Genomic DNA, 54,542 nt, shown 5'->3' with positions numbered 1-54,542 from the left:
CTAAACACTACAAAACAATCATAGCTTTGTTTTGAAGTTCTATTGGACAGATTAATAAGGGAATATGGGCCACACAATGTGGAGCAGTGGGTTTATTTTTTCACCTGCAGAAGGGTTAGGTTGAGGTGGTTTATTGTGTTTTATTAGTCATTATTTAATTAAATGTACTTGTATACGTTGTGGAAGTTGTTGCCTGTAAAAAAAAAAAAAAAAAACATACATATATATATATATATATATAATCTCAATTATTCGGGGCATTATAGTCTGAATAGAATGAGAAGGAAAAGTGATGAATATATTAAATGAAGCAGAGACATGTTTAATAATGTTGGAGTGATGTTACTTTCCAGTTACACAGATTAATTGAAGATACGAGGTGTTCAAAAGAAAAATACTATATGAACAATGACTGAGACATATAAATGTGCATTATTTTCTGGGCTTTATATTTATTTTCCAGATTTTTTTACACCAACATCATTTTAAGTAAAAGGTAGATGGGATCCATACTGACTAACATTTATATATTTATTCTATCTTTGGGTGGAATGGAGCCCGAGGCGATCCAGGCTGATTTAACACATGTCAAGTCAGATCATTTCCCTGCAGTTATTCCCAAATCCGAAAAGCACAAAACAAAATATGACCTCTAAAGTCATATACATGGAGCTAAAATCTAAAAGCCTTCATAAGAGCTGATTCAAGTGTTTCGGTTACAATATCAGTTGTGTAAAAATGTAATTAGGTATACATAAACAAAACTCAAGGCCGTAAGTAATTTGAAGCATATTGACCTACTATGCCCTTGATGTCCTTTTGATTTCTATTTGGTTTTCACAGTCAAAAAGATTTAAATGAATGTTACATAAAGAGTTTGCAGGTTCAAACCCCCTGAGCATGACCCTCGACTCGGACGCTCTAATGCGGGTACCAAATATTAATGCCGCCAGTGGAAAATGAAGAAGATTCATACCGTTTCTTCACAAGAGTTGATTTGTCCAACAAAGGAGCATTAACTGAACAAGTAAAACATTTTTTCCCCCACTTTGTACGTAAATATTGCACAACAACCTCCACCTGTGTCTTGTTCCCTCCTCTCAGTACCTGATCCCTCCCTATTGCTCTGTTTCTGCAGATGATTCCTCAGTGGACTGTGTTGTCAGAGAAACCACATGAGCGAAGCTGATTAAAGGGTTAAATATTTCGAGACAGCTGAGTGTTGCCATGCAAGGTGAACCCAAATTCAAACAAAGCCCGTCCAATTAGGAGCTTTTTAAAAAAAAAAACGACACTAGTTCTTCGAATTTCCTCTTCTTGAAAATGATCACGCTTGCTGATGCACAAACTCTTGAAGCCTAAACAAGCTCCCCAAGGCTGCGAGCGTCTCACAAGTGTTCATATTTCTCAGGTTGAGAGGTGACTGTAATAAAGAAATTGCCCTATTGAACTGATAATAATCCCAGCCCACCATAAATGAGTCTGATCCCTCAGTAAATTGAGCCCTTGGTGAGGTGGAGTGGTGTCAGCACCTAACCAACTCTCGGATGGCTCTCTAATCCTCCCTCCCCTTCTCGCCACCACCCTCGCCGTCTAATCAGTCTCCAACACACACACAACACTCACACCCATCTGACACACACAAGCCGACGCGCTCGCCCTTCTTCACACGGGGGGGGCTCAGCCATCTCTCCAGCGTGATGTCACTGCTAATCCAGGCTCGGTTATCCGCCGGGCTGCAGCGCTGGCAGAGGGATGTGGGGAGGAGATGGAGTGAATTTGGGGAGGTGGGTGGATGGATGGATGGATGGAAGGATGGAAGGATGGAGGAGAGATGGGTAATCGGGCACGTCATAAACCTCCCTCTCTGAAACCACCACTTCCATTAGGCCCTGACACGTAGAAAAACCTGGACAAGCGCTCAGTGGAGCGCCAACGCCGCTGCTCTGATGGAGAAGATAAAACACAGTCGTGAGCATTTTTAGAGGCCCGAGGCTGCTGCTGCTGCTGCTGCTGCTGCAGGCACAGAGGAATCATTACAGTCTGCTAGACACATCCTCCAAGCGTCCCATGCTTGTTTATTGACAGCTCGTCCAAAGAGAGGAATAATTAGGAAACATTAGTTGACCGTAATAGCAGTGGTATTAAACTCATTATATTTTCAGATCGTATGAGAAGTGTGTGGTTTGCTGTGAGTGTATGTGCTCACACACACACAGAGAGAGACACACAGGGTGTGTGCCAGTGTGTGTGATTAGAGAGTTCTAATGTTCCAGCTCTGGGGATTTGTAGCATAAGATAAGAAAGGGCATTAATGCTGAATTGTGACGGTCCAGTGGAGCAAAACTGTTTGAAACCTGTGTTTTGTTTTGGGTTTTGTTTTTTTCTTGATTACATCAAAAATCTACATATCGTCTTCCATTATTTTTGACTCCGAGTCTCAGCCCACAAACAGAAACAGGACAGCCATGCATGAGCAAGTGGCTTACGAGACCACTGAGAGAAATTCCATCTATTTGATTTTGTATTTTTCCTCACTTACCACATATCTGTTTTAATCTTACCTTAAGCATCCTTGAAATGAGGTGTAATCCAGTTAAGCCCTTTTGAATCTGCTTCACAGCCACATTACACCCATTCATCGCCCCATAAACATTCTCAGTGCTAAACAGTTGCACACTGACTGTGTCCACAAGCCAAAATGTACATACTGTCGACACGGAAAGATTAAAACTGGCCTGTATTTGCACTGACAGAGGAGCTGCTGCTCCCTGGGTTATAAACAGTTAACGTCCATTACGACACAACACACTTGTGACCGATAAAAATCGGAGCTTTGGCTGCACAGCGACGACGTTTCTCAAATCAGTGAGAAGAAATGAGAATGCAAGAGAGAAACAGACTCCGTTTTTATCCATAAAACAAATCGTCTTTCATGTGAGCGACTAACAAAACAAATGTTTTGATGCTTTACACCCGTGGTTGACAAAACATTTTTCCCCCCCTTGATTATCTCAAATGAAGACATTGATTGGTGAAAACACAAGCAGATGTGTCGTATCGTCATGTTCTTTGACATTTCTGATGTCGATGAACTCAGGACCCTTTTATACGACGTTATCAAGTGAAAACACAAAGATTCTGTTGTGTTTTAGGTGTCCATTGTGTTCCACTGTGGACATTTCTGACAACACTCTGACTCTGTCTCCATGTAAATGGGATAAAACGCAATTATAAAATAATTGTGAAAAAAAAAAAACCACTTATTTTTCTTTATAAATTTCAACTGTTTCAGGATTTGCAAGAAGAGAGTAAATAAAATGACGGCTTTTGATTCTGTTCATTTGACTGGCACGTCCCACTGAAGATCAAATTAGACTGCATGTGGCTCCTAAACTCATGTCAGTCAGTTGATGAAAAGAGTCATTTCGTTCTCTTTTTTTATTACCGAGAAATGTTCAGTAAATAAATGACGGCGCGAATGCACAGCGTGGAGCGACGAGCGTTGACATTAATATTCTAAACCTGGAATGCAGTGCTGATGGAAAGGAACAAAACAACACCAATTTCCTCTAAACTGCACATGTAGCGAGGCCTTGAACCAGAGAATCAGTCTTCAGAGAGATTAATTCTCCTCTGTGATCGTGTTCTCATTACAGGAGGCAGGGGACTCAAACACACATAATAACAGGGCAGACCGCTGTTCCTTTGTAACATGTGGCTACCTAAATGATCCCAAATAAGATAGATGACAAGGATAAAGCCGGTCATAATCGGCATCTTGCACAATGGAACATAATGGTGTGTGGAGAACAAGGGGACGACATACAGAGCGGCCGTTTCCGTGGCCTGGAGCAGCACACCTCGTCGAGAGCAATTAAAATGAGAGGATTCAATTTTGTCAAACACCAGGAACCTCTGATAAATCTTGTATCTCGTTTTCCAGCGGAGGACACTCCCCCGCGCCCGGCGCTACCATGTTTGTTATGGTGGGGTTTTTTTTAGGAAACAGCCGGCGACTGACAGACTTGGTGGAAGTCGGCGTGAAACTCGGAGGGGGGGGGGGGGGGGGTGAGGGACAGCCAGCCGGGTGAGACATGGGAACGTCGACGGCCTCCGTGTGGGAACACGGCCCGCTCACTTGAACTGATAAAGATTTAATTAGCGCAAGACTCCGCAATTACTTTGTAATTAAAGTCATTTGTGCTCCTGTTTGGTTGAGCAGGCAGGACGCCACGTGTCTCAGCGAGTGGCCACCAGGCCTTCAAAGAGCCAAACTCTGACACGCTTTGGAATTTAATGAATTTAATGCTCGATTTTGCAAACCTACACTCCCCCCCCTCCTCCTCCCGCCAAATGTTCTAATAAAATATTTGTATCGGCTCCTCTTTAGCCCGTGTTTATTTGCCTTTTATTTGACAACTCATTTGTTATTCATTGAGAAAGTAATAAGCTGAGTAGGCTGAGCACAAAGTATCATCAAGAGCCACATGAAATAGTAAATAGGCCCGATATAATCATAATCCTCTTCAAACTGCACTGCATACGGCGCTGAATTGTGTAGTGCTACAGAGCTGGCTGCAAGCTAAAGCAGGAGGAGAAGGGAGGTGGTGGTGGTGGGGGGGGGTGGGGGGGGGGACTTTGTTTGACGACTCGGAGAGCGAGTGGCGAGTCCAGTGTGAGGAGTTCGACCTTGTGGTGAGAAATCCACAGTGGAGCTTCACTTATAGAGCGTCTCCATTCACCACCTTCACTCATTCATAGCAAAGTGCAAAACGTGGAGGACCTCCACGCCTCGAGGCTGGAATGAAACTGAGTGTCTCAAAAAAACATTGTGTTTGCAGAACTTTGATGGGAAAAGTTGGTCATTTTATGTATGGATGCGTCGAAGCCCAGATTGGACTTGAAGACAAGCACAGTCAGAAAATAGCTGGTGAATAAGATCATTATTAAACTATCTAATGTCCAAATGGAAAATAATCTGCAATTAAAATGAAAGGATGAGACAATAAAGAGCTGAACAATTATATTATTGTAAGGAATTAATAGTTATAGTAATTGTGGGACGATTAAATAAGTTTTACTTCTTCAGACATGTATAACTGAATGTGATTGATAAATATGTGATTGGTCGTGTGATTACAATTCCATTCTGGGCCTTAACAAACCCCAAAACATGTACAACATGTACAATTCACACACACTGCACCTTTAACTCTTGTAAGAATGTATTTAATGTCACGGTCAATGTCTGCTTATATATTTTTACAATAATTGTTTTACATTATTGCTCATGTTCTTTTCTTCTACTACTCTTCTATTTAGAACAGTTAAAATGTCACTATTATGGAACAAATAAAGGAATAGCTACTGTATGTACTCTATGTTGGCGTTGCATCATTTTTCATTTTAATTAAACACAGCAAACTTGTGTTTTGTCTCAGTTTCGGCTAAAACCAACACAAGTAAATCCTGAAAATCGTTCCCATTTAGTGAACTTTTTATTTATTCAATGTGCCTCTACCTGGAGGAAAACTGGGATCAATACTCAAGAAAAAGGATTTCTGCAGGACATTCGCATTTTCTTAAACACAGCAGGTCGGTCAGGTTTATAATTCATTTTGAAAATGCATTGATGCTTGTTTTGATTGTCATTCATGTTCATGCTCTTTTTCAAAATAAAGCACTTTAAGTTGCTTCACAAGAACTTTATTTTTTTGCCTTCTTGTCTGTCCTTGTCCTGTTTAACAAGCCTGAAATAGTGACAAACTAACACAATTACACCTAGTTTTCAACTAATATGCATGTATTTGGACCGAGTTCCCTGGAGGACATCACTGTACGCTCAGGAAGAACATGTAAACTCTATTTATCAAAACAAAAAAAGAAGAAGCAGGAGATAAATATGTTTGCCGTTTCTTCATTCAAACAGGAGGGAAGAGAACATTATCTCTCATTTACAGATGATGGTCTGCATGTAGTTCGTCTCAGCTGCATGCTGGGTAATCGAGGTAAACATCACCTGCTCAGGTGTCCTGCTGGTAGTTTAAACGCGTCACGTCTGCAAGGAGACACGTGAAGCTGCGGCAGGAACTCATTAAATACATCCTCTGCTTTGTGAGGAGTTCTATAGTTCCAACCTCCATTGAGAAAAACCAAACAGGCCCACGTTCACAGCAGGAGCCGGTGGAAAGCAAAAAAAAAAGGAAGAATCTTCCATCTGATTCAGACTCGGAGGCGGGGGAAGCCCGCTTGAATTAGGTGAGGTTAGCAAGAGGGGTAATAAAGGTAAAGCAAATATAAACCATCACCACAGTTTGCTGGGTGTCGCCGGCACATTCATGCGTCCATCTGCTCCACTCACGTTCTCCAGACTTGGGTCAAGAGGGATTTGAGTGTTTCCCAGCCAACAGCAGGCAAGAAAAGGCTGCCAGTGTGTGTGTGGGTGTGTGTGGGTGTGTTATTAAAGGGCGGGTGCAATTAAAGATCAGATATGAGCAGATTTGATGAGAAGAAGAACATACAAACTCCAAAAACTTCTACTGTCAAACTCAAGAGCACCGAATTGCAACAGAAACTAATGTTTATGCTGTTTATCCAAACAGATTTTCTTTTTTTTTTTTTTTACTTCCTCCATAAAGCTGCTGGAATATGATCCCATAACCTGAAATGATGCGAGTTAATTAGGATCATGAAGGTGGTGATGGCAGAAGCATGGTTTCTGTAGATGTGTTATGAAGCGGCACGTGAACCTCCACATCCAGGAAGCTGGTACACACCACAAGAAGAAGAAGAAGAAGAAAAAAAAAAGAGCATCATTCTACTTTATTTGCATAACCCTGCCCTGCTTAAGGCAGGGGAGCCACCGAGTGATCTCAAAATTAGCATGCTGTCACCTTCAGTGTCTCTTCTGTCATTCAGAAAAACAGGCAAGTGTGCAGACACATGAACCCGTTTCACATCCGCTGCAGAAATGTTAATTAGGAAAGCGCGGCGTCCCACAGCTCCGCTCCTCTCCCCATGCCTAACTGACATGTTATGTATTTAAATCCCTTTCATGTGCCCTTATTATAGAGCAGATGAAGTCACATGCCGATGATGGAAAATGTCATCATCACCATCATCACACAACAATTTCTGCATGGGCATAAATATAAAAGCTAAAAATGTGCACGCACGGGCAGACGTTGCTCATGCATCATTGCCAACATTTAAATAGGAAATAAAAGGACTTTTTAATTAATTTGCCTTCATAAGCAAAAAAACAAACAACATATGGACCGGGAATGATTAATCAGGGAAATCTTTACATGCATCTCCTCTGATGGAGGATTTACGGTTTCTCTTATTCTACACATATACATGCATTTGACTGATTTTCATAATAAACATCAAACTTCCAGTCGGTTGTTTTTTGTTTGTTTTTTTTTTTTAGCTCGGAGGCTTTAATGGGCTTCCAGCCAATTGCTCTATTGTTGAGGAAGTAGTGCCCCCGTGTGGCTTCAGAGTGGAACTACACCCAGACTCAACCAAGAAGAGATGGCACCCAGGCAGACCCTCCATGGGAAATATTAAGATGAAAACAGATGATAAGATAGAAACAGAATGTGAATGAAACAGACTTCAAGAAAATTATTTCCCTTATCTTAAAAAAAAAAAAAAAAATAAGAGAGATGGATCAATTTTAGCAACTAAGATAGTAGAGAAATGCTCACACAGAAGAATGATGAAACACACATGTAACTGTGATTAAACAAATTGTGTGAACAAGGCTGAGACAGTTCAAAGGCCGATCAGAAGAAGAAAAAGGAAAAACACTTCCCACGCTTCCGTCGGTAAATGACCCCCAACAACTCCCCACAAACACAACTCTGGGCGGCGTATCTTTAAAAAATACTTTATTTCTTTGCAAAAAAAGGAGGCATCGGGAGCATCAGTGCGTTCTATGGCTTGTGTACAGAGTTCCTTGTCCCCGAGACAAAAAAAAAAAAAAAATCATAGAACAAGCCCTTGTGTGAACGGCGGGCCCCACCCATGTTTACCCAGGAGGAATGTTTGAGGGCAGCGACTCTGCGGCTGCTGGTGAACGGCGTGTTGGAGCTGTACGTGTGAGGAGGGAATGCTACTGTACAGTATGTGGCTGGGCGCGAGACCCCGCGTGGCTCTTACATAAACTCGTCAAGCGACTCACTCACACACACACACACACACAAAAGAAGAAAAAAAGACAGGAGTGAAGCAAAATGCTGCCGACGTTTTTTTGTTTTTTTTTAAGAATGTTAAGTATGTTTGTCTTAGGAAGTCACCAGGATGGAAAACGGCGAGGCGGTCCAACGGCGGCGCTGCTGAAATCACATCAAAGGTAGATTCTGCCTCTCCGGCGCCTCGTCGGTTAATTCAGCCAAGGAAAAAAAAAAAAAAAATCTGAAATCTATAATAGGAAACCCCACATCTCTCCAGATTTTAATGCTCAGTATTGTATTAGATGGGCTCGTGGCAGAATCGATGCCTCCAACTAAACTCTACATATGGGCACAGTCTGGTAAGCGAACATCACAGAAGGAAGCAGATTCATCCCAGATTCTTTCGTTTCCAATTCATCTGCTACTTTGTCGTCTACAACTTGACTCATCCACACACAATGGAACTTCCAAAATTTGGCACGGGCCGCGATAATATCATTGTTCCCACTGAGCGACTGAACAGCCCCGACTGTAATCCAGAGCTGTCACCGTTCCACCATAGCAGCAGTTTGGGTTTGGGATTGTTTACAGAAACACTTTGGATTGGAGAGAGAGCGAGCGAGAGAGAGAAGAGAGCGAGAGTGTTCACATCTCACAAGTGGAGAGAAAACGGCTCCTCCTTATATTTGGTATAATCTCTGGATGCTGCTGAGACTGTGCCCAGGTTTGACGGCGTACAAATCATTGGATCACACCCAGCGTGGGATAAAGCTAGCAACAGTGCAGATTGAATAGTGTGTGTGTGTGTGTGTGTGTGTGTGTGTGTGTGTGTGTGTGTGTGTGTGTGTGGGGGGGGGGGGGGTGACATGGCTCACTGGCCAGCAGGTGGCCTCACCTGTACCTGTAAGGAGTCGAACAGGAGATGCTCGGTCCCTCATCAAACCCTCCCACCTTGTTTCATGTATTGTGTTCTCCCTGGGGGGGAGGGGGGGGGGGGATTTAAACAGCCTGAGGGCACCCACACAGTCCGACCCACACACATACACGAGTACATTCTCTCTCTCTTTCTCTCGCGTACGTCATTATATATGCAGGAGAAAAATATATTAACATTTGCATTACAAAACAGTACAAGGGCCTCAGTGTAGTAAAATACCTCTTGTGGGTCGTCGTGCCCCGACGTCTTCTGGATGCAAAACCGTCTCTCTGTATGCCTTCAACAAAATATCCTTTCTCTTCTATGAAAAATACACCCATGAACGGGATGTGAGGCACTGGATTACATCTCTGTACACAAAGAAAAATAAAAGAAAATAGTAACCCCCCCCCCCCACCACCACCCCCCCTGAAAGTTTGTTCAAATGGAAGCGACCTCAAGGGAGCTACGCGGTTTGGACGCCGTCGGTGGCAGAGTGTCCGACGGGGAGCGTTTAACCAGTTCGCCATTAAAGCCGGCCTCCCTCCCGGCTCGCCGCTCAGCCAACAGTCCAGCTGTCTGGCTCTGTAAGAACTTTTGTCTCGGTTGTACCCCCCCCCCCCCCTCCCCCCCTCTCCCCCGCTCTCCCGTTATTTGGTTCAGTCGGAATCGCCTCAATTCCGACAACGGCCCCCGGTTTTACGGCCGTCCGATGGAAAGCCTGCAGTCCGGTCAGTTGGCAGGAAGCTGAAACAGTACTTCGTCGTGGAGGAGGTGGAGGAGGCGGAGGAGCCGGAGCGCTCCACGCCTCTGAATGTCACAGTGGACGTCCACGCGGCCTACTAAAGGCCCCGCAAACAACGTGTGGTGGCTCTCCTGATGTGCAGAAACCACCGTGTCTGACCGGGAGGAGGAACAGACGTCCTCCTCTCCGCAGCTGGCCGACACCAACAAAAGAAAAGCACAAAATAATCCCAACGGTTTCACAGCATGTCGGCATCCCTGTCGAATCTGCGCCGCCGCCGCCGCTGCCACCGCCACCGCCACCGCCGCCGCGCGGCTCAGTCCACGGGACCCTGGAAGATGAGCTTGGCGCAGCCCTGGGCGAGGCCGAGCTGCGTGGCGCAGAACGGACAGGCGGCGTGGAAGGCGTGGGTGCCGTGGGGCAGCGGGATCTCCGCCCAGTACTTGACCGACTTCTCCGAGCACACGTGTCCGCACGGCACGAAGGCGTGCGTGGGCGCGCCCGTGTCCACGTAGAAGGCGGGCTCGCAGCCCAGCCACAGGGGCACGTAGGGCCCCACCACCCTGCACATGGGGCACTCGCGCTGCGTGTTGGGCTCCTGCTCCGAGCGGTGGCCCCAGTTGTGGTAGCCGTGCACGTGGCCGCACGCCAAGTACACCCAGGGCTGCTTGTCCTCCAGGGAGGAGAGGGCGCGGCTGCGCTGCATGCTGGGGAAGGCCAGCGTGTTGAGGCCGACGGGGCACTGGGGCCGCGCCGCGTTGATCTCCTGCCTCAGGGCCTCCAGGTGCTTCTGCGTTGGCGTGTGGAAAAGGCCTTCGGCGGTGCGCCACAGCAGCGTGGCGCCGCAGAGATCCACCAGGGAGCCGTCCTGCAGGATGTTACTCTCGTTCTCCACCTGTGGCGGCGGCGGGAGCAGGCACACACACACACACAGACACACACACGTCAGAAACGCCTCCGAAGGTGGTGGCGCCTCTGCAGGGGGTCCTCCGCACGTCACTGACCAGCTTGCCCGGGGTCTGTGCCGACCGGGTCTCCCTCAGCGTGTACACGTCCCCGCACACCGAGATCTCCCTCCACACGCCGGGCTTGGACTCCTCCGTGAAGCCGCCCTTGGGGTGCATCACCAGCACGCCATTCGTCGTCAGGCCGTCCATGTGGCCGTCAGGGTTTTTCCACTTCGCAGCTTTTTCCTGGGGGGGTGGGGGAGGGAGGGACGGATCGTCAAAGATGACGCAAGCCGATTCGTGTTCTGTGGCATTCCGCTTTTTTACGCGACGCCGACTGAAATAAACTGAAAGTTCTGGTTACGATTTGGGGATCTGAGAGGACAAGACGCCCAAGCATGTAATCTTACATTCGCGAACACAGAGATACTGTACAACCGCCATCGGTCGCCCCAGCGTGTAATTACCCCGAGGAAGATGTTTTTGGAGGAGTCGAAGCCGGCCGCGTAGATGCGAGCGGTGAAGGGCGGGTTGCGTTCGCAGACGACGCGGCAGGCGAAGCGGGAGATGGTGCTCTGGGTGATGGGCGTCTCTTCCCCCTCCTGGCCTCCAGCGACTGTGTCGGTGACCACAAAGTCAATGGGGCTCTCGGTGGAGCGGCCGATCTGCGGGAAGCAAGTAAACAATGCAGTCAACCGACAGACACGCCGCCGTCCCCCACGGGGACGACAGACCGGCTTTGGCGGCGAGACGCTCGTCTCGATCCTCCGCTCACTTCAACGGCGCTTTTACGTGTAAAGACTTGATCGCACGTGTGACAGTTGGGGAAAATAACACACAGTTCAATTAAGTGAGTGTTTCAACCAGAGGGCGCTAAACATCTCGTCCTCTGTTCCCGAGGTTTACCCACGATGCATTTGGAGACGATGCTAAATGAGCATAATGTAGCTTAACTGGCTGTGAACATAAACAAGCCATCAAACATATAAAGATCCAGCAGGTCCAGGAACCGGGTGGCGGCGGCCCCTCGACCCCCCCCCCCCTCAAGCTCCGCCCCCGGCTGCAGGGCATTCAGCTTCCCTACGTCATCGTTCATCGTGAACGCAATGCAGTGACACACGCAGATGCTTTTTGTCCTCAGTTCATTGGCCACATCTAAAAGTGCAGCCGGTTTGAGCGTGCAGTTTCAACTTTGGCCAGTTTGAGCCCGCCTGTGCACCAAATCGAAAAAAAACCAACAAAACATGGCGGCAGTGTGGGAACAAACACTGGCCGCCAACACAATCCAGTCCACTTCAGCCACCTGTTTGTGCACCTTTGATACATTTAGAAGTTTGTTTTTAAGCGGACAAACAGTGAAACAACACTGAAAAGCAGCGCTCAAGCTGAACAAACAGGGAAAAAAATAAGCATTTCCTCTGTCAGTTCCTCTTTTTCTTTTTTTCCTAAACCCAAATTGTCCTACTATTTTAGTGGTTTCCGTTCTCTGCTGTGTTGGCGTTTCCAGTGTTGTGTTAAAACGCACACACACGATGAAATGCTGAGAACTCATTGCAGAAACATGAGAGGGTAAACAGGTGGAAATGTATCCCTCATGGACAGTTTGGTTAAACTGAAGATCGTATGTTGAGACAAATTAGAGCTCAATGGTTTCTTTGAACTGCACATCTGCAGAAGAACTATTTATTATAGCCGTAATGTGCAGTCGCAACCTTTTCCTCCTTTCCATGTTTTCCAAAAGTTCAACCCGAGGACCAGTTTTAACAAAAACTTCAGTGGCACTTAGCACAGTCGTCATATAAACTCACACCCAAAATGCAACAAAGGTTTTCCTTTTCCACTTGAAAAGGCCGTAGACGGTACAAAGGAACTGCAGCTCCTCCGTCAGCCTCTAGATGAGGGGCGTCAAACTCAAAGTTTAGTTGAGGGGCCACATCCACCTAATCTGACCTCTGGAGGGCCCAACAAGTCAAATGTAACATATTAAACTGCAGATATGGACAAATGTCAAAGTCTTTCCTTATTTTGATCCTTTTGTAACTGCAAGGATTTGCCAGTCTATTCTGAAATGTACATATTAAAGTTAATCAGATATTATTATATTTGCAAAAAAAAAAAAAAAAAAAAAAAAACGGCAGTCACCTGTATCTTGATATCTTATTTTTATTCAGGATTAAAACAATTTGTCATCATCTGGAAATTTTTTTGAGTTTACGTGTCTAAAGCCCCACATAAATTGGACACCTTTATTGTGAAAGGTGTTGTGCTATGTGACCCCCCACAGATTGCATTCATTAATTCTGACCAAGGGCGGTTTTGAATTAAATTTTTTCCAATCTAGTGTTTTTAGATCAGCCTCTGTCAGTTTTCATATTTATACTTTAAAAAAATTCTAAATAAATCACATGGCGGGCCGCATTAGATCCTCTGGCGGGCCGCTTCTGGCCCCTGGGCCGCATGTTTGACACCCCTGCTCTAGATGCTATTGTCACATAAGAGAATTCTCTGCACCCAAAAACTTGAGGGAACAATAAAAAACTTCCCATCAAAAGAGAAAAATTCTAAATACTGAACAGAGGAAAATGCGACTTTACTGAAACGCTACTGGGGTTTGCACACGTCACCAAAAGAAGCGAAGATTTCTGAATCAATCGCTGAAAATATGCGTCACATGTATTCCTTCCTCCGTTTGCACGCCCTCTAGTGGCCTACTTGAGCATCCAGATGAATTTATTCGGCGTGAGGAAAGCTAAATAGGTCTCGGTAGTAAAAAGGTTGCAGCACCAGGATATTGAGCCCTGCTGGCTTTTTACCTGGAACATGTCGGTGTCCTTGTCATGGCTGTACTCCACCACCACCGTCTGGTTCCTGGACAGCGTGTAGGAGATGCTGTGTTGGCCTTTGCAGTTCACCGCCTGGAACACAACAAAACCTTTTTTTTTTTTTTTTTTTTTTACACACGTACGCCGAAACACCGGCTGAAGAACAGCAGCGCCGCTGCAGTGAAGTGAGGCGAACACCGTCGATGATTGCTTTTTGTGGCTTTACCGCCGGATCCGAGAGCGACAAGAGGTTCCCGAACAGGGAAGGCACCTTGTGCAATGATTGCGTCTGCGGGAGGTGAAATTACAGACTGAAGCAAAGCCCCGGCTATTAAAACACACTTGATGACTCACACGCAAAGTTTCAGCCACGTTTCAAGGGCTTGCGTGGCAGAAAACACGCCCCATTGACAACGAAACATTCGGAACATTGCCGAAAGCTGTATTTGTTTGTTTGTTGTTTTTAATTCCAACATCCAAAAGCAAATATCTGTGGCAGGAATTTCTGGCCGAGGCACAGTCGGGCGCGTGTAAAGTCAACGCTCCCATGACAGTGACCACATTAAACTGCCTGCTGGCCCCAGTTAGCGCGCGCTCGCCTCCCAGCTGAACCGCGGCTCGCTCTGCGGCGGGGGGAGGGAAGGGTGGGCTTTAAAACCCGAGCCCGGCTCTCATCAACACTTCGCCACATGCCACTATCGTCCCGCTCTAATCTGCAAATTCCATTTCCAAAACATCCCTCCCCCCCCCCTTCTCCTTTTCGTCACGTGCGCCGGGGAGAGAGGGAGACGGGAAAGTGGGTCACCGGCGCTGCCGCGCGCTCCGCCGTAGCGTCGCTGACAAGACGGGTGGGGGGGGGCAATGTCATCATCGCATGCAGTCTTGTCTCCGCCACACGGCGACAAAAACAAATGGCGCTCCACCTGTTCGCCGGCTCAACCCGAGTCCGCGGTCGAACCACGAAGATAGATTTTTTTATTTTTCTTTCTTCATAAACGCCACCGGGGGCGAATCTTTCCGTGGCGCGCACGAGTTGAAGGAGTCAGAAGTGAAGATGTTCTGAGCAGGAGGCTGCCGGTGGGATCACGGGAGCGCCTCGCTATCTGTCATGAACACCAGCGTGTGCACGGACACGTGAGCCTTGCCTCGCAGACACGCAGCTTCCTCGGTTCAAGTGCACGGAAAGCGGCAGGGTTCGATGGAGGGTGGAACTTTTTTTTTTGATTATTTCATTTCACTCCTCCAGCGATTTAGAGGTTTCATGTTTTTGTCTTTTTAAATTAAGATCGGCACCCTGCTTCACACTGAAATGGGACCGTATGCAGTATTCTTCATCTAAAAGTTAAAAAAAAAATTGCATTAACCAGCAAGTCACAGCCTCGTCAGTGAGACTGTAATTTCACTGTTTCTGTGACACTTGAGAAAGCAGATGGCTCCATGCGAGCCAACGTTGTTGCTTTTGTTGTACACTGGGTGGCGTCGCTGAGTCAATTCAGCACCAGTCTGTCCTTCGCTTGATTTTTTTTTCTTTTTTCTGCGGTTGGTAGATTAGTCTACATTCAATCCAGTGTTTAAATAGTGTATAAGTCTCCAGTACACCCTGTATAGTGGTGTCTACCACCGACATCCCCGTGTTACGAATCCTCCAGCTGCTCCGTTGACTCAAGACACCATCTTCTGGTGCACATCTGAACTGCAAGGCTTAAACAGGCTGGGTCAAGTTGGGAAGTTTGCCCACCTTGGAAAGTATACCAGGAACTTTTCACCCATGTTTTTTTTTCCCTTGCCTGCAAGAGGCTCCAATCCGACCAAACCTCCAAAGCAAATAGTAAAAATTCCAAAGAAATACAACAAGTTTAAATGCAGTGGACACAACAATGCGAGTGGAGCTGAGATGTTCGTGACGCTGCCATGAAAGATAGCCATCTGGTTCCTATCAAACGGGCTTCCAAGCCACGCTGCCAGGGTGAGACTGTTAAAACACCCACAATGCAACAGCTACAGACGCTTTTTGGGACATTCGACTGTGTTTTGCACCAGAAGCTTTCATTAAAATTAGCTTTGCGTTGAGATTGTCGCCATTTTCCATAATAATCGTTTGGCTTTGTGAAGATATCTACATTTCCAATCACATATCCCCTGCGCCACAACAAAGCAACATGTTGAGTCTGACTGCTCATTATTTGAGGTTCACATAAAACTATTCGTAGCTCTGGGAGTTAAAGGGTTGGCTTAGTGCAACAACTTCACCCTGAGTTTACCCTCCTAATCCGAGGCCTGGTAACAGAGAGCAGCAGAGGAGGAAGGGGAAGAAGGTCACAGCAGTTGCTGCTGAAACAGCCTGTGACTAATTGTTGAAATGGCACTCCCTGCTTCATTGTGCAGGGCTGAACTGCCACGTCATAAAACTTCTTTCCTTTCTTCCTTTGAGCAAACCAACAGTCGGATTGGATCCTGGAACTTATCTCCAAAACCCCTGCAGGCCAACAGGGGAAAAAAAAAGAGAAAAAAAAAGGAAAGAGCCTCTGAGCAGATATCAGGAATCAAGTTCCACAAGGTGATAGTAACCTGAACCAGAGTGCTAGAACTCACAACAAATGTCTGAAAAGCCGGCCTCCGAGAGCTGCAGAGGTAAGCAGTTCTTCTGTCCCGTTGAGCAGTTCTGCTTGGGAACCAGAGGCAGGAATGCAGGAAGACAAACACGTCGGACTGGATATGGCCTTTTCCGGCCGGCCAGCCCTCCAGTGTGGAGAGGAGCCGCGAGCCCGCCCAGTATAACAAGAGGTATTGTGCTGGAAATGTCAACACCGAGGTCTGCCAACGATAATGCAAAGAGTTTGACTTGAACGTAGCTCCAGCTACTGAAACCACAAAAGGCCATTCTACCACTCTGAAAATAGTCACTTTGTTTCTTCGCTTTTTATTCTATTTAGATTGTGCCATACACAGATTCAGTTCAGTTTGGCTGTATGCCCTGCGGGGGTGGGGGTGGGTGTGGGGGATGAATGGGTTGAAGTTAGGGGCTTTTTTGTCCTGTCCATCGTTTGTTCACTCTCACTTTCCACTCGCCTGCAGTTCTCTCCAGAACACTTGATTTCGGAGCCTCTGACTCGTGGCCCGTTGACTCCAGGCGCCGACATAAAACCTGCCTTCAGGTTTCACTGGCAGGAGAAAAGCTCGCTCGATCTTGACTTTCAGTACGAATGCAGACCGTGAAAGCAGTGGGCCTCGCAATCCGCCGGAATTTTTTTTAAGGTTTTAAGCAGGAGGTGTCGGAAAAAGTCACAACGGGGATAACGTGGCTAAGCGTTCATAGCGATGTCGCTTTATTGATCCTTCGATGTCAGCTCTTCCCCTATCCTATACGGTCCTAAGTGAAACACGATCTACCGTCGACACAAAACAAAAGGCTGGCCATGCTGTCAATCACAAATATGAGATGGGATGAGATCGGGGCTGTTCATTAAGCCACTGATTCCTCCTTTTGTCTCGTACCTTGCTGGCCTGGGGTGTGTTGAGGATGTGCACAGTGCTCGGCTTAACACCGTTGGCTTTGGTCCTCCTGTACAGAGCAAATCTGCTTTTCCGTCGACCGCGATCTCCGTTGGGCAGGGAGCCATTGTACCTGCGACAGAAAGGGGGGTGGGGGGGGGGGGCGACAGTAAATTCACAGTTGATGTTGTTCAGCGTGAGAAAGCAAAACAGTTTTTGTCGCCGAGGAAAGATGCGTCTAATGAGATTTACCTGCAAAATTCTCGTAATCATATCAGAAGCAAACATGGAGAATTGCAAAAAAAAAAATTCAATGCGTTTTGATGAAAGGGAGCTTTGCCACGCATATTACATCACTGGCAATCTAAAACACCCTATTAGTAATCCAAGCGTTACCTTGAATAATGCCTCTCATTACATAATGCACTTTGGGGCTGGAGGTTTGGGAGAGCGCGCGCTGTGCAAACTGCAGCTGTTCTTTTGCGCCGTGTCCCGGGCGGGAGCACGTTTTAAGATGCACGTCAGGTTCTGCCGCCGCGTTGGGAACACGCCGTCTGGGGGGGGGGGGGGGGGGGAGACTGACTCGCATGACTCAAACACTTTTGTTTCATCGCACAATTTTTTTTATACGGGGAACTCGGAAAGCTGTGGGATCTGGATTTCAAACTGAACTGCGTCCAAGAGCGATTGGCGCTTTGTTTCCAAATCACTTAATACCAGATTTGAGTTTTGCCCTTTCGGTCTGCTGTGCGGCGCCTTGCTCAGGCCTGCGAATGAAGAGGCTCCTTCCGGGGGGAGGCCGGTCTTCTCTCTCCCCACCAGCTGGTTCATACAGCTGGGACGCCCCATGCTCGACTCCCATCCAACGCGCAGACCTTCTGTCACATGCTCACGAGCAACCACAACATGCAAGAACATTTTAAAAAAACACTCCTCCGACAAGGGCAATATTTACAGACGAGGCCTTTCGCTTGCATACCGCCACATTCCAGGAAACCGATTCGATCCAACCGCCGCATAATCGGACATTTCTCCTCTTTGTCTCGACACAAAAAGCAACAGAGTCGCCTTCTGCTCTCCCGACTGCTCCCTCCAAAGCTTGTCCACCTGTCCCACGTCTCTGCATGGCTGGCCGGGCACGGAAACACATGGTGGCGGTCAGGACAGTGCTCAGAGCTGGCCTGGAGGACCGACCGCCCACAGAGAGCAGGAGAGGACCTGGAGGATTGTTCACGCGACGACATTTCAAGTGAAAACGCATCAGTTTTTTTTGTGGTTTTTGTCTTGCGTTCACACAGCGGCATTTTGAAAACTACGTCCGTTTACACGACGAGGACAGTAAACGATGTCGTTTTTATGTTGGGAGGCTATGGAATGAGAGTCATGAGGAAGACATTGTTACTGTCTGTCTACTCACTCATGTGCAGAAGAACGAGTTACTACAGCCGTGGCGCTCATGTGTGGCAGCAGCATTTTCAAAAGTAAAAAAAAATAGGTCTCTACTTTGCTGCATTATGGAATCAAACCCCAAAACTTAAGTGGATCAGTTCACCAGGTGCAGTTTTAAAACGACCAATTTATTTGACCCAAGTGAGAATGGGGTTCAAACTCTATGAAACCGCTCATCCTGCTGCACTGCTGAAGAAAATGACCTTTCAAACTCATTTACCGCTGAGCTTAATGCATACTCCAGTTTCATTAGCCTCGAAACCTTTCTACTAAATAAAGACAGCTGCCTTTTCCAGATTATTGACATGTGTGCTCAGCCGAGGGCCCGGCAGCTGCTTACCTGTTCCTAAACGTCTCGCCTCGAAAACGCAATCAGAGGATCTGCAGCCCAGACTTCCCTCAGAATATAACCCTCGCCCGGTAAGAAAAGCCTCGCACGCTTTGAATTATTCATCATTACACGGCGAAACAATGTTCTGTCATCCGGGAACTGCCGCCGTCACATTAGCGGCGACGGGCTCTTTAAAGCGGCGCTCCGACTAATTGTGACGGCGTTCCCTTTTGACCTGTGCCAGACAGACAGCGGATTTACCTTGCAACACTTAGGAGCGGGGATTAGAAGGCTGGCGGATCACCTCTCCTCCAGGGTTGCGGTAAGGAGCCAAGAGCGCCTCCCACCTCGCCATGCTAACATGAAAGGCTAGTGTCCACAGGATAAGGAGGAGACGTGGCGAGGAAGCCGCAACACTTATTAGTACGACTTGGAGGCGAGTCTGTGCTCTGAGGATGGCACGCAGGTCAGATGGCCCTGCAAAGCACTCCACCTACGGCGAGTATTCGCGACGGGAGACAAAGTCATCAACATCTGGACTAAAGCACAACTGTAAGCGACTGAAAACGTACGCGATCGCAAGCAAAAATTGTACCGCCGTGGAAACATATTTAAAGATTGCATGCGACTACTCTTTGCTTCCACATGCATCTGATTCAATTTAGAGCGACAATTTTACCCCCAAAAAACATAAAAGAATGACAGTTTTCGGTCTGTGGTTCATAAATGGGTGTTGGATTTAAAAACAGGAACGGTGAAAATAAATTCACTGGCTACAATTAGGTTAAGATAAAAAAAAAAAAAAATGACATTACAAGCACACTAAATGAATAAATGGAATTGCCAGAGATGGAAATGATGCAGAATATTTGCACGAGAACGTAACGCAAGGAGCTACTGACTCAGACTGACACGGCAACGTTTCAAGTGAAAAGACGTTGCCTCTGCGTTTTCATTTTGGGGAAAGTTTGGCATTTTTACGTGGCAACATTTTGACGTTTGTTAACACACAAATGGCCAAAGCGCTGAAAACGATGTCATGTCGGGCCACGAGTGGGTGCTGTTCTTTGTTTTGGTAAGGAAACCACACACACACATGCACAGACATTCAAAACATTCTCAACATAAACAATGGTATGGACAGACGACCAAGTTGGATTGTTATTACAGTGATTGTCAACTATAAAAACCACAGAGGAGATAGGTTGTGTAAACCAAGTCGAAATCAGCGACATGCGAACTCTACGCTCGTCTTTTGGTTTTGGGGGGGCAGAAACAAGGGCACTGCTGTTCTAGGACGAACGGGAATTCAAAAATGTTTTATGACATCAACAGTAACGCGTGGCCGTCCGTACCAAAGAAGCTGATTTGTACACTTCTTCTACTGGGTGTATTTAAGCTGACATGTGGAGGGTTGGATCAATAGGCCCAGTCTATCCACCACAAAGAACAGAGGAAGCAGAGGAGAGGCAAAGGCTGAGCCCTGATCAATCCATCCTTTCATTTCCAGGATACCCACCCACCCCCACCCCCACCCCCTCCTCCTCCTCCTCCTCCTTTCACTGACCAGCACCAAGCCAATCCGCCCCGGCAGAGATGGAGGGTGGGAGCAGCCATGCAAGTAATAAGAGCCACCACGGTCATGGCAACAAACCACTGAGGGAACTGCTGCTCAAACAGGCTTTGTTCCATGCTGTCAGCTATCTTGTCTACCATCGGCGTTATCAATGGGACGTGATGTCATGGCAGTGATTACACACCCGTCACTTCTGCTTCACATATGTGTCTTTATGTCGGTGCGGGGGGGGGACAAAAGTACGGGCTTCAAACCCGCCACATGCTCGGGCCCCGGGTAATAAGCAGTCAGCACTTTGCCGTCCCTTACAATAAGCGGTGCGACGCGGAGAGTGTCTGGGCGGCGGGGCGGGGAGGGAAAACCACGCTGTACCCTCCCTCACGCGACTCTATACGGGGCGGATCGGCTCCGACACTGAAAACTCGAGGTTGTGTGGATGAAACCCGCCAAGTGAAGACAGAACTGTGGGGCGAGCGCGTCGACGTCGGGCGGGCCAAAGTCCGATCCTTAATGACGCGGCAGGTGTTTCCCATCGTCTGTGGCAGCTGGTCCCAATGACAGTTGAACACACACATGGATGTAATGATAAGTGGCCGCGGCTTCCCTTCAACAAGTCGTCGAAGAAAAACACGGTGGTCGTTTTTAACTCGTCTTGGCATAAACAACAAAACAAAAAAGCGGGTCTGTTTTTAGTCAGACAAGATGAAACATGAACAGTCATTCCACTGTTGTCTTTGTTGAGCTTGAACAGAATAATACAGCCTCGCAATCATCTTGGACGTTGGAATATTTAACCCTTCAGACCCCGCTTCATTTTCCAGGAGCGCCGACACACTGTCGTCGTGCAAACGGATCCCCGAGACACAATGGGAGTTTGGCGCTTTCGCTTGAAAAAAAAAAAAAAAAAAAAACGTTTTGGCGTTCCGGGACCTCATAAGACACACCGACATATGTGTACGTTTAGTTTTTAATCCTCAGATTACGACACTTCCAAGTATGAAGATTTACCATTACGCAACGGGAAATCTCCTGCAAAAAAAACTGAGCAAACTCACACACGATTCACCATTTCTGGTTTAAAAATAATCTTCTAAATGGCTTAAAAGACCGCCTCCACATTACCGAGTACTACTATCCCAAAGATACAACAGGTTATTGAGAAACAAAAGACTCTTCGGGTGTATGTCGAAAAGAAGTGGAAATGTTCAAGCAGTTTCTCACAAAGTTCTGCTCCCCTAACTTAGGACTTAGGACTATGTTTTTTGCCATCAATAGTATTTTTTTTGTTTCCCCTTTTAACATGCTTGGATCTGAAGAAAACATTGCGAAACCATAAAAAAAAAAAAAAAAGGGTCAACACGCAATGATTTCACTTCCTCTAAAGAACCGAGCTTCGGAGTTCACAACATTTCGCGTCAGTCAACTGGAAGGATGAGTCCAGGAAAGCTGCTGTTGTGCAAACTCTTTCTGAGAAAACACATTTCATTCTCAAGAACAGCTGTATGATCAAGCCACAGATAACTAGTACGTGTAAAAAAAAAAGAATTAAAAAAAATCCTGAGAACAGTGTTTACGCTCCTGTGAAGCACAGTTCACCCTCAGGTTACCTAAAAGGAGGCGGGTCTTTCTTCACCACTTCTCTGAAAACTCCACGGAAATCCATTTTCTGAGGCGGCTGGTCGGCAGCATAGAGAGCTGCCCTGCTTGAACTTTTCGTAACATAATATAGATAAAATTCTGTCAAGACGGCACACTACTTTATTGTTACAAAAAACAGCACAAATCTTAAAAGCGTTAACAACTCCTGTAGACACTTTTAAGTGCTGTACAAACAATGTAAATGAGGCTTGTTGAACAGGACCTGATTGTTTATTCAATTTTAACTGTTTGTTCTCTACAGTAACCGAGAACATTTATTAGCAATGATTTGAATACCATATATGGAGGAAAAAAAAGAAAATCAGTTCATTAGCCAACATTGAATTCTTTCAAAGCCAAAGCGTGACACATGGAACCGTTACAGAGCAACAGAGACGCTAATAAAGTCATGTGGAAGATCAAAAGCCTATAAAGAAAACTGCCCCGCCAGTTGCAAAAGGGTAAAGCAACAATACGGTAACAGAGTAAGTAAAGTTCTGGTCGGAATCTTTACTCGACAACGTTTGAAGTGAAAACGCATCGGTTTTGCGATTCGTTTTAGGAAAGTTTCCCATTTACACAGCGACATTTTGAAAACAATGTGCATTTAAACTTGGCAGAAACACTGAAAACAATCGAGTAGATAATCACGGGGTCCTATGAAAGTTTGCAATGTCGTCTTTTACGTCCCTCTGTATGTATATGGAGGACGCGTTTTGACAAACAAATACCATTTGGTCTCTGTATCCACAAACAAGTCTCGGGATCAAATGATCAGCACACTACAAAATTATAAATACATCATAGAACTTGATTCTGGTCTACACGTCTCCTCTTAGATTATAAAACATGATCCTATCATAGCAGTTAACACTGGACAGAAAGACCGAAGATAAATGTGTGCTTTTAAAACCCGAAGCAGAAAGAGCTGTCAGCTCTGGAACGCCGATAATAAAACTCATCCAAAACGTACTAAATTCCAAGAACAAATTTTCCCTCGTGTTACACAGTAGTTTGTTGGACTTGGTCGCTGTAAAATCAAACCTAAAGAAATCTGCCACGGGCCTTTTTCAAAGAAGATTGAATATGTCTTGATATAAAAATCATGCTGCCTTTGGAGCCGTTACACTCAATCTTTTCTTCACTGGATGCAGTTTAACCACGCTTAAATAAAAAGTGTTAAACACTCCTGATTTGAAGAAATACACTAATATACAAGCACAGAAAAACCACATACAGCACGTGTTGCTTTCAATTAGAGCTAGAAGTATAAAAACAAATGAACGAGAAGGAAAAACAAACAGGTCACAGCTGGTATGAATTCGAGGCAAGACAGTGACCGCCGTTATTTGAAGGAACGCGTTTTAAAGTACAAAAACATGCATTTATATTTATTGTAATATTAGGATATCAAACAAGTAAAAAAAAAAAAAAAAAACTCAAGATTTGCCTCTTCAAATCTAAAGCGAAGTCATTCGGTAACTTTCAAAACACGGCTGGAGTCGAGAAAAGCCGTCTTACAAAAACAATGCAATCTTTCGAATTAAAGATAGGTGCCTTATGAAATCTGATTTTGTTGGAACACACATACAGATGATGGCGTCATAAAATGGAAGTAAATATACATTGTTGGAGAAGTGCTGCTTTGAGAGTGAGCAGCACAACCACTGTTGTTGTATTCAACTTAAAAACTATACCCATAGTACACTCTGGAAGCAGTTTTTAAAAAGTGCCATTTTTGTAGAAACTTGAGAGCCAAAACCGAATGAAAGCTTATCATTTTCACTTAAAGGTGTCTCATTTATAAGTCTGACACTTTGTAAGCAAGGCCGTCCTGTGGGATGAGACCTTTATGACCAAAAGAGCCCTTTTTGATATTTTACACTTAATAAAATATCTGGGCCTGTTTAACCGTGTCTAAGGGAGGATGACACAGCCTGTCACATTATAAACAGCTTTTCCCAGCTTCAGTTAGAATTTTAGCCATTTTGACTTTTAAACACAGTGACTGTTTTTCAAGCAATTTATTTGTCACCCTTTTTATATCTATTTGGGTTTGTTTGTTTTTTTATTAACCTTTAAGACAAACTTAGCCATTTGCTTTTTTTTATTAACCTTTTTAAAACCTTGTTTTGTCTTTTGTTTTTTCAAATAAACACATATGTATTGTACATGCAGTCTTCCGTCTTCGTGTAAACAGCAAAAACCCTGCTACTGCTTATGCACGCCAAGGCCATGGTAAATAATTCTTCTGCACATGCTCAGTAGAGGTTTTCCTCCCAGTCCATATCCTCCTGGGACTTGGTAGTTTTATAGTTGACAGTCACCGTAAATAAAAAACCCAACTTCATCATCCGCCATTGTGAACGTCGGTTTATTTGCAATTAATGTTTGCAGTATTATTCTCATTATAAAAACAACCAACAGCTCCCACTCTTGGCTAAACCTAAAAAAAACTTTTTAAAGCATTTCTGTGTCTACAGATGTCATTTTCAAAACGTTGCCGTGTAAATGAGGTCTTAAAACGTTAGACATTGCTGACGTTTTCACCTTTTCTCGTTGTTTAAACAATTTCGCCTTAATTCTATCAGCTTTAGACACTTGCTTTCTTTCCAACATTTTTCTTTTATAATTAGTTTGTCATGAACTTGAAACAATAAAGTGTTGATAATAGAGGCGATGATGTCCAGGTAACTTTGTGAAGCCTCAAGGAGTCAGTAGAGATATACGATCACACCTCAGTCCTCTGGACGAGAGGACATCGAGTCACGTGAATAAAAGGGAGCGACACTTATACAGGAGTGTTATTGGAAATAACGACAGGTTTGAGAAAAGAGGGACGAGTCCTGCGGTCTGGGGGATGGGAACATTCCGACTTCCGAATTGCTGAAACCCCCGTGAATCCGAATTTAAGGAGGAAGCGGCGGCCCCGGTGAGGAGTTGCCCCAAAGTTGACTTTTACTCGTTACGTTAAACTGGGACATTTCTCGAAGTGTGGCCGGTACTCGGTGTACCGAGTCGACTGGTTGACTCTAACGTACACATTTCTCGCCGCGCACGTGTCCAAATGTGTGGAGTAACGTGAGCTCCTGAACCGAGGAGCACGTCCACGTCCTCCCGACGTCCCCTCGAGACGTTCACGTCCTGTGACAAGTTCACGAAAACTGCTCCCCGGTACCCCCGGCCCCCCCTCCCCCCTGTGAACGTGTGTATGTGTGTCTGTGTGTGTGTGAACCCGGTTCTTACCCGAGCACCACCAGCTCCCCGTACTTCACCGGGTCTTTGGACGGGGCGCAGTGCTCCTCTTGGCTCGACGAAAACATGAGGCGACGTTAGCTTAAAGGCTCGGGGAAAAACAAGCGGAATTCCCGTCAGAAGCCGCGGCGGACTCTCATCTCAGGCCGTTACACACACACACCCACCCCCCCACCACCACCGACAGGCGCGCGGACGTGTCGAGACGCGGATCCCCGCTTCCTGGAAATGAAGTGGCGAGAAACTTCCTCAGGATGACATCGCAGATCGTAACTTAGTTGGCGGTTGAGTCCGCTCTAACGCAGATACAAAAACAGCGAGCAGCAGGGCCGGAACGTACCATTCACCACTTCTGCACTTTCTGCAGGGGGGGCCTGTCACAGAGTCTGCTCTTAATCCTCTCTTTCTCACGCGTTTGTTTCACATAAAGTTATCTAAAGTCATTCAGCACAAGTTAAAAAAAGACATTGTATAAGGAATTCGTGATGAAATTAATCTAAAGTTGAACGAAGCAATTTAAAAAAAATAATGTACCACCGCTTAATGACAGTGGCTCGCACCTTCTGTTATGTAAACAAAGAGTACAATCTGGGGATTCTTAAAGGGATCAGACTTTTCTGATATGTTTGCAAAGTTTACATTTTCATTTAATTTTGACGTGAATAAGGGTTTATACTTTAGGCACGCACATGAAAAAAAAGATTAAACATTTTTTTTCAGGATGATGGGAGATTTTAATAATCTTAACATATAAAAGTTCTGTTGAAAATAAATAATCCCTCTGCTGTGTGTCCTGGCAGAGCGAGATTGTGAAATCAGATTAGCTGATTGTGTTGGTGTCCCAAAAAGATTTATTATTTCATTATCACTTTATTGCAGCCTGTTAGCTCATGTGATTGATTACACAACCTTATGACATCACTAGTTATTAGCATGACTGGGCTTTTTTTGTTGTTGCTATTCCTGTTGGTATTCCGGCTTTCAAACTGTATGTGCACAAAATAATCCGTGTATTATGTTGCATAAGACTACAGGGCATGGTGGCTCGTCCCAGTGAAGGGACATCTTGAACAGGTTCTCGACAAACACACACACACTCACATTTGCACCTGCAGGCAATTTGGTGTCACTAGTTACCATTAAAAACAATTTTTTTGGAGTGTTTGGCGGAACCTACATTAAGACAAGGTCCTGCTCAATTGCAGATTTCAACTGGGTAGTTCTCACCATACGGTCAGCATGTTAAACAACACGGCACAGTGTGGCCTGTCTGAGGCGATGCTGCAAATCAGAGCAGTCTAATAATAACACCAGTCATTTGTTTAATTGCTTCTTCCGAGACTGACTCACTGACTTTGCGTCTGTGCCTTACACGCACATGTCAAGTATGTCTCATCCTCCAATGTCAACCCATCCACTATCACACAGTATCGTCCAGTTGTTCTCACGCCTTTCCGATGAATGTGCCACTTCTTCTTTGTCTGGCAGTCTCATCAACACTTTACTGCTCCTGCCTTGTTTTCACAAGAACCTGCGTGGCTTCGGGCCCCTTCGCCGGCCCCCGTTGCTTCTGCAATTATGCCCCCCCCCCCCCCCCCCCTGTTTGAACCGGTGTTCGGTTTCAAAGCGCAATAACACTTGACACAAAAACAAAAGGGAGTCGGGGTCACCGGGGTCAGCGGACATATTTGTGTCCGCAGCTTAAAGCTGCAAGTGCAATAAGACAAGACTCCTATTTATTTATTTAGTTTTTTCATTTTCAAGCAACACAAGTCAAGAACTTGGCATTTGTCGGGTCCGTTCATAGCTGCACATACTTGTCCATTAATAGCGCAGATGAGTGAACTCCGCTTCTTCAGCAGTTGCGCACAAGGATCAAGCTGCATTAGGCCTGTAACTACAGGGAGGCGGGCTCGCCTGTAATGGATGTTTACTGCTCTTTTGTGTCACTGTCTCCTTCCGCTTTGCTTTCATCCACTGGCCATTGTCTGTGTGTAGGAGCAGTCTTTTCTACATCTGTCTGACTCACCCTTCTGCACACACACACACACACACACACACACACACACACACACACACACACACACACACACACACACACACACACACACACACACACACACACACACACACACACACACACACACAGTCGGGTTGGGGTGGGGTGGGTGGGGTGGGGGGGGATCAAAGGCTCTCTCACACATACCACACTGATGGGGAGCAGATGCAGGGAGCGGGCTGCCTTGCTGAAGTTGTGCTGGCGTAGAGTCTATGTTTAGGAGGAGGAGTCAAATGTTACCAGGCAAGAAGCATGCAGAGCAGACTCCCAGTGCAGGGGGGAATTACTCACGAGAGAGTAAGAGTGTGAGCAACGATGACAAAGGAAAGACAAAGCCCTCACCCCCCCCCCCCCCCCCCCCCCCCCCCCCAACCATTAAAGTTCCCCACTGCTCTTTGGAAGGCTTTCGACCTCAGACTGCGTGTAACCTCAGGCACATTTATCACTGGATTCTCCTGCATTTCATCACCATTTCAACACAAAGGGTTTCTCCAAGAACTCGAACGCAAGAGTCCAAATGAAGGCCAGATCGGGGCACAATGTTCGTGACCAACTTTTTTTCCCTGAGACATACAGAGGAACCGCAGGGTCGAAACAAAGAACTGCATCATGTGTCTGCTTCACAGTGGACGGTGTAAATATAGCTTTGGCTCAAGCTGTGAAAAGCGCTCTCTGTGCATTGTGGACACAGGGGCCGACGTGTCGCCCGCGAGGGTTCCATGAAGGTAAAAGCTAGAAGCCCAATCAGCTGACTGCAGCATGACAGAGTGGGAGAATGTGAGGAATGTGCTGAGCCCATGTTGGTGGCGCTCCTGACGTGACCCCACAGCCAGCACAACAGTCCCGTTGTTTTAAAAAAAAAAGGCCTCTTAACATGCAGCGGATGAAAGCAGGAGCTTTCAGTGCAGAGAGGAAACAGAACTCCACCTTTAAAGACTGAATTGCAGCAGGAAACAGGGGAAATAATGTGGAATATTGAAAGAAATGGCAGATTTATCTCTTTCTGCATTCTGCCACATGGACCGTGGGGATGTGCTTTACTTGCCAAATGTAGTTTACCTTCATGTGGAAGGAGAGCTGAAGAATTTAGCTACTGTTCAAATTGCAAGCAAAAATATTGTTGTATGACTTTGGAAAAAAAAACTCTTAAAAATGTTTTTACATGTTTTTAATTGCATTGTCACTCTTACAGTGAACCTATTTATATCTATGTCTAAATCACATAAGGTCTCAAACAATTAATTTAATAAAAAATGACAGTGATAAACAAATGTTGAAATACAACAATAATAATGAAGATCAAAATTATTCTTAAAATCTTAATTTGTTCATGACAAAACATATCAAAGACATGCAAAAAATAAAAATTTTTGTAGAGATATTTTTAAAAATAAAAATATTCATAGTGTATACGCACACACACACACACACACACACACACACACACACAACAAACATATAACCCCTTGTAAATAAATCGATATTTGACAAAAATGAATGCACATATGGAATTATGTAGTTAACAAAAAAGTGTGAAGTAACTTTTTGAGATTCTTCTCAATAGCCCCCCTTTTGCTTTGATTACCGCTTTGCACACTCTTGACCTTCTCTGGATGAGCTTCATGACGTCGTCACTGGAATTGTTTCTCCCACAGTCTTGAAGGAGTTCCAGAGAGGCTTCAGGTGGGAACCCTGCTTGTAAAAAGAAAGCTGAACTGCTGTTAGGTGACGTCCTTTGTCTTCGTTTCCTGGGACGATCTTCAGGCGAGACAGTTTCATCGCAGCGCTTGATGGGTTTTTTGCAGCTGCTCTTGGGGGACACAAGCAAAGCTTTTGCAGTTTTCCCGAACTGGCTGACGTTCAGTTCTTAAAGTAATGATGGACTGTCATTTCTATTCACTTAGCTGATTGGTTTTCGCCATAAAATGAATTCTAACAGCTTTCAAACAGGGCTGTCAGCTGTGTACCACCCTGACTTCCGCACGAACTAATGGATGATTCCGGCCCCATTAACAAGGGAAGAGAGGCTTTTTTGAGGGATCTGAACTATTAAGCATGCTTTGAGTTATTTCACTTTTTTATTTACTACATAATTCCATATGCTCGTTCAGTTTTAATGCCTCAGTGAGAATTATTTACAATGTAAATAGTCAAGAGAATGAAGAAAAAAAACATTGAATGAGAAGGTGTGATCAAACGTTTGGTAGTGTACTTGAGTGTTCTAGGTTTATACATCTAATTCAACATGTCTGAAAAGGAAGAAGTCAACCTTATTTATTCCTGCTTCTCCTCCATTAGTCAATAATCAATACGGCAGTAATTGTCCTGCTTTCTGAATTCTATGTATTAAACATAGAACACAATGCCTCCCCACAGCCTTATTGTGAGCTGACTGCCACGAGGTGCCAGGATGAGATCCTCAGACCCAGTGTGAGACCAGATGCTGGTGCAGTAGAACCTGGGTTCCTTCTGATGCAGGACGACGCCAGACCTCATGTGGCTGGAGTGTGTCAACAGTTCTTCCATGATGAAGGTATTGATGCTCCGGACTGGCCTGCCGGTTCCCCACACCTGGATCCAGTGGAGGACATCTGGGACATCACGTCTCGTTGGTCCACAGACTGACCAGGGAGTTACTGATGCTTTTATCCAAGTCTGGGAGGCCGTCCCTCAGGAGGACGTCCACCGCCTCATCAGAAGTGTTGTAGGGAGGTCATACAGCCACGTGGAGCCCCCCCCCACACACACACACACACACACTACTGAGCCTCATTTTGATTTGTCTGAAGAATTTCCGCTGACATTGGATCAGGCCGCAATGTGATTCTCCACTTTTATTTTGAGCAGGATTCCTAATCCAGACCTCCATGGGTTCATCATTTGATTTACATTGATCATTTTTGTTATTTTGTTCTCAACGCTCCCACTATATGTATTGAATACTTCCAACTGCAGTATTTCCTTAATTTAGGAAGTTATTTTAGTGTCCCCTTTAGTTTTATTTAAGCAGTGTATGTATAGTAATGAATGTCATGTAACATATTTCAGAATATATTTATGTACAGCCCTATTTAATTGTGCAGTGACTTCCAGATTGCATGATGTAAATTGAACCCAAGCTAGATACTAAGTGTATTTTCAATCTGTTACTACCATCTCAAAATATAATTTCAATAGTCAGAAGATTCGGATTCTCATGTCTGTCACACCATGGAGTTGATGGGGAATATTTCATCATTTCTCACTCGGCAGCTGCAAGAAAACGAGTCTCCTGTTCTGAGGGATTACACAGTAAAGGAACTGCTCCCACCTCACGTTCATAATCCAGCTTCTCCAACAAAACACTTACACGAATTTCCACCGCCGCGTGACAAACGTGTTTATTGTGCATCTTCAAGCTGAATTCACCTGCTCGTAAAAGCCACATTAGGCACAGATGTGTCACTTCCCATGTGCTTGTTCAGGCTTTTCCAAGGCCACGAATCAGTCACTTAGGATTTCATCGCAGGTTGTGTGCTGCCCCACTGTGGCCAGAAGACAGAAGTGCAGCAAAAAAAAACACTTCCCTTTTTTTTTTTTTTTTTTAATCAAGCATCCCTTTATTAACATCACCCATTACAAAAAGAACAAAATCTTCAGTGTTAATGAATTTAGCAACAGAATCGCGAGTGCTGATTACAGATGATATGGGACGCTTATTCCTAGAGTAGTTGCAGGAGGATTGAAACTCTCTACACCGTCAACGCGGGCCCATCGGAGCTGCAGTACAGACTGAACGACGACGTCTCCACGCGTCTCTGTAGTTCCAGTCACGTAGTGACCTGGTCTGATCTCCCCTCGCCCCAACCCGGTACTGAGCCACAGATCTATGAACGAACTGGCAATGGAGGCAAACAGATCAACATAGAGTGTGTGTGTGTGTGTGTGTGTGTGTGTTTCAGCAGGCGCTAACTGGTACATTTAAACAATACGCATCTTTAAGTTAGGAAGGAAAAAAAAAAAAAAGGACTGGAAAAACCCAAAGTTTGTTTATTCGAGGTGGAAATTTGCATCACTGCCCTCTGGAGACGAACAACAACAAAACTACGGCGGTACTGAACAGGAGCTCACTGAAGAACAGAGGAATGGTTTCCACACGTGGATACAAATGATGCCGGATGAAAAATAATCAAGTGGCGACGCTGCTGAAGAAAAGGAATGTGCGGTGGGAGAGGAGTAGTGAGTGTGTGTGTGTGTGTGTGTGTGTGTGTGTGTGTGTAATTAACAGTAACGTCTGCCTGTGAGTCGGGAGTGTTTTTACGGGTGTCTACAGTACAGGAGAGGTGACGGAGGTCAGAGGTCAGGAGGGGAGAGGTGGCTGAGTGTGACGTTATGGTGTGATGTGGTAGTGATCGGACCGAAGCTCAAGTGTGTGTGTGTGTGTGTGTGTGTGTGTGTGTGTTTCCGCAGTGCAGTCGGCGTGGCTGCGTGGGGGGTCGCCCCTCCTCTCCGCTACACCTCGGGCAGGTCTTTGTCAGCTTCCTGTTGAGAAGCACAAAGGTTCAGACTCTGTTTCACAGTGATGGAGAGTTTTCTTGGTGGTGGGGGGGGCGCCTTACCCCCTCCTGTCCTTTAGCCAGTTGCCGGCTGACGGCTTGTAGCAGCTGCTGCAGCTCCCTGACCGTCTGGTTCAGTCCTGCAGTCATTTTCTCCTTTCGGTCGATGTCCTCCTGTCGGGGACACAAAGACTGATTCAGACCTCAAAACAAACAAACTATTCACTTGAGCTCAAACCCTGCTGTGTCACTTACTGGAAATGACTGCTTCTTTAAATCAAAATACCAACAAGCTACTGCGATATCTAATTTGTGGTTCACTTTGTCTCTTCTGGGATGGTTTTAAAAGAGGCAGCGTCAAAACGACGGGTTGTTCAACGTGGAAACGCAAAACCTTCAGCGTCTACTTGTAATGGAGCCTGAGTGTTTTTGAAAAGTTGCCTTTTTTCACCCCTGTTGACACTTTTCGAAAAGTTCCTCCTTGGGAGCTATTCTCAAAAACGTTCCTGTTGAGTGACTCCGACCACCGTTGGAAGACCGTGAAGACGCTGTCGTGTAAACGGGGCCAAAAGTAACCTCACGAAAAAAAAAAAAAAAACTAAAGAAATGATGAGTTAGCGAGATTCTCTCAGGTGTGTGTGTGTAGAGGGGCTCAGAACTCACCAATTAGAGGCCGAGTTGGGCGGGTCATGGATTCATCGTGATGCATCATGGGGCATTTGGAAGAGGGCGTACGCAATGCTGTTTCTTTTTTACACCAGTATCTTTCATTCTCTAGGCTGGCTGATGTACTTCTTTTCTTTTTGCATGTTTAACCATTAATTCACAGAAATCTAAATGACATTTTGAAATATTTAAGGAGGAGCAAGTGTTGAGTTTATCGTATCTGAGTGGCTGATGAGGCGTAGAAAAACCAGAAATGGAACATCATGTGAAATGATTCAAAAAAGAAAAGTGTCCCAGAATCTTACAGTCTGTGAGGACAGCGTGCTGTTCTCGATCAGGTCGTCCGCATTGTCTGTAACTTTGGAAAGCTCCCCTTGGATCAGATCCAGAGACTGCTGAGCCTGCAGGAAGGAACATCAAACTTGTTAATCACGTGGACTGCAGCTAGAGCGTCGTCGCCGGAGTCACAGAACATCGTTCTCCTCCTTACCTTGTACAGGTCCCCGGCTACCGTTTGTCTCTCGTTCTCCTCGGCTTCCAGCTTCGACAGCGTTTCGGTGAGCTGCGTCTTCAGCTGCGGCGGAGAGAGACATTCAAGAACGCGCACTTACAAGCTCATCGCCGCTTCTCAAGCCACGAACTCTCTTTAGGACCGGACGAGATTGTGCTATCGGAATCTCCCATCTCGTTCTCAGTTCAAAAGAGATTTCGTGTGTGTGGGCATGTTGCTACCGGTACCGGGCGAGGAGGTGAGGTCTCGTGTGTTTTTAATGTTGTCTGTGGTTTGTGCTGCTCTGGAACAGGACTTTACAAGTCTGGAAGGATATCGCTGCTGCAATCGCCACGAGGCCAACAGTGTGGAGAAACGACTTGTGCATGCATGCAGGCGTCTGCAAGCGAGAACGGGCTGGAGCGCATGTGCACAGACATACGTGTAACAAAGTGCATGTTTCATAAGTTTGCATGGACGAGGACGCGCCGATGTCTGTTTTTAACCGCCGGCTGTGTTTTAACAAGCAGTTGGCCGTATGTATCTTTGAGCTTTTCAAAAATACACTTGGGGGTAAAAAAAATAAGCCAACATAGAGGGTCACCTGAGTTGGAGCTGAATTGAGAGACATTTACCACAACATACAACACATGCACAAATTCTGTTAAGCTACAAATCTGTGTGTGCGTCAAGCCTCGCTCCACTACGCACACGCACGTCATTCCGCAGGCTCGAGAAATCACTTCTTTCCAAGACAACAGGGCCGATGCAGGGTTTTTGCACAGATTGCAGCAAAGTGCTGCAGCAGAAGGTTTAACAACCCCGAGTGCCTTTTATGGCGACGACTGTTTAGAGACGGCTGCACTCAACTGGAAGAGAGCAAGTAGCTCGTGATCGAAACGATCCAGCACTTTGACTCAAAGACTATGAGACAAAAACGGTTTTGTTTGAGGGCTGAAAAGTGAGTCGCGTTACAGATTTCTGCAGAGAGCGAGAGAAGAGCAGTGAGCCGTTTGTTAGACGTGTGAAGAAAAACAGCAGAGTGATATAAGAGGAGTGCGAAGGTAAAGAGGAGGCAGCGTTAGTACTGCGAGCGTGACGGTGAGTCATCATTCGGTCTGGAACGCTCGGGAGTCTGCGGATCCAGATTCACGGCGACTCCCACGATTTCAGAGGTTACAAATGATGACCCACACGGTTGCGCGGGGGAAGGGAGAATCCCCCCCCCTCCCCGTGGCAGGCACAGCAGAGCCGGCGCCGCCGCCAACAGTGAGGAAAGGGAAGGCTTTGAGAAGGAGCGCTAAGCTAGAGGGAGAGCACCGCTTACCAAAGTCAGCTCCTCATTCTGTCTGATAGCCTCTGTATATGAGCCATCAAGCCTGGTCTGCAATTCAGTCAACAGATCTTTCAGCTGAAATTAAGTTCGACATGTTTAATGAGGGTGTGTGTGTGTCGGGGGGGGGTCGGTCCAGGACAGCGCACACAGTGTATGCCAGAGGGTGTCAAACAAAAGTCGGGTGGGCCAAAGTTGAGAAACTACATTTCTTCAGAGGCGCAACACAACACTGAAACCTGAACTTGGATATCAACCGTGCTGCCGTGAAAACGAGCGACCTCGTCACTGTCAAATTAGCCTGAAAGCCATGCTGTCGGGGGGGGGGGGGGAGCCTGTAAAAACACCCATAATGCAACAGCTATTTCTAGTTTTTTGGACATTTCACTGCACTTTACACCCGAATGTTTCATTAAAAATGGCATTATGTTGGGATTGTAGTCATTTACCGGAGTAATTGTTTGCTTTTGTGAAAATATAGACATTTTCATCACAGACAAAAAAAACAAAACTTAAATGGCCTTTAAAGTTTAAATTTAAAGCTGATTACGGCACTATTTTGCCAGTCCGGCCCAGCGAAGATAAAATTGGACTGTGTGGAGCCTCAGAACTATAATGTGTTTGACACCCCTGGTTTATGCAGTGGAGCACGCTGATCAGGACATCGCATATACAAAGGTGTGTCGTGCCGAGTTATATAAAGTGGGTGGGTGTGTCCAATCACAGTTTGGTTTTCACTTGAAAACCTTTTGTCCTTTTTAAACGGCGCCTGAGGCTCACGGGCCGCGCCGCCGTCCTGCTCACCTCTCGGACTTCCGTCACATACGTGGCGCTCTCGCGCTCCGCCCGCTCCAGCTCAGCCTCCAAGTGCTGCTTTTCTCTTCTCAGCTGTCCAACACAAAAGAGACAACAGGTTGGACAGGATAACACGCAAGGGTATGGAGGGGCGTGTTGTAGTGAACTGACATTTTCCAGCTCGGCGCCCTCGGTTATTCTCTCGATCTCCTGCTCCAGACTTGTGACTTTCTGGCTCATCTGAAGTATGAGAAAGAACAAGTCAGTGAAATACTACTACTACTAATAAAACAGTTTTCCAGGAGGGATTTCCGGTTACACCTGAACAACTACCTCTTTCAGTTCCCCCTGCGAGAGCTCGAGCTTCACCCTCCAGCGGGACTCCTCCTGCTCCACGCTGCTCTGGAGGCGCTGCAGGATTCCCTCCTGTCGACCCAACAGGAACAAGCGGCGCGTTAGCTCACAGGAACCAACGTTAGCCGCGACCAGAACGCTGCGCTGGACTCACCGTCTCTGCCAACACCTTCTTGTACGTCTCACAGTCTTTCTGTAAAATCCTTTGGGCTTCTTCAGCTTCTTTCAACTTCTCGGCCAGTCCCTGCATGAAGGGCAGTTTGGATTGTGACCGGCAGATTTAAAACTCGTTTCCCTCCAGAGATCGTCAAAATTCTTTCCAATAAGCTACAAAGTCCTTTACAACGACAAAGAAGTACGACGAATATAACATGACGGAGTTGCAGTGTGTAGAAAGATTTAAAATCTTAAAAGCTAGAAAAACATTATTGATGTAATTTTAAGCGTTCTTCAGTTTCAATCTTGGACAAATTAATAATAACTTTCTGAAGCACCAAAGGCAACAGAAATAATGAATCGTCCAGTGAGTGATGGATGATTTTATGGGTTAGTCTTGTCCTCGTATCCCGAAAATCTATGACAAAACATACACAATGTTTTGGATTTTGAATAAATTTACTTTGGGAAGGCTTCAGCACACCCAGCACACATTGTACACACACACACACCCACACACACTGTATTTCATTCATCAAGAGCGAAGCCATTTGTTCTATTGACCGAGTGCTCTTTCACTGCGTTTGTGAATGCTGACGCGATAGATGGATGATGCAGTGGATGATATCTGGCACAATAATAAATTAAGTTATTTGATGAATGGATCCTAAAATAACTAGAAAAGTTGAGAACAAAAAAAGTTGAAATGCGTATAGTCGACAGAAAAATGGAAATAATGATTGACTTAGTGAACTTGTGCCGTCGCATTATAATAAAACCAGGGCAACCCTTTAAAGCTGCAATTTGAGGGGATGAGAAAATGCAGTGTGCAGATCGTGAAGGAAGCCAACATGTTCTTTAAACGTAATAATGGATAACAGGCTCTTGAGTGAGTGGTTGGTGGTGGTCGGAGGGGTTGATGGTGCAGACTGGCTGTGGCTACATACGGAGTTTACCACCATCCACTATGCAGGGAATGAATGATGGAATGTTTACATGCGAGTCTTTGAGTGTCCTGGAAAGTGCTTTATAAAACCCAGGCATTATTGTTATTTCATTATTCTTCAAACTCTGAGGTTTTGAGATTGTTATAAAGTTATACTGAAATTTTTGAATCCTGTTTTGAGAACGTGCCACAGTCCCACACTGGCTACGTCTGATCCAACAGACACACAAACAAGTCTTACTGGACTTTCAATGTGCAGGAGACAGTTACAGTTTTATTAGAATCCACTTTGCTCTATTGTCTGTGTCTCTATAAAAGCCACTTATGTCATCAGAGTGAATCTAGAGCAGGGGTGCCCACACGTTTTCAGCCTGCGAGCTACTTATAAAATGACCAAGTCAAAGTGATCTACCCACTACAAAAATGCAAAACATATATTTATTTTCAAATATATTGAGGATATATTGAGGAGCATCTTTCCCCACTCATTTTTGGGGGGGCTTCAAATTTGCGCTAACCCGCTGACTAGCTTGTTAGCGTTGCCACACTTAGCGTCGTTGTTTGCGCATGTGCGGTGACCTAAAGGTCAGAAAAGTTCAGCCGTCATCTGATGCTGCGTTAAATTGTGCTCGTAATTCGGAAAGGTAAATTAGTTTCATTACACCAGCGTCTATTTTTTTTTCTAATGTCATGCGATCTACTATTACTACCTTTGCGATCGACTGGTAGATCGCGATCGACGTATTGAGCGCCCCTGATCTAGAGTGATGGAGTTTCATATAGACGTCAACCAAGAACATGAATTATGACTTCACCATGCGTCGAGTTTTGATTGAATGAAACAAAGAAAAGCAAGATGTAAATCTCTTTTTTTTTTTTATATATATGAGCCTTGCTGGCTACAGCAGACCTGAGTCATAAGGCCCAGGGTCCACACGTGGTCCTTTAGCTCTGCTTGACATTCCATTTGATTTGAGAATCAAATGAAATGTACCGTTATTATTGGTTGTTAATATTATCTGCTTCTTTTGGGTTTTTTTTTTTAAATCGACAAGGAGTACAGCGCTGTAGAAAGTTTGTGAGGGTTTTACCTCGGCGTCCCCTGATGCAGGGCTGGATGGTGCGGCTGAAGATTCCTCTGCGGCTCTCTCGAATCTTTGTAGCCACTCCTGATGGTTCTGATGAAAGCAAGGGAAAACGGGCGTCAGAGAAACGACACGTTATGAAGGAGCGCGAGATGTAAACTCAAGTGTAATCCCACCTGTTCAGAGGGCAGAGGCACGTGGGGAAGCAGTCTGTGTAAAACATCTCGACATTCGGCCTGAGAGCCTGCCAGGGCCGCCTGGTTCTCCTACGAACGGGACGCGTCAAAAAGAGAACAGGAGCGATTGAGAACCGGCAGCGACGTGATCAGACGCTTTGCCGAGAAGAGTCAGCGGCCGTCCACACCGTTCGCCGTCACATCCTGGCAGCGATCGGTTCATTCACGAGGCGGCGACGATCAAAAGCAAAGACTCATAGTGTCATCTTAGATTCTAACTTCGGGCCATCAGGATTAACCCTAACCCTCGTGTCATTTACTGGAAGAAAACCTCAGCAGCAAGTGTCAGTGAGCTTGGATTCAGAGCATCTTTCATGCTTTCATCTAACCACAAACACATCAATCTGCTGATTCAGCTGGAGAGCGTAGCAAGAAAGAGGAAGCCATCAGTCGTCCCACAATAGAGCAGCATTTTGGACTGTCACTCCGCGGCCTGAGGGGCTGAACTGACGCCCAACACTTAGCCAGCTGGCAGTCGAAACCGGCGCTCACATGGCCTCGCTGTCAGAAGGTAGCTCTGAGACAACCAAACCAACACGCACTTGACAGTCCACGGCAGCTGCCAAGGAAACTCCCTGCTCGGCTCCGATAAAGGTGCTTTCTACTGTACTCCGATGACAGAGGAGCAGCTGCCGTGCCGACGGTTCGGCATGTCCCGCCTCGCCAAATGCAGAGAGAGCGGAGACGGCACAGATAGACACACACTGATACACACTGTAACCTAATAAGAGGACGCATCCGTGAGCCACCCTGCTGCGACTGCCCAACATGCACATAGAGAGACACTCGCTTGTCCCGACGGGGGAACAGAGTCGGTTCAGCTGAGCAGAGCATTGAGAAACACAAAAGCACTTTTTACCCTTCAGATTCACAACAGCCTTGATCACTTCAAAATTCAACAGATTTTCTTTGATTGGTGATATTGAAAAGTATGAAAGCGTAATGAAGGGGAGGGGGGGTAACATGCGCCATGCCACACGACAGAAAGACAGGAAACTGCAAAAATGATTGCCATGAGTCTTAATCTAATGACATCTAGCGAGTTTCTAAGTCACTGCACACCCATTTCCAAGCGTGAGCCGGAGGTTTGGTGGTTGTGGGAAATCTTTCGTGCCTCGGAGCCACGGGGAAGAAGAAATACATAAATGAACGCGGAAGGACCCAGTAATTGGTAAATTAATCAAATAAGTCTGATGCTCGAGGGGAGTGGGACGAGCTCGGGAGCTCAGCACACCGCCAATTGAAAAAGGCCAAACACAGAGGCGGAGCGAAAGTGCGGTAAATGAGTATGCAGCGCAGTTATGAATGAAGATGAAAAAAAAAACAAAAAACAAAATCTCGCAGGGTCAATTATGGCAAAAAAAAAAAAAAAAAAAGAGCTTTTTGGAGGATGCATCAGATTGGAACTATAGTGAAGCAGACTGAGGTGAAGGGGGGGGGGGGGGGGGGGGGGGTCGAACCTTGACGGCTTTGCTGAGTTTTCCTTGAAGCATGGCCTCGGTGGCTGACAGAGCTTCCATTGCACTCCAGTTTTTCTCCCGGAGCTCCTGTTTTGGTCAGTTCCAGAGAGATACTACGTTCAGTGCAGCCTCGGGGGGAAAATGCATTCAGTTGACGGCAAAATTGGAACCAAAAAAAAAAAAAAAACGAGCTAAATTCCTGCTTTCCACCCCTGCTCCAAATGCTGAGAATACGTATAAAAAAAAAAAAAAGACAGCCTGGAGTGTCCCCGTCTTACAACATGCAAGATCTACAGTTAATTAAGTATTTTCAGTCCAAACAATAGAAAAACAACTAATATAATATAGCTATGTCCAAAAAAAACCAAAAAAACAAACAAAAAAAGAAAAACAGCATTTCTAATGCTCTGAATCCCCCACAAGCACAAACAAGCTTGCTAGAACAGTCACGGCTCGTTGCTTGAAGCTCTCTTTTACAATCCTAATCAAAACAGATGTGTTCTGTCCTGTTGAAGAGAAAAGCCGGCACTAAAACACTAAAAGATTGCTTTCTGGGGTTTTAAAACAAAAAAGAAAAGAAAAGAAAAGTGAACCTAAGGCAGCAGACGAGTGGACACGGTGTATGGGTGTACGCAGCGTGCTGCTCGGCGAAGGGGGTGTTCGGAGGCCACACACACACACATACACAGGAGGAGGACGTGATTTCTCATTGCTCTGGACAGGAGGTGCCGGAGTCTCTGCTGGATCAAACCTACATTGTTCTTCTTCCTGTGAAGCTCCATGGCGTCCCTCAGCTCGGCCAGCTCACTCTGCAGGCCGGACAGCTGGGCGTCCTTCTCCGTCAACCTGTGCGACAACAACATGGAAGCGTTCAGCGCGCTGGAAGGTCGATCGATCAAAGTGCCAATTTGAAAAACGCAGCAAACGAACGTGACGTTATGAAGGAATATTGTGAAACTCCGCCTCACTTCTTCTGATAGACTCTTCACTATCTGACACAGACCGTTTAGCCACAGTAATTATAAACAAATCTTTACATTTGACCAAATATTCGTCATCTGAAGCCCAAAAACGAACCTGTGCCTTAAGGAAGAGCTAATCGTTGTTCACCGATTGGGGGAAATAGTTTGACATTACTCACGCTGTAAGAAGCTCTGGGCTTGGCACTCCTATGTGGGACTGCTGTGTAAGCAGGAGGGGGGAAAAAATTAAAGATAATTACAATCAGTGTTGAAAGAGAAGTAAATATCTCAACTCCAATCACAACAAAAACTCTGACCTCACATCTGATCTCCTGCTTTTACTGAATCGTCTTTTTTTTATTATAGCAGCACACAGCAGGAAGTCTTGCTCACTCACCTGTTGTTGCTGCTGCTCCACCTTCTCACTCAGCTCCTTGGTTATCGCCTCGAGCTCAGCCTGCATCGCCTGGATCTGCTGGTCCTTTGCCGTCAGTCTGTGAGACATACGGTACATGTACATTATCAGCCTGGATTGAGAGGGCGTGTTAAGAAAACTGCTGGGCGATATGTGTGTGTGTGGGGGTCCCTCTTACTGAGTCTGGAGCTCTTGGACTTGAGGACCAGAGCTGGTGGCCTCTTCTGTCGTCTCCTTCTGTCTCAGCTGCTCCGTTTCCGCCTGCAGGGAAGCCAAGTGCTGCTCCAGAGCCTGTGACATGAATTTAAAAAAACAAAAAAACAAAACTGATTTAAACAAGAGTACAAACGCATACCGGGTCAAATCTGACAATCTTTTATCTCTATGGGAAAAATCTGCACCTTGACCATCTCATCTTTGGCAGAGCCGCTGTCCTGTGACACCCGCAGACTGTCCTCCACCGAATTCAGCTGCACATCCTTCTCTTGGATCCTTGAAAGTTGAGGGGAAATGGTGGTCGATTACACATCTACGATGTACTAAACAACAAAAGGGCATTCGAACAATAGACGGCAGTGTGTGGAGCCAAATGGGGACGTTGAAAGAATGACTATGAGGGGTGTGTCTCGGGAGTGTCGAGGAGTGCCAGGAGGAATTAGCTCTGGTGTGCTTACAGCCAAGCGAGTAGTAGCCTTGGTTTCAGAACATGTAATTACAGCTTGCATCAGTCACTATATATTTGAGCTCTCGCTTAAAGCCGGCAGAACCGACTGTGTACAGTTGCAGATTTCAGTCCGTTTCAGACCGAAATGTGCTTTTTAATACCGTAAATTACACCAATACACAAACTGATCTCACCTTCTTTGTAGTTCTTCCACTATTAATTCTGACGACGCCTTTAAGGAGAGAGATTGAGACATTTACGCAAAAGGGATAAAAACCTGTTATCAAATCCTTCGACTGCTGACGGTCGGCTCTCACCTGTTCTGCTGTTCTTCTCTTCAAGTTCTCCAGCGCCTGTTTCAAAGCCTCGTTCTCTTCTCTCACAGTCTGCATCAGTTAAAAGACGTTTCCCAATTGGAGATCAGGCAGAAATTCTCATGCAGAGAGTCACTTAAAGGATGCCGATGAGAGGGGGGGGTTCAGCAAACATTCACCTTGAGCGCTTCTTCTTTATTCGCCACCTCAATCAGCCCTTTCTCCAACAGGTCCTCCACAGTTTTCATGTTCTCCTCTTTCTCTCGGACACTGGGTGGGAAAAACCACGCGATAAGATCATTCGGTCACTTGCTTGTGAACGGTTTGACGGGACAAACGTTTTCCTTTCTAATACCCACCTCTTCTGAAACTGATCGAAAGCCATCTGGGAGGCAGCCTGCACACACAGAGAGGAGGCGTCAAGGAGGAAAAACGCACACAGACACATGGGAGGGAGAGTCAAGGTAAACCGCTGACCTGATCAGAAATATGTGCCTGCAGATTCTGCATCTCTGCCTTCAGGGACATGTTCTCATTGTGCAAGGCCTGCAGACGAGAAGAAAAGAAGATTCCTCTTCACACAGCGGCACATTCCTGCAGACTAATGGGCCGACGCAGTGCTGGTCTAAAGAGCCGGGCATGATGACGACGACGATGATGAAGCAGTCCTCAGGCTATACCTGCATGTTAGTTTCCCTGCCGGCGCCACTGCTCCGCTCGGCATTCAGGGAATCCTCCAGACTCTTCCTCTGCAGCTCCTTATCAGCCAGACTGTGGAGCAGAGAAAAGAGGTGCAAAATGAGCTGCGGTTGGGGGGGGGTTTGTCTTCTGTTCAACGCCGTCGGAAAGTCAGAGGAGGGTGTCTTTTCTTACAGCTTTTGGAGCTCTTCAATGTGGGAGACGTGTGTGACCTAAATGAGAAACAGAACCCTCATTAGCCTACATACGCACGGCGAGGTCCACCTGCACCGGTGCGCCGAGTCTCAACCCATTTACCTGCGAGGAGATCTGAGCCTGCAGGCCCTCGTTCTGGACCTGGAGACCTTTGTTTTCGTTCACAAGGTCCTAGAGCAAAGCCAAGAGATAATCCATCAGGATTATTTGTTTAAACCACATAAATGTGTGTGTGTGTGTGAGAGAGATGTTACGCGGCATCACCTGCACCCGGGCCTGCATGGAGTCGTCTGGCATGCTGTGCTTGGACATCTCCATGAGGTCCATCACTCTCTGCTCCAGCCGCTCTTTGGACACCATGGCCTCGGTCAGGCTGCCGTGCAGAGTCTGGATCTCCTTGTTCTTGTTGTTCATCTCGGTCTCCGCCGCCAGCAGCTGGCCGTGCAGCTCTGCAATCACACACATCCAGTTACCGGAACGCGCCGCGAAGAGGATGTCCGCCTTCTCGTGAGGGTCCGTTTCGCCAACCTTGCTTGGCGCCTTGAAGATTCTCTCGCTCTGCGTTGACTGTGTGGAGGTAATTCTGCAGGTCTTCCCAGCGCCTCTTGGCGTCCTGGAGCTGAGCCTGTGGACGGACAGACGGAATGTCGCAATGAGTGCGTGAATGTTTGTCAAAGAGAAAAAAAAAAATCCAGAGGCTGGAAAGATCTGGATCAATGATTAGAAAGAATTAAAACTAATGTCAGAAATGACTTGCGCTGAAAGCTGATAAATAGACAGGCATAGTACATATATAAAACTCTTTGGTCAGTCTGAATCATTTGTCTCTGTAAAGTTTTGTCCCTTTAGTAGCGTTTAATTTCCCCCTCCAGTTTTTCTCATGAACTCCCTGCCGTGGGCAATGCATGGAGGCCTCGCCTGACTAAACAGCGCCATTATGAAAGAAATGAAAGATCGGTCATTCTGACCACAATTTCCTTTTCTTTTAAAAAGGACCTCCACATTTCGGTTACATCTTACTTTGCTCGTGTCTCGTTTGTGGTAGTCAATTTCTGTTCGCTCCCGTTGGTTTTGTGTCAAGTGTCCTTGTTTATGGAAGTAACTTTGAAAAATCTTTTTGACTGCAACAGTTGCTTTTGCTCAGAGGTTCATATGAAACAACTTCAATTTCCAACCCATGATCGTGGCAAAGGACAGGAAAGGCTGCTCCGAGTGTCGAGCAGGAAAAGAGCTGTTTATGCACAGTACAAAAGGCTCAAACATTCCTGCTTCCAAAGCCAACAAAAGTCCCCCAGCTCAGGTTCTTGTTTCCCACAACCCTCAGCAGGACTTCCACTACCACCTCCTCCCACTTCCCCGCTGATGTTGCCACACCCGCTCAACTGCATTTGAAGCTGCGCAGGTTTCACACTCCACTCTGTTCTTTTTTTTTTTTCTTTTCTGTCTGTCTGGTGTTGGGGGGGGGGGGGACTAAACAAACATGCAGTGCATCTGGATTAGCGTACCTCCAGCTGGGACACGTTCTGCTTGAAGCTAACCTCCAGCGACTTCCTCTGGTGCTCCTCCTGCTGCAGCTTGCCGCTGTTGTCTGCCAGCTCTTTCATCAGACCGGCGTACTCCGAACGCAGCTTGTTGAGCTCGGCTGAATTCCTGCAGGGAACACTCGTACTTTACCCAAAAAAATAAATAAAAAACGCTCGACGGGGGAATTACTATGGGATATTGTTGGAGAGAAACAATTTGCTTGGCTCGGATTATGTAATGGGAGGATAATGTAAAGCTAAATAGATAATGGAGCTCCCGTTATGAACTGGGATGTATCCGGACGTATAGCACTGACTTGTTCTCCATCTGGTTGGTGGCTGAACTGACTGCGTCCCTCAGGATGCCGTTCTCCTGCTGCAGGCGGTTGATCTGGCTCTCCAGCTGCTCCCTCACCTGCTGAAACTACACACAAAAAAACAAAACAATCCATTTCAGGCTTCAGCTTCCCTCTCGGTGTAGCCTCCGGCAAAACCTCCATTTCATCACATATTTCAAATAGCTGCACGTTCTCCCCCACAGCAGCAGCTTCCATTATAGATTTATTGGATTAGCCGACAACGTCAAGAGTCACACCGACTGTTCGGACAAGACGGATGCTTTTACTTTTATCTGCATGGTCTGAAGCTCCTGGTAGCTGCCCTGCGCCTTGACCTGCATGCCCCCCAGTTCCTTCTCCATGGCCGAGCGCTGCTCTCTCATCATGGCCTCCACTCGGCCCGTTTTCTGCTTCTCAACCTGGAGCTCCTACAAACACAGAGGGAAGAAAATGGCACGTGAAGCTTTCGCTACCGGGATGGGGATGTGTTCCCACACGCCGAGTTCAGTCTGGTTAAAACGAAGCCTGGCTTGATCGCTCGCATTGACAAGCTGGTCTGCAGTGACAAGGCAGAATAGCATGTGAATGAAATGTAAGTGTGTAACGCATACATTTCTGCTGTTACTGACACTTTAATATATTTTAATTGCATGAAGATTTTTTTTTTTTCCTAAGCTCTTTATAAAAACCAAATAAACCCCCAAATAATCAGACAACCTCACATGAACTGTGTTTGTTGGAAGAGTCCTTCCCGATAGGACAATGCAATGTGATTAATATAAAAGGGTTTGAGCTCAGAATACCGCTGTAGAAATGAGGATATTTGCATGCGTGTGTGAAATATGTGAGCAGGTGTTTATGTCTTAAAAAATATTTTTTTCCTAATAATGTTTTCTCAATTATTTGTCTGAACAATGTGGACTTTTCTACAACCTTTTTGACCGGAGGACTGCGCCGCAAGTGTGAACGGCTGCGGCACAAGTTGATGCTGAATCACTACTTTTCAATTCAACTAAGCGAGAAGGTGTGCCTGTAGACCTGGCTGAGCTGTTTGACTTTGTCTTTGGAGATGCAGGCCTCCTCCTGCAGAGTCGTGAGAAGCTTCTCCCGCTCCTGGGCCGCCGGGTCGGGTCGAGCTGCGGACTGAGACACGAGACATTCGTAAGGCGCTCTGAAGGTGGGGGGTGTCAAGCGACAGGTGTGAGCCTTCAAGTTGTATTGAAGTCTCACTTTGTGCCAGGCGTCCAGGGCGTGAGGGCTCTTCTCCCGGAGGAGGGCGATCACACTGACCGCCTCGGCCTCCGACAGAGCCAGACTGGACAGGCCGGCCAGCAGCTCCTTCAGCTTCACCTCCGTGTTCTCTGTTCAACCGCAGGCAGGAAGAGGGAACCGGTCGATCAATGAAACTTGGCGCAAACAGGTTAATGCGATCCGGAGTGATTCACATGTGATTGACGACGTGATGACAAGCAGCAAACAAAACAAGTGAGGATGACTCAAAATGTTTACATAGAATATTGCAATTTGCAAATGTATGTCTGGAGTAAATATAGATAGGAAAAGCCATTTATTACTCTAAGAAAAAAATCACTTGCTTGCTTGTTGCCGTCTCTCTCACCTCGGTCAGTTTCATTCTTCTGTTTCTTGGACCCCTTGGACGACGCGTCATCGTTGTGAGCTGCTTGGTGGTTTGTAGAAGCTGCTGAATCGGCCAAAATGTGCGCTTCATCAACTGGACGGATGACGGAAAAAAAAAAAAAACGGATTATCAGAAGGGCAGGCTGGTGTGTCGAACTTTTCAAAAAAACATTTTTAGCGTTCGTCGTCATTACCAGGCTCGGTCTTCTGCTTCTTGGAGTTCTTCTTTTTGCCGCCGGTGGTAACTGGAGGTGTACCGTCCACAACTTTGCTTTCAGCCACGACGGGAGCGTCCTTCTTCACTGCTGCCGGCGCCTGTTCAGCTTTAACCTCCGACTGCTGGTCGTCCACTAGAAAACGAGAAGGGGAGAAGTGTGTCACTCTCGGGCAGAGGAGGGAATAAAAGAGAAGGTTTGTAGACGCATACTGTGATGTTACTTAAAATGTACTTAAGAGAAGATCGGTGAATTATGGAAGTGTGGTATATATCCAATGTCTATTTAGATGCACCTGTCGTCAAGTAAAAGCACAAGTATTTCCCCCAGACATTCTCGTGGACCGACGACCAAGTTCAAGATAAGTTATTACTGAAGTGATCCCATTGTAGTGAAAAATGAAAGAAAGAGAGTTGACTTTTTTCTAATAACTAACCAGATTCTGCTTTTTGTTTCTTCTTGTCCTTCTTCTTTCCAGAGGTCTGTGGAGGTGTCTGAGCCTGGACCTGGACCTGGACCTCCAGCTGTGAGCTGAACTGTTTGCTGGCAGTCTGCGGTATCTCTGCCTTGCGGCTGACTGGTTTGGAGCCGTTCATTTCGGGTTCTTCGGTGAAGGAAGCGGCGGCAGCGTTTGCCGCAGCAGCAGCGGCAGCGGCGGCGGCGGCGGCTGCAGCTTTGGCGGCTTTCTTCTCCTTCTTCTTTCGCTCCCTCAGACCAGTCGGAGCTTCTGGTGTCACCGACACAGGCGCATAGGAAGCGAGTGTTGGTGGATCGGGATCTGGGACCACCGCCGGTGCCGGTTCGTCTTCCGCCTCCACAGAGGAGCCGTTCGCACCGTCGGCCAACTCGAAATCCCGCAGCTCTTCTTCCGACTCGCCCCCGCCTCCACCGCCGCCGCCTCCACTACTGGCGCTCTCCTTCTTCTTGCTCTTCTTCTTTTCATTCTTCTTTCGGGGGTCTGGCTTGGACGGCGGAAGCTTGAGGTCGCGCTTCTGCCTCGCCAGCACCTCGTCGTAGGAGGTTTCCTTCATGAAGAGCCAGAAGAAGAGGAACATGAGGGCGATGACCAGGGAAGGGGCCAGGATGAGCAGGTACTGAGAGTCATAGATATCCACCGCCATTCTGAAGAAGAGCAGAAAACAGAAAAGCAGCGATTAGTTCAGCGATCGAGAAATACATCGGACAGCACCGATAAAAATGCCCTTGGTCCGGTTAACATCCTCTTAAAACCGGTTTCATGTCCGAATTTTTCCTTTATCACTCTCAGGGCTCGACATTAAGGCTGGTCTGAAACGTCACTTTATTAATTCATGGAGATATTCTTTTGCAACATGACCTGCCACAGCGGAGGAGCGAGCTGTCCGTTCATTGTTTTGATGCCGTGGTCAGCGCCGCTCTCCTCGGCAAGCTGGCGTTTTAAAACAGTTGACGTCTGGCGGCAGAACCACCACCTCGCTGTACAACGGGTTTGCAAAACATCGACAGCGACATGTTGTCGTGAAAAGTTGGATGGCACACTGCTACATTAGCCTCCTCGCTGGCTGCGGAATGGATTTCCTGACTCGCTACTCTCATTGAGACCCGCCTCCATTCAGGAAATCCACTCCACATTTTGCATCCAACAAGCAGAGCAGCGACAGGGAAAAACGCTTTGTGGAGTCATTTCAGCAGAGTAAAGCACAGACGAGGCTCATGGAAATCTCCGCAGGCTGGATCTGAAATTTGCTATCCGGGAATTACGTTGGGATCGGAACCCGATCCCGATACCGGATCGGATTGGCCCCATCCCTATTTGCAGATATAACAGCTGCTTGCTCAGATCATCGGCATCTGTTTCTACTTAATGTGTTCCTCATAAAGTCGACCACAACATACTGCTGGACAGATTTCTGGCACTGCATTAAAATGGTTTAAATTGTACTTGCAAGACAAGCACTGCTGAAAAGGTACTTGTGAAAATCACCCGTGGGGTTCCTCAAGGCTCCATCCTTGGACCGCTTTGAATTCACATCCCCATGCTCTCTCTGATTCAGACCATGGAAAATTACAACATCTATCATAATCAGGCAAATGACACACTCTTTATATCAGTGTCAGTGAATGACCACAGTCCTGTCTACCTGCTGAGTAAGCACATAAATGAAATTAACAAGTGGATGTGTCTGAACTGTTTACAATTTAACAAAAAAAAAAAAAAATGGAGGTAATTGTTTTTGGCCCTAAAGAAGAAATAGATATATTTACTTTATTGATCCCCAAAGGGAAACTAAAATGTCAAAACCGCCTGGTAAAGAGCCCATATATAAATAGAATACGATAAAAGCATATTAAAAATGTGCTTATAACCATACGAGAGGTTAAAGTTCAGTGCTCAGGACATCAAATCAAGCAGAAATCTGTGTTTGTATTTTTCCAAGTGTTAAAATACGACTAGAAATCAACCACTGATTGATTCATAATTACGGATCAGACCTGAAATTCAACAACCACATTACAACAATAAGAAAATCGACTTACTACTACCTGAAAATTAAAGGGTTTTGGAGCAGACAAGATTCAGAGAAACTTGTTTATGCATTTATTTACAGGAGGTTGGACTACTGCAACGGTGTGTTTACAGGTCTCGGTACAAACAGCTGCAGCTCCTCCAGAGTCCAGAGACATTGCAGCGGGGCTCCAATCCCTGCACTGGCTGCTGGAGTGTCAAAGGACTGACTTCTGGTCTATAAAGTTCGGAATGGTCTCACGCCTAAATACATCTCAACGATACTGGCAGAATAGAAAACATCCAGACCTCCGATGTCCTCGGGAAGAGGACCCTTACTCAGTGTGTGTGTGTGTGTGTGTAAGGGGGCGGAGAGGTATCAGTGCATCAATGGTGCTTAAAGGGTGTGAGTGATATGATCCAATTAGACAACACCACTCCTAATGCGCCGCTTCACACCTTCGCCTCGTCCACAGGTTCGGAGACGGCGTTTTAAACATGTGCGACACGAGCGCCGCTGAAATATGCAGGCGGGAGCGAAAAGCAGCTGCTCGCTTCGATCACGATGGCTTAAAGAGGACAAAATAGGTCAGGGACACGAGGGAGGTTGAGGAGGCGACCTCTCGCCGTCTCGTTTGGTCGCTTCCCCTCCTTCGCCCCCCCCCCCCCCCCCCCCACCCCAACGTGAGGGACGACGCGCCGGCATTCTGCACTCGTATCGGCATGGATTTGCGGGAGGCAAAAATACACCTCCGTGAGAGAGTGGCTGGGGGCTCCGGTTTGAACCCTGCCTGTATAAAGCCACGGGACGAGGAGCTTCTCTGTCCACTCCACAGTTTACACAGTCGAGAGGAGCCGAGGTTTCCTCGCTCCAGTGTCTGACAAACACATTCTTGAGAGCGACGTGTCGACGTGACTCCTCACAGCCAGGCGGCGAGGACTTGAGGTCCAACCGAAAGAAACCCGACGGCAGTTTTCCTTCGTCACGGCGGTTTTTCGGTGCAGTCAGCTCACTCGACGCGTTTGATGATCTTTGCAGAAAAGGTGCGACTGAGGCAGAGCTGCAATTACTCAAGTGTTAATATCAAAGCCCACGAATGTGACAAGTCAGGGGAGTCAGACTCACGTCAGTTCAGGGGTACACGTGCAGGCTGAGCTCCACTGGACAGGACCAGTGGAAACACACAACAACAGTACGCCAACTTAATTTAAATTATACTGTTAAATCAGACCAAAATGACAATGTCAACATCGCAGAGTGGCCCCGGCAGTAGGTGACCTGCGGCGCTGCTCGATCCCATCTGATGTCTAAGAACCGTGGCAGCAACACAGTGTGGGAGTCGGCGTCGTAGAGCAGACCTCTCCAGTAATTTGGATTAAGCAGATTACCCATGATAATACATTTAAGAATAACTTTCCACTGCTGGGCTTCCTGAGGACTGACGGGCTTAATCCCGCCTCTCGCTGGATCTTCCACGACACGCAGAAAACATGGCAGGATTATCACACTGTTTATTGTGTGATTTGTCAGATTCCAGGTTGTGTTATTGTGCTTGTTCCTTTGTGAAAACATTTGTCTTTCCTCCGAGTACAAACTGAAAGCTCCTTCTTATGTAACATTTGTGAAACATTTTCTTTTCTCGTTTTATTATGCAAGACTTTTTTTTTCTTTTTTTTTGAAGGGCTTCGGCTCAAATACATCTGATTGTCTCATTCTAATAGTCCACAGAGTGTGTTTGCTTACATTCAAATCAATCATTTTAAATTCTTTAGGGAGTCATTTCTGTGTATTGTTACAGCTGGGCCACGACACAAGTATGAATTCTTTAGTTTCAATCCCCGTTCGACTCAAATGAGGACACTCGGTGTCGTTCATTCAGGAAACCTGCGTAGAAACACTAAACGTACACGTCAGTGTTGAATTTGATCTTCCAGTTTCACAACGCCACCTTGTCGAGCCACAATGCAAAGTGAAGCGGGGACAGCGAGACACTCCTAGTACAGCATGTTCAGCAAACGGCGAACCTTCAGTGGCGACCCAATCAGGAAATGTTTTAAAGTTTCATTGTAAGACTCCAGGAAACTCCCATGTCAGACCTGATTAAGCTGTAACGCAACGCTCCGAGCGACATTACAACCTGGCATGTAAAGTATGGGTGGAGTAATTGGTGGAGAGTGTTTGAGGCTCTGCTCGCTTTCATTCTTTGGGTTCCAGACCTCGGGGTGGAAGCTGCCCCAAGCCTTGTCGCAGCATCAGAATGAGCCCGGAGGACAAAGGCCTCTCGGGCCGTTGGCTCCCCGGAATCTCGCCACTTGGCTGGCCAGGCCACTCCAGTTGGCAGGAGCAGATCCTGGTGGCCAGAAGGTCCAGAGAGATTCACAGGCAGTGGAAGTGTCTCTAAGCTGCCCATGGGTCAGTTGAAAGCTCATTTATGAATCTGAGAAAATAAAGAGCTGCGCTGGATGACAAGCACAGCTTCTGTAGCTGGAGTTGTCAAAATCAACTCACAACTAAAGAAAAGAAAATCTGTGGGTCTGCAGAATTAATATTGGCAGAACTTTTGAGGAAAAGAAATCTATTAATTCTATGTTATAATTTAGGAAGTCGTATTAATTAATGATGAATTACATAATAAGACTTGAGTGAAATAAACAAGTGTAAAAGTAAAAGGGCTTTATTACCAATTGATGAGTAAAAGACTTTTATTAAAGGTCCCATCGTATACAGTATTTCTTATTATAACACAGGTTCCAGAGTGGGGACATTTTAAAACACTGGCTTGGATTTGAGGTGTGGACATGGAAAGATGCATTTCTGTGGAAAAAGATGGGGAGAAACAAAATAGTTTTGGCTCGTGTGAACAGGGCCTAAAAGTCCACTGACTCCAAGCATGTTCCCGGGATAAGAGCTTTCCGGTGTTTCAGATTAGGTGGTTTCTCTGGTTTAACTGGTGACGCTTTAGCATCCCTTGCTGCTGCTAATAACAGACGTTAAGACCCGACAGAAATGGGTAGCTGTTTGACACCATGTGCAATGAAGTTTCTCAAGTGTTGTACCGTTTGTCAGTCTAATATATGCCGTTACTCGCGGCAACGATGGACGCTAAAGGAAGTCGGTCACCATTCAACAGGGAAACCAGTTACACAAAAACACGGGTACTATGCCCTGCTTACAGATAATGTATTGCTATGGCTCACATAAACACTGATGTTCAACCAGTGTCCGACCCAAAAGTAGAGTTAAAGATATTGTGCGTCTGAATAAGTTACCTCGTTTGATCGTGTGTGTTGCTAGAGTTAATACCAAGTAACTAATGCTAGCTGCTAACTGTAAGAGTAATTGTTATAGTTTGTCATATTATACTGGATCTATTCAGTATGTCAGTCAGACAGCGCTCCACTACCAGTGGTTATTTCCCTGCATGACATCATCAAGGGAATCAATTGTAGCACACATTTGCTGTAAAGTGGAGCAAGCAAGTGAGGGAGATGACAGAGTTTCTTCACTTCCGCAGGCTCATACACAGGCATATGCGAACCCATATCACTGTTAGAAAACCCACTATGAAGTCAAATTTGCATAATATGAAACATTTAAAGGGTGGAGGGGCGTGTCCTCCCACGCTGTGCACACCCTTGGTTTTACATTATTTATTAAGTCTACTTGACCTCTAGATAGTAACGATGCGATGATAGCAAACTCATAACACAACCTTATCAGCACGCCAGTAATAAAACCAACAGGAAGCATCAAAGTACACAGCAGGCACATATTAACAACTCGAAAAACCATTACTAAGAAACCAAGTATGTAGGATTGAAACACTGTCGATGAGAGCTTATCTACAAGATAAACCAGAGACAAATCTCAAACAATGCCATAATAGTGAACAAGAATAATAATAAAAAAAGAACTTCACAAAGTACTTTAAAAGTTCGTCAAGCTGCACAGATCACCGTGACGTTGGACTACAAAGTTGATTGTTGATAGAAAATGTGGAGTTTCCAGCAAACGTGACAGAAATAAATCTCACACACACAATGGTCCAAGCCCCCACCATTTAAAAGGAGGGCAGTTCACAGGTTTGAGTACGAAATGTCCCAGCAAGCTGGGTCTGGAGCAAAGACACGTCATGGCAGCTCCTCTTACATCAGGACAGATGCTGTCCATGAATACAGACCGAATCAGAGAGCAGGAGATCAGTGTGGGACACCCTATATACAGACATGCAAACTAATAGTCGAAAGAGCGAAAGGAGAGGCACACGTGTGGACAAGTGGAACTTCCCGTGAAGGATCGGCGATCGGAACCACGGGAAGTTGGAAGAGGACTTTAAAATACAATGCAGGAGGAAAGAGGCTAAGTTGGTGAGCAGCTATGAATGAGCGAGCTAACGCAACTAGCCCACGTTAGCCGGCCAATCCAATTACAGAGGGAAGTGTTGGACATTAAAACCAGATAACGTGAGAAACACACTTGTTTCTCCTCCACAGCCTCCGTGGAGGCGTGGACATCCGCCCCTCGCAGGGCCTCGTCCGGCTGCCGTCCCAGAACCCCTCCTACCCTCCTCTCCCCGTGTAATCTCTGACCGGCTCTGCCGCTCCGAGCCCCGGTTTAAAGTCCAGGGCCGTTCCCAGGCCTGCGTGCGGAGCTAAGCTCCGCTAAGACCGGGAACAGTTCTTCGCACGCGCCGCTAATAAACACAATATCTCCGAGGCGAGGTACCTGTAGCTTCAGTTAGCCGATCCTTTCTCTTGTGGTGAAATGGCGTTGTTGTGCGGTGACTCCGGAAGACTCCTGACGTGCCGGGGCCGCTCCTGCCTGCCTGCCTGCCTGCCTGGCTGGGTCTCTGCTGCGCGGCTTTCCGCTGCGCCGTCCGTCACAGACTGTCGGCCGCTTCTGGTCCGCGGGGGCGGGTCACAGCGAGGCAGTAAAGGAACGCTCGTTTTGGGAATCGTGGCACGCCGACACACACACAAGTCATGGCACGGAACGCAAGGAGACAGGACCCCGCCCTTTCGACACGCCATTGGTTCATATATCCGAAAACAGGCAGTCAAGCCTTCTCAGAGACGTTGTTTTTTCCCACCTTCATATTTGTTTGTAATTTTAACCCTAAAAGTAAAATAAAGCCCACAGTAAGTTTATCCTTATATCACTCGTTGACTTTTAAGTTTCAGTTTCATTTCATACTCATGGGACAATGACGACTTGCAACTTTACGCTTGGATTGACACACGTGTGAACCAATCAGAATCGACGAAACGCACGGACTGACCAATCAGCGTAGAGCTGTTAAAGAAATGTGCTAATTTAATGTAATTTAATGTAATTTAATGTAATTTAATTTATCTCACCCAAAAAAGTCTTGAGATTACTGAGAACTTCAACAAGAAAAGGAATTGAAAAGTAAATTTTCTTCTACAATACTGCCAAGTTTTTTTTGCTTTTTGTCTTTTACATTATTTGTAGCACTTTTATAAATACTTGCAAATTTGACAAAAACATACATAGAATGTAAATATATCTTTGATGTGTGATCCATCTTCATGGATAATTAAACATATCTTTACTCAGAAAATGATTAAAAATGCAGTACCTTTGCAGTGGGATTCACTGGTCGG

At 46.2% G+C, this 54,542-nt stretch overlaps 2 protein-coding genes across 4 annotated transcripts; both read right to left on the bottom strand.

Moving 5' to 3' along the window:
• Window positions 1-9,793: 9,793 nt before the first annotated feature.
• Window positions 9,794-25,514, bottom strand: peli2 (pellino E3 ubiquitin protein ligase family member 2). The gene is made up of 6 exons (XM_080512466.1): window positions 25,346-25,514; window positions 17,109-17,238; window positions 13,605-13,706; window positions 11,259-11,456; window positions 10,849-11,037; window positions 9,794-10,739 (listed from the first exon to the last, which is right to left on the bottom strand). Exons 1-6 carry the CDS (start codon window positions 25,420-25,422, stop codon window positions 10,161-10,163), a joined length of 1,275 nt encoding a protein of 424 aa, XP_080368592.1. The 5' UTR covers window positions 25,423-25,514; the 3' UTR covers window positions 9,794-10,160.
• A 5,912-nt stretch (window positions 25,515-31,426) lies between these two features.
• ktn1 (kinectin 1) lies at window positions 31,427-53,900 on the bottom strand. 3 transcript variants are annotated; one of them, XM_080512912.1, is made up of 36 exons: window positions 53,644-53,899; window positions 46,869-47,554; window positions 46,412-46,567; window positions 46,198-46,311; window positions 45,810-45,940; window positions 45,618-45,722; window positions 44,867-45,007; window positions 44,559-44,665; window positions 44,224-44,368; window positions 43,247-43,343; window positions 42,983-43,167; window positions 42,821-42,889; window positions 42,698-42,735; window positions 42,505-42,595; window positions 42,302-42,370; window positions 42,184-42,221; window positions 42,004-42,094; window positions 41,828-41,896; window positions 41,705-41,742; window positions 41,248-41,338; window positions 41,025-41,137; window positions 40,829-40,925; window positions 40,611-40,651; window positions 40,225-40,315; window positions 39,470-39,556; window positions 37,950-38,039; window positions 37,780-37,866; window positions 35,741-35,830; window positions 35,566-35,658; window positions 35,404-35,472; window positions 35,242-35,325; window positions 34,432-34,515; window positions 33,105-33,188; window positions 32,920-33,015; window positions 32,012-32,122; window positions 31,427-31,934 (listed from the first exon to the last, which is right to left on the bottom strand). In XM_080512912.1, the coding sequence occupies exons 2-36, from the start codon at window positions 47,551-47,553 to the stop codon at window positions 31,905-31,907; spliced, it is 3,807 nt and encodes a 1,268-aa protein (XP_080369038.1). In that variant the 5' UTR covers window position 47,554; window positions 53,644-53,899; the 3' UTR covers window positions 31,427-31,904. The 3 variants fall into 3 exon arrangements, with proteins under 3 accessions (XP_080369038.1, XP_080369039.1, XP_080369040.1); XM_080512913.1 differs by lacking the exon at window positions 34,432-34,515 and having other exon boundaries at window positions 53,644-53,900; XM_080512914.1 differs by lacking the exon at window positions 39,470-39,556 and having other exon boundaries at window positions 53,644-53,898.
• Window positions 53,901-54,542: the final 642 nt, after the last annotated feature.

The sequence above is a fragment of the Blennius ocellaris genome (assembly GCF_963422515.1).
Source record: "Blennius ocellaris genome assembly, chromosome: 17".
Taxonomy (NCBI): Eukaryota; Metazoa; Chordata; class Actinopteri; order Blenniiformes; family Blenniidae; genus Blennius; species Blennius ocellaris.
The sequence above is the reverse complement of the archived record's forward strand: the minus strand, read 5'-3'. Positions and strand labels throughout refer to the sequence as shown.

Coding starts and splice junctions, on each gene's coding strand:
- ktn1 (XM_080512912.1), bottom strand. CDS start 47,553: ATGGCGGTGGATATCTATGACTCTCAGTACCTGCTCATCCTGGCCCCT. Junction 40,926..41,024: donor GTCCAAGAGCTCCAGACTCA/GTAAGAGGGACC, acceptor TATGTCTCACAG/ACTGACGGCAAAGGACCAGC. Junction 40,652..40,828: donor TGGAGCAGCAGCAACAACAG/GTGAGTGAGCAA, acceptor CTGCTTACACAG/CAGTCCCACATAGGAGTGCC.
- peli2 (XM_080512466.1), bottom strand. CDS start 25,422: ATGTTTTCGTCGAGCCAAGAGGAGCACTGCGCCCCGTCCAAAGACCCG. Junction 11,457..13,604: donor AGGACACCGACATGTTCCAG/GTAAAAAGCCAG, acceptor TGCTTCCCGCAG/ATCGGCCGCTCCACCGAGAG. Junction 11,038..11,258: donor CCAAAAACATCTTCCTCGGG/GTAATTACACGC, acceptor CCACCCCCCCAG/GAAAAAGCTGCGAAGTGGAA.